Source organism: Triticum urartu, chromosome 3A, assembly GCF_056163025.1.
Source record: "Triticum urartu cultivar PI428250 chromosome 3A, HENAU_Tu73, whole genome shotgun sequence".
Taxonomy (NCBI): Eukaryota; Viridiplantae; Streptophyta; class Magnoliopsida; order Poales; family Poaceae; genus Triticum; species Triticum urartu.
This window is the reverse complement of record NC_141875.1, coordinates 458,600,978-458,673,066: the sequence shown is the minus strand read 5'-3', so window position 1 is coordinate 458,673,066 and position 72,089 is coordinate 458,600,978. Positions and strand designations below refer to the sequence as shown.

Below are 72,089 nucleotides of genomic sequence, written 5' to 3'. Positions count from 1 at the left end.
ATATGCCCATCAAGTTGGCATCGCGCATACATAATTATCCACTTAAATACCTTGATCATCGGTGGAGGCACAATGCGGACAGACCTACAGCACGGTTCGTCCTCCTACAACTTTTCTCCCTTCTTTTTAAATTATTTCTTATCTTTTGTCACAGATGAATCAAAACCTGCTCGTCCTATGGACCTGCAAGGACTCTTTCGGAGCCCAGTTTCGTCCAGGCAACCAAAGATTGCTCCTTTTAAGGAATCATCTTCGCTAAGGCAAAGGCAGCGCAGACGAGCGACAGGAGGTCCAAAAGTTTTTTGTAGACCAAACACTCTATTTAAAACCTGGATATAGCATTTTTCCTCAGCCTTCAACCCCTGGCATGTAAAATGACCCAAGCAGAGGTGTTATAATCTGTAAGATTGCGCTCGACGTATCAATCAGATTCTAGTGGACATAATCCGTCTTCAGTACTTATTTTTTCCTCATAGAACTGTATTTTAGCTTTTCAGTGGTTTCACATATACACCTCGGCACCAATCGCCAGGGGCTCGATACGGCAACATATTAAATTGCCAACAAGTCCGAACAGCTCTACAGCATGCTTCGGCGTCATGAGTTTTGGCATTATATGCATCAGCTTCGAATCATGTCTTTGGTCAATAGTTGGGTTGCCCGGCTCCTGTGCTTACTACCTTACATTCCGCTCTATCGGCTTGGGTAGTGTCGGATGTGGGGTTCCGGCAAACCCTTAAGGTTCAAACACTGGGGTGCGCACGAAGTCTTTCCTTCCCACCAATCAACGCCCTAGCTCACTAAGATCTCGCGGACGAACTCGACGAACTCGCAACACAGAAAGACACAAGATTTATACTGGTTCGGGCCACCGTTGTGGTGTAATACCCTACTCCTGTCCGGTGGTGGTGGATTGCCTCTAGGGCTGATGATGAACAGTACAAGGGAAGAACAGCCTCCTGAGGTTGAGGTGTTCTTGAGCTCGGTGAGCTTGTGTGTGTGTGGGTGGTCTGAATGATCCGTCCCCTCTCTAAGGTGGTGGCTAGTCCTATTTATACTGGCCCCGGTCCTCTTCCCAAATATCAAGCGGGAAGGGAGCCAACAATGGCGGGTTAATTCGAAGGGGGGCAGCTAGTACAAGCTATCCTAACAAAAGTGGTCTTCGCCTGCGCAAAGCTCTGGTGATGACGTTGTATTGGGCTCCACGATGACCTCCATCTTGCCGTCCTCTTGGTCTTGGTCTCGTTGCACCAATATAGCAACCTTTGCCTGATGCCTCGGTACTCTTCGCCTGTGCTTGCCTCCTTAGCACCAAAGAGGAAACTAGGACGCTGCGCCATCTGGCGCCCGCCTGGTGTCGTGCGTCATGGCTCACGTCACGAGAGTCTCGTGAGGTTTGCCCTGCCTTGATATCTCTGCTCCTCGTGAGCCTGCTTAGCTAGGCTACTCCCGAGGAGGTCTTGCATCGTCTGCCTCGCGAGGGTCTTGGGTGCTTTGTTGGTGATGATGGGCCGTACGGCCTACTGGCTCAGCCACGCCGCAGGCTGCAGGCAGGCAAGTCTAGGGACCCCCGTTCCCAGAACACCGACAGGTAGTAAAGGGAGAACTACTGCGATTGTGTTTCTGGTTCACCTGTTTAAGCACCTCATTAGAGAAAGCCGAAAACTAATTGTCATGATGCGGCGAGAGCTGGTCAACCACTCGGTGACTTAATAAAATCTTTTGCGATTTTTTCCGTATAACACGAAGGACCGTTTCCCGGTCACCTATGTAGCGCAACCGTATTCGGATAACCGCGTACATACAAGGGGCTATATCATAGACCCACCACTCCTATGGCTAAGTGAAGGTGTTAAAGCCCTATAGTCCGATTGCCTAGTTCGCCGCACTGACACCTCCTTCACAGACCAAGACGTTGGGTCAACTGTAGTCAGTTGCTATTCCGAACACCCCCGCATTATATGCGAGGGGGCTGAAGCCGACGACTGGCAAACCTTCAGATTATAAAAAAAGGCCGCACAGGAGGAAATGCCTTTCTGGCAAAAGGCATAAATATAACACAGCCTTAATATATCATAATATTGTTATCACAATTCCGATACATTCACTCGAACATAATATTCTTCGAGCACTGACCCTCTATCAAGAGGGCACCCTCTAGGACATCTTCAACATAATGCTCCGGCGTGCGATGGTCCTTGCCCTCGGGTGGACTGTTTGCTGCAACATCGGCGGCCTTCATTTTCGCCCAATACGTCTTGACGCGGGCAAATTAAGGCCATTCATGCACCTTCAATGCATGCCGACCGTTTTACGGCGTCGATACGGGGCATCGCATCAACAAGTCGCTGCACCAAACCGAAATAACTGTTCGAAATTGGCTCAGTTGGCCACAGCCGAACCACGACTTCCTTCATGGCAGCTCTGGACACCTAGTGGAGCTCGGCCCACTGGGCCATTTGTTCGCTCAACAACAGACGCTTTGGCACGTTGAACTGTGACCAGAAAAGATTCTCCACTGCATGTCCGTCTTGCGCTTGATAAAACTATGCTGCATCGGCGACACTCTTCGGTAGGTCCAAGAATGAGTCTGGAGAACTCCACAATTGATCAAGCAGGGCATACTTCGGGTCACCGAATTTAGTCTGTAATAGAAAGGGCTTGCCAGCCGCTATCTCCCCAGCTTGCCGGATCTCCTCCCGAGCCGCTCTAGACTCGGACCTTGCCTCTCGCGCCTCTTGTAAATCCTGGTTGAGTTCGGCTGCCTTGGCTTTGTTATCCTTCTCGAGTGATTTGCATTGGCTTGCGGCACCCTTCAGCTCTTGTGCTATGGTAGATATTCTCTCCGCGCACTGGCGCCGAGCGGCTTGTTCGACCTTTAACTCAGCAGCTACCTTCTTGACAGTCGCATTGTTCACTTTGGCTTGCTCCTTGGCCCGGGCAAGTTCAGCCCGAAGGGTCTCAACCGCGGCACCACCATCTGCAATTATGCATGTACCAGTATATAATTTTCAGCTTCGTGCTAATATTAGTATACATGCATAAGACAACGGCCCGAAAACATACCTTGTGCCTCGTCGAGCCGCCTGTTGATAAGAGTAATGTCCTCATCCGCTGACTCAAGTTTCTGCTTTAAATATGCAACTTCCATAGCATGGGTGGTCGTCATTGACATACCAGCCTGTTTTCAAACTAATCATGTCATTTCCTGAGCATACCTTTTTGATCCTCTGATCGCCTCCTTGTGGAGGCCAACCAGAGTCTCAGGGGCTACTATCTATACACATGCACATTCTGCATATAAAGAGCGGTTAAGATATTACATTACATACCTCAAAGCCTCTTAGCAGGCTCGTGAAGGCTTCATTTGTCGGATTTCGGGTTCCGGCAAAACCCTTGAGGTTCGAACACTGGGGTGCGCACAAAGATCTCTCCCCCCTCTAGCACGCACACATCATGACCTCACGGCCTAGCTCGACGGACCCAAAGAACAAGAGGACACAAGATTTATACTGGTTCAGGTCACCGATGTGGTGTAATACCCTACTCCAGTGTGGTGTGGTGGATTGCCTCTTGGGCTGAGGATGAACAGTTACAAGGGAAGAACAGCCTCCTGAGGAGAGGTGTTCTTGTGCTTGGTGAACTTGTGTGAGGCTATGGATGGAATGGCTCCGATCCAATCTCAGCTAGCTCTGATCCAATCTGAGCTGGCTCCGATCCAATCTATGCTAATCCGTTCTCCTTTGCTACGGTGGTGGCTATTCCTATTTATAGAGGCCCTGGTCCTCTTCCCAAATATTGAGCGGGAAGGGATCCCACAACGGCCAAATTCGAAGGGAGACAACTAGTACAAGTTATCCTGACTAAAGGTGGTCTTCGCCTGCGAAAGGCTTTGGTGGTGATGTTGTCTTGGGCTCCACGGTGACCTCCATCCTGCCGTCCTGCCGGTCTTGGTCTTGTTGCACCAATATGGAAACCTTTGCCTGATGCCTCGGGACTCCTCGCCTGTGCTTGCCTCTTTAGCACCAAAGAGGAAACGAGGACACTACGTGCGTTGGCGCCCGCCTGGCTCAAGTCGTCATGGCTTGCGTCATAGAAACCTCGCGAGGTGTCCCTTGCCTTGATCTCTCCGCCCCTCGCGAGCCTGCCCGGTGAAGCTGCCCCCGAGGAGGTCTTGTGTCATCCGCCTCGCGAGGCTTGGCCCCTCGCGAGGTTCTTGAGTGTTTGTTGGTGAAGATGGGTCGTATAGGGACATTGGTGGAGCCACGCCGTGAGCTGCATGCAGGCAAGTCTGGGGACCCCCGTTCCCAGAATGCCGACAGTAGGCCCCGGGCCCAAGGCGCGCTCGGACTTGGCTTCGATGTGAAGCCAAAGGGCAAGTGTGAAGCGCCATGGGCCCCAATAGCCTATGGCCCCGCTTGACACGTGGCAATTGATTGGACGTGGGCGTCTCCGCTTCCCCATGCTGCCTTGGCAACTACCCGTCTGACAAAAAGGCCGGCGCGAGCAATGCTTGCCTTCATTGCTTTCCTTCGTCTCGCTCCAGATCCCCTCTCTCACTCCTTGCTTCCAAAATCTCCAGATCTGGTTCAATCCCCCTCGGAGCTTCCGACCAATGGCGCCCCGAAAGGCCAAGGCCGTTTCACCGCTTGCCTGGTACGAGCCGGCTCTGGATGCACCCAATGTCTCAGAGAAGAACCTCGCCGCTACGCGCCTGCTGACGGCGGGGGAGAGCAACGAGAAGGGGGAGACCGAGCTCTGGGATGGCTCCGCCAAGCCGGAGGCTTCGAAGAGCTCCATCTACCCCTTCTTTATGAGCAGCATCGTCGCGGGCCTGGTTCCTCCCTTCTTCGACTTCTTCTATGCCGTCCTCCGTCCTTACAGGTTGTAGGCCCCCCATCTCCATCCCAACTCCGTTCTTCTCTTGTCATTCTTTGCCTTCTACTGTGAGGCGTATGTCGGGGTGATGCCGTCCATGGCACTGCTGCACCACTTCTTCTTAATCCAAATCAACGACGGCCACACCTCTGGGTGCGCCAACTTTGTCGCAGCTGGCTAGGCCAACGCGATCTCAAAGGCTGGAAAGAAGGCTGATGGCTTCAGGAGCAAGTGGGTCATGATGGATGCCAAGTGTGTCCACACACGGTTGAAGCTGTCGATGGAGATGCCCCAGCCTGACGAGGGGTGGTCCCGTGCGAAGCTTACTGACGACTGGGTGAAGTTGGTGCTAGAGAAGATGACCACTGACCTGAGGCCGGGCAACGCAAAGGTGGCGAAGGTCACGGGGGCCATGCTCCCGAGAGAATTCCTGATGCTGCATGTGGCTCCTCTCCAGGCGCGCTCGAGCCCCTTGTGGACGCTTGGGGCGGAGAAGATGAGCTTTGCTTGATTCCGGAGGCCTTGTCTGAAGAGGAGCTGGCTATGGCTCTCCGCCTCTTGGCCGGGGACGATCAAGAGTATCCACCGAGTGCCCACGTTCCCTTGTTCCTTCGTAGGGACGAGGCGCGGGTCGTGACTGCCATGCCCAGCTTTGACAGGCGCGGCCTGGTGCCGCCGATGCCCCCTGGGGTCCCGGTGGCGACGGCGACAGTGGACTTGTCTTCTGGCGATTCCCGCGGGGAGGGGGAAGAGGAGGAGGGCGAGGAGAATGACTCGGAGGCGACCTCCGAGGGGATGGGGGAGACCTCCCCCATGCGCAAGGCCGAAATCCTGCGCACCCTGTCTGATGATGATGACGAGGCCGGCGTCCTCCTGGAGAGAGAGGATCCGCCCGTGGTTCCGACGAGGGGCAAGTCGGCGCTGATCTCCCAGGACGACGCTCCTGCCCTGACACCGCCTGGAGCTGCTTCCGGTCCATCTGTTGCCCTTGCTTCTACTCCTAGAGCCACGCACCTGTGCCTCAAGCTGTGAGGCTCTCAGGCTTCAAGCTTAAGAAGCGGAGGGACTACGCCGCGGTGGACCAGTGAGTGTTCTTGTCCTGCCTTGTTCTTGCTTCTGCTGCTTGTCCTTGACGCTTCTCCGTTGTGCAATTAGGCCGACACCCACGGCAAAGAAGAGAAAGGAGGACGAGGTGGTACTGCTCGAGCCCAGATCGCCTCCTGCGGCCGCACCCCTCTCCATGGATTAGGGCAGCGACGGCGCTCTCGCTTCTCCAGCCCGATCATCCTCGCGAGGCTTGGTGGAGCATCCTCAGGAGGAGTCAGCCCCCGTGGCCCCGCTAGCTCCGGTGGTGCCAACATTTGGCTTGGGCGCTGGGGTCCCCGAAGCTCAGGAGCTTCTGGCCTCCCAGGCCATGGTGACGACTTCGCCTCCTCCTTCTTCTGCCGCATTGCTGTCTCCGGGTTCTTCCACCTCTCCTGACATCCTAGAGCGCGCTCTTTCTGCGATGACCCTGCTGCGAGAAGATCTTCAAGGCACCGACCGTCGCCTGGTGGCCGGGCGCCTGGAGCTGGTCTCTGGCTGGCTTCACTCTGATGTGTCTGTCCAGGCGACCCTGAGCCAGGCTGCTGTGGACTCTGAGAAGGACAGGGAGGCTGTCGCCCAAGCTGTGGCCGCCCACGAGGTGGCGCTGAAAGATGCTGGGCCGCCTAGGACCGCTGCCGGTCGCTGGAGGTCAGGCTGGAGACCGTGCGAAGGGAGCGCGCGAAAGAAGCCCGAGGCCGCAAGGCGGAGGAGAAGAAGATGAAGGCCCGACAGAACGCCGTTAGGGATCGCGGCGCCGAGCTGGAGCAGTTGGCGAAGGCGCAGGCCACAAAGTGTAGCCGGCTAGAGGAGCTGGAGCAAAAGCTGAAGGCGGAGAAGGCCGAGCTTGAAGCCAAGGCAAAGGTCCTGGCTGAGGACCGCGCAGCCTTCAAGCTCCTCGAGGAGAGGTCTCAGACGGCGCTGCGGTCACTCTACGAGAAGGTCTTGGAGGAGCCGCTGGCCGCCGGCGACGAGGGCCCCGCCCAGCTGCTTCCTTATCTGGTCAATGCGCTTGAGGACATCATGAGCGGTATCGGCCCCATGCCAGAGGAAGAAGCCCGCGTTCTTTCCTCGGCCGCGTTGACGCGCGTCTTCAGGCACCTCCATCTTCGCGATCCCGCCACCCACCTTGACGAGCTGCTGGAGCCTGTGGACAACGACCATTGCACGGCCGCTGCTGCAGCCATGAAGGATCAAGTGGAGGCCCTGCTAAAGAAGTTCCGCATCTTCGCTCCCGCGCCCCCGACCAGCGGTGCTACTGATCCTGCAACTCCAGCTGGTGGTACAGGTGAAGGCGACGCTGTTGAAGAAGAAGCATCCCTTGCAGGCGACGGCGGTGTCTAGGGATGACGAGATGACTTGTTGGCGGCTCCTTTCCTGTTTAGTTTCTGCAATATGCACCATGCCTCGTGGAGGCGTTAAACTCGTGTTTGGTTTCAGGAGAACAATATGTCTTGTAATATTTGCTTTGAAATTCTGCGATTTCCTTTCCATTTGCTTTACATTCTACGCCGGCAGGGCCCGACCCCGCGCATACCTCAGCCGCCATTGGGCCGTCCGGATCACCAGGACGGACCAAGTAGTGAGGGGCTACGTGATCAGTTAGGATCTTGAGTCGCGATGCTCAGGAGTCCCCCTTGATGCACAAATAGCCTATAAAAAGGAGATCTGGGAGTAGGCCTAGTGTTCTGCGTCGGCAGGGCCCGACCCCGCGCATACCTCAGCCGCCATTGGGCCGTCCGGATTACCAGGACGTACCAAGGAGTGAGGGGCTACGTGGTCAGTTAGGCTCCTAAGTCGCGATGCTCAGGAGTCCCCCTTGACATTCAAACGACCTTCGTACCTTGGCACCGCTTGGGAGGGCGCGCGACGACCAGGTCCAAGGGACCTGGCAGGGTGGCGTATGCTTGGTCATGGCCCGAGCGCAGCCCCCGAGCCCAGCCCCCTCACGCGACTCTCCCGAGGGGAGGTGTTGCGATGAGGCCAGACACTGGGCTCAGAGGCTCCCTGAGGTTGATGCGTCCGTGAGGCCGCCCTCGGTTGTTTATCACCAGCGCGGAGCATAGCGTTTCCGCACTTGCACGGGCATAGCCGCTCCTCGGCAGTGTCAACTGCCAGCGCGGAGCATGGTGCTTCCACTGGCACGTGGGAGGGGACTCCCTACTGCGGAGAGCCCCTGGAGCGTGTATAGCCCCGCCCTGACATGTGGCTTGCACGGCAGGGCTAGACGAGGTGTGTCTGGGCACTCGTGAGCCAGCGCGGGACTCATGAGGCCCTACCTCAAGGCGGGTTGCGCCTGGTCTTTGTCCTTGATGGCTCTGGTGTTCCTGTGAGATGGTTAGATAACCTACATCAAATGACTTTCCTGAGGTTATCGCACGAGAAGGCCAAGCACCAATGACCCCAGGAGGTGACGTGAACGGGGCCGGCCCGCCAGACAGAGCTCAGTCGTTGGATTTATCGAAGCTGCAGGGACGGGTGATGTCTACTACACAACCTTCTTCTTGTAGACGTTGTTGGGCCTCCAAGTGCAGAGGTTTGTAGGACAGTAGAAAATTTCCCTCAAGTGGATGACCTAAGGTTTATCACTCCGTAGGAGGCATAGGATGAAGATGGTCTCTCTCAAGCAACCCTGCAACCAAATAACAAAGAGTCTCTTGTGTCCCCAACACACCCAATACAATGGTAAATTGTATAGGTGCACTAGTTCGGCGAAGAGATGGTGAAACAAGTGGTATATGGATAGTAGATAAAGGTATTTGTAATCTGAAATAATAAAAACAGCAAGGTAGCAAGTGATAAAAGTGAGCGTAAATGGTATTGCAATGATAGGAAATAAGGCCTAGGGTTCATACTTTCACTAGTGTAAGTTCCCTCAACAATACTAACATAATTGGATCACATAACTATCCCTCAACATGCAACAAAGAGTCACTCCAAATTCACTAATAACGGAGAACAAATGAAGAGATTATGGTAGGGTACGAAACCACCTCAAAGTTATTCTTTCCAATCAATCCGTTGGGCTATTCCTATAAGTGTCACAAACAGCCCTAGAGTTCGTACTAGAATAACACCTTAAGACACAAATCAACCAAAACCCTAATGTCACCTAGATACTCCAATGTCACCTCAAGTATCCGTGGGTATGATTATACGATATGCGTCACACAATCTCAGATTCATCTATTCAACCAACACAAAGGACATCAAAGAGTGCCCCAAAGTTCTACCGGAGAATCACGACGAAAACGTGTGCCAACCCCTATGCATAGGTTCATGGGTGGAACCCGCAAGTTGATCACCAAAACATACATCAAGTGAATCAATAGAATACCCCATTGTCACCACGGGTATCCCACGCAAGACATACATCAAGTGTTCTCAAATCTTTAAAGACTCAATCCGATAAGATTACTTCAAAGGGGAAACTCAATTCATTACAAGAGAGAAGAGGGGGAGGAGAAACATAAGATCCAACTATAATAGCAAAGCTCGCAATACATCAAGATCGTATCATCTCAAGAACACGAGAGGGAGAGAGAGAGAGAGAGATCAAACACATAGCTACTGGTACATACCCTCAGCCCCGAGGGAGAACTACTCCCTCCTCGTCATGGAGAGCACCGGGATGATGAAGATGGCCACCGGAGAAGGATTGCCCCCTCCGGCAGGGTGCCAGAACGTGTGTATATTGGTTTTCGGTGGCTACGGAGGATTTTGGCGGCGGAACTCCCGATCTATCTTTCATTCTGGAAGTTTTAGGTCACGTAGGTATATATGGGTGCAGGGAGGACGTCGGAGGAGCCACGGGGGTCCCACGAGACAGGGGCGCGCCCTAGGGGGGGCGCCCCCCACCCTCGTGAGCACCTCGTTCCTTCCTTGACGTGGGGTCCAAGTCCATCAGGTGTGTTTCCTTCCAAAAATAACTTCTCCAGTTGATTTCGTTCCGTTTTGACTCCTTCTGATATTCCTTTTCTTCAAAACACTGAAATAGGCATAAAATAGCAAATCTGGGCTGGGCCTCTGGTTAATAGGTTAGTCCCAAAAGTAATATAAAAGTGGATAATAAAGCCCAATATTGCCCAAAATAGTAGATAATATAGCATGGAGCAATCAAAAATTATAGATACGTTGGAGGCGTATCAAGCATTCCCAAGCTTAATTCCTGCTCGTCCTCGAGTAGGTAAATGATAAAAAGGATAATTTTTGATGTGGAATGCTAGTTGGCATAATTTTAATGTAATTCTTCTTAATTGTGGCAAGAATATTCAGATCCATAAGATTCAAGACAAAAGTTTATATTGACATAGAAATAATAATACTTCAAGCATACTAAGAAAGCAATTATGTCTTCTCAAAATAACATGGCTAAAGAAAGCTATCCCTACAAAATCATATAGTCTGGCTATGCTCCATCTTCACCACACAAAGTATTTAAATCATGCACAACCCCGATGACAAGCCAAGCAATTGTTTCATACTTTTGATGTTCTGAAACTTTTTCAATCTTCACGCAATACATGAGCGTGAGCCATGGATATAGCACTATAGGTGGAATAGAGTGGTGGTTGTGGAGAATACAAAAGGGGAGAAGATAGTCTCACCTCAACTGGGCGTATCACTGGGCTATGGAGATGCCCATCAATAGATATCAATGTGAGTGAGTAGGGATTGCCATGCAACGGATGCACTAGAGCTATAAATGTATGAAAGCTCAACAAAAGAAACTAGTGGGTGTGCATCCAACTTGCTTGCTCACGAATACCTAGGGCATTTTGAGGAAGCCCGTCATTGGAATATACAAGCCAAGTTCTATAATGAAAGATTCCCACTAGTATATGAAAGTGACAACATATGAGACTCTCTATATGAAGAACATGGTGCTACTTTGAAGAACAATATATGAGACTCGCTATATCATGGTGCTACTTTGAAGCACAAGTGTGGAAAAAGGGATAGTAGCATTGCCCCTTTTTTGGGCCTTCCCTTTTTTTATTTGGCCTTTCTTTTTTCTTTTTTTGGGACAATGCTCTATTGAATGATGATCATCACACTTCTATTTACTTACAACTCAATGATTACAACTCGATACTAGAACAACGTATGACTTTATATGAATGCCTCCGGCGGTGTACCGAGATATGCAATGAATCAAGAGTGACAAGTATGAAAGAATTATGAACGGTGGCTTTGCCACAAATACAATGTCAACTACATGATCATGCTAAGCAATATGACAATGATGGAGTGTGTCATAATAAACGGAATGGTGGAAAGTTGCATGGCAATATATCTCAGAATGGCTATGGAAATGCCATAATAGGTAGGTATGGTGGCTGTTTTGAGGAAGGTGTATGGTGGGTTTATGGTACCGGCGAAAGTTGTGCGGTACTAGAGAGGCTAGCAATGGTGGAAGGGTGAGAGTGCGTATAATCCATGGACTCAACATTAGTCATAAAGAACTCACATACTTATTGCGAAAATCTATTAGTTATCGAAACAAAGTACTACGCGCATGCTCCTAGGGGGATAGATTGGTAGGAAAAGACCATCGCTCGTCCCCGACTGCCACTCATAAGGAAGGAAATCAATAAATAAATCATGCTCCGACTTCGTCACATAACGGTTCACCATACGTGCATGCTACGGGAATCACAAACTTCAACACAAGTATTTCTCAAATTCACAACTACTCAACTAGCATGACTCTAATATCACCATCTCCATATCTCAAAACAATTATCAAGTATCAAACTTCTCATAGTATTCAACACACTCATAAGAGAATTTTATTATTCTTGAATACCTAGCATATTAGGATTTTAAGCAAATTACCATGCTATTTAAGACTCTCAAAATAATGTAAGTGAAGCATGAGTGTTCATCTATTTCTTCAAAATAAAACTACCACCATGCTCTAAAAGATATAAGTGAAGCACTAGAGTAAATGACAAACTACTCTGAAAGATATAAGTGAAGATCAATGGGTAGTTGAATAATTATGCATACATGTGAAGACTCTCTAACATTTAATAATTTCAGATCTTGGTACTCTATTCAAACAGCAAGCAAATAAAAATAAAATGACATTCTAAGAATGGCAAACATCATGTGAAGAAGCAAAAACTTAGGATCAACCGATACTAACCAATAGTTGTTGAAGAAGAAAGGTGGGATGCCAACCGGGGCATCCCCAAGATTAGATGCTTGAGACTTCTTTAGATATTATCTCGGGGTGCCTTGGGCATCCCCAAGCTTGAGATTTTGTGTCTCCTTAATTCCTCTCATACCACAGTCTCCCTAAATCTCAAAAGCTTCATCCACACAAAACTCAACAAGGACTCGTGAGATAAGTTAGTATAAACCATTGCCAAAACCTTATCATACTCTACTGTAGCAAATCACTAAAATTATTATTCAACATTGCATACTAAATGCCTCTGAATATTTAATAGTCCTATCCTCAAATAGAATCATTAAAGAAGCAAACATATGCAAACAATGCAAACATAACAGGAATCTGCCTAAACAGGATAGTCTGTAAAGAATGCAGCAACATCAATACTTCCCTAGCTCCAAAAATTATGAAAGAAAATTACCACCATATTAAATTTATCAGATCTTAATATGCAAAAGGTTTCAACATTTTATCACATTGTTACTTTTCTAGGTAATTATTGCAACAGCGGTAAACTTTCTGTTTTCAAACAGCAACATGTATATTTGTAACATAGGCATAGTAAAGGCTATGAATGCCACTTTTATTGAAATAAAAGATGCAAAACATTTTTCTAAATAACAGCAAGCAAATCCTAACAAAATAAATTGACGCTCCAAGCAAAACACATATCATGTGGTGAATAAAAATATAGCTCCAAGTAAAGTTACCGATGAACGAAGACGAAAGAGGGGATGCCTTCCGGGGCATCCCCAAGCTTAGGCTCTTGGTTGTCCTTGAATATTAGCTTTGGGTGCCTTAGGCATCCCCAAGCTTAGGCTCTTGCCACTCCTTATTCCATAGTCCATCGAATCCTTACCCAAAACTTGAAAACTTCACAACACAAAACTTAACAGAAAACTCGTAAGCTCCGTTAGTATGAGAAAGTAAATCACCACTTTAAGGTACTGTAATGAACTCATTATTTATTTATATTGGTGTTAAAATCACTGTGTTCCAACTTATCTATGGTTTATAAACTATTTTACTAGCCATAGATTCATCAAAATAAGTAAACAACACATGAAAAACAGAATCTGTCAAAAACAGAACGGTCTGTAGTAATCTGGATCAAACGTATACTTATGGAACTCATAAAATTATCAAATAAATTGCATGACCTGAGGAATTTATCTATTAATCATCTTCAAAAAGAATAAACTAAATAGAACCCTCCAAATAAAAATGTCAGAAATTCTCGTGACTGCTAAAGTTTCTGTTTTTGACAGCATGATCAACAAGACTTCCCCCAAGTCTTCCCAAAGGTTCTACTTGGCACAAACACTAATTAAACACATAAAAACACATCTAAACAGAGGCTAGATGAATTATTTATTACTAAACAGGAGCAAAAAGCAAGGAACTAAAATAAAATTGGTTGCCTCCCAACAAGCGCTGTCGTTTAATGCCCCTAGCTAGGCATGATAATTTCAATGATGCTCACATGAAGGATAAGAATTGAAACATAAAGAGAGCATCATGAAGAATATGACTAGCACATTTAAGTCTAACATTCTTCCTATGCATAGGGATTTTGTGAGAAAACAATTTATGGGAACAACAATCAACTAGCATAGGAGAGCAAAACAAGCATAACTTCAAAATTTTAAGCACATAGAGAGGAAACTTAATATTATTGCAATTCCTACAAGCATATGTTCCTCCCTCATAATAATTTTCAGTAGCATCATGAATGAATTAAACAATATAACCAGCACCTAAAGCATTCTTTTCATTATCTACAAGCATAGAAATTTTATTACTCTCCATATAAGCAAAATTCTTCTTATTCGGAATAGTGGGGGCATCACAAGAGACTCGAATACTATAAATTGTTTCCACATTAAAAGAGTAATGTTTAGAGAAGGGGTAATCATAATCATGACATGTTTTATAAATATAATCACTACTTTTTATAGCATAAGTATCATCACAATAATCATCATAGGTAGGAGGCATGCTATTATCATTATAAATTTGCATATCAAAACTTGGGAGACTAAAAATATCATATTCATTAAATGTAGCATCCCCAAGCTTAGGACAAACATTAATTGCAGCAAATATATTCTCAAAAACATCATCTTCATCAAACATAGCATCCCCAAGCTTGGGCCTTTTCATATCATAAGCATAGTCACTCCCATCATTAATAGTATAGATAGCACCAATAGTATAGCAATTATCATATTCTTCCAAGCAAGTGCCAAAAAGATTTTCAAGATCATAAGAAGTATCATTATCCTCCACATTTATATTTTCATAAGGCACAATAGTAATAGGAGCAGCATTATTTGGGAGAGATATCTTTTTACCTCTCTTCCTTTTTCTTTTCTTCTTCTTCACCACATCATGTGTGGGTTCAATCCTCTTTTTGGAGCTCCTTATTAATGAGATTGGTTGAATAGGAGGCTCCCCCTCGTTGCCTGATTCATCATAAGAAATAATAGGAGGATATTGGGAAGTCTCTTCCCTTTCATTAGTATTCTCTTCATCTTCTAATTGTTTTCTTTTCTTTATGTAGTTGGAAATATAAGGATTTTCAATGAAATTCACCGCACAATACATATAAATATTTTCTAGATCAAAAACAAGAACTTTATCAAGGGCAAATTTTGGAATATCCTTAGTTATACGTTTCATTTCTTCATAACCCAAAAGAAGGCTAAGCTCTTTATGATGCTCAAGGGTAATCAAATTATCACAATATTTGGACACGACTTGATCATGAAACAAATAGCATTGGAGCTTTAAATGACCATGTTCATTGCAAAGTTCACAAGGAGCACGAAAAATATTGAATCTTTCATCACATTCATCTAGCTCTTCTTGCAACAATTTGGTTTCTAAGTACTTATGCCTCTTGCAATATCTATCTTCCCTATTTGGTGTGTACTTGCAAACCCAGTCTACTCCACAGAAATTGGCATGTTTATAGGAGGCATTTTCATCATAACTAGTGCAATCATCATTAGTATTATGGATATTCAAAGAATTCGTACTAACAACATTGCAATCATGCTCATCATTCAAATATTTAGTGCAAAACATTTTATATATTTCTTCTTCTAGCACTTGAGCACAATTTTCCTTTCCATCATACTCACGAAAGATATTAAAAAGGTGAAGCGTATGAGACAAACTCAATTCCATTTTTTTATAGTTTTCTTTTATAGACTAAACTAGTGATCAAACAAGAAACTAAAAGACTCGATTGCAAGATCTAAAGATATACCTTCAAGCACTCACCTCCCCGGAAACGGCGCCAGAAAAGAGCTTGATGTCTACTACACAACCTTCTTCTTGTAGACGTTGTTGGGCCTCCAAGTGCAGAGATTTGTAGGACAGTAGCAAATTTCCCTCAAGTGGATGACCTAAGGTTTATCAATCCGTAGGAGGCGTAGGATGAAGATGGTCTCTCTCAAGCAACCCTGCAACCAAATAACAAAGATTCTCTTGTGTCCCCAACACACCCAATACAATGGTAAATTGTATAGGTGCACTAGTTCGGCGAAGAGATGGTGAAACAAGTGGTATATGGATAGTAGATAAAGGTATTTTTAATCTGAAATAATAAAAACAGCAAGGTAGCAAGTGATAAAAGTGAGCGTAAACAGTATTGCAATGATAGGAAATAAGGCCTAGGGTTCATACTTTCACTAGTGTAAGTTCCCTCAACAATACTAACATAATTGGATCACATAACTATCCCTCAACATGCAACAAAGAGTCACTCCAAATTCACTAATAGCGGAGAACAAACGAAGAGATTATGGTAGGGTACGAAACCACCTCAAAGTTATTCTTTCCAATCAATCCGTTGGGCTATTCCTATAAGTGTCACAAACAGCCCTAGAGTTCGTACTAGAATAACACCTTAAGACACAAATCAACCAAAACCCTAATGTCACCTAGATACTCCAATGTCACCTCAAGTATCCGTGGGTATGATTATACGATATGCGTCACACAATCTCAGATTCATCTATTCAACCAACACAAAGGACCTCAAAGAGTGCCCCAAAGTTCTACCGGAGAATCACGACGAAAACGTGTGCCAACCCCTATGCATAGGTTCATGGGCGGAACCCGCAAGTTGATCACCAAAACATACATCAAGTGAATCAATAGAATACCCCATTGTCACCACGGGTATCCCACGCAAGACATACATCAAGTGTTCTCAAATCTTTAAAGACTCAATCCGATAAGATTACTTCAAAGGGGAAACTCAATTCATTACAAGAGAGAAGAGGGGGAGGAGAAACATAAGATCCAACTATAATAGCAAAGCTCGCAATACATCAAGATCGTATCATCTCAAGAACACGAGAGAGAGAGAGAGATCAAACACATAGCTACTGGTACATACCCTCAGCCCCGAGGGAGAACTACTCCCTCCTCGTCATGGAGAGCACTGGGATGATGAAGATGGCCATCGGAGAAGGATTGCCCCCTCCGGCAGGGTGCCGGAACGGGTGTAGATTGGTTTTCGGTGGCTACGGAGGCTTCTGGCGGCGGAACTCCCGATCTATCTTTCGTTCTGGAAGTTTTAGGTCACGTAGGTATATATGGGTGCAGGGAGGACATCGGAGGAGCCACGTGGGTCCCACGAGACAGGGGGCGCGCCCTAGGGGGGGGGCGCCCCCCACCCTCGTGAGCACCTCGTTCCTTCCTTGACGTGGGGTCCAAGTCCATCAGGTGTGTTTCCTTCCAAAAATAACTTTTCCAGTTGATTTCGTTCCGTTTCGACTCCGTCTGATATTCCTTTTCTTCAAAACACTAAAATAGGCATAAAACAGCAAATCTGGGTTGGGCCTCCGGTTAGTAGGTTAGTCCCAAAAGTAATATAAAAGTGGATAATAAAGCCCAATATTGCCCAAAACAGTAGATAATATAGCATGGAGCAATCAAAAATTATAGATACGTTGGAGACGTATCAACGGGCCCGAGCACAGACGTCGTGCCTAGCCTTCTTATGCGAAGGATCCTGAAGAAAGACGATCGGCGCGCGGCTCCCATGGTGGGTGACTATCAAGCAAGTGATAACCATAGATAGATTATGCAAGAAAAGCAAACTAGCTCAGGTAAATGTAAGAACAATACATGCCACTTGGTTGGACCCAAGCGGCTTGGGGATGATGCAGCCCGAGGGGCGCCCCTAGTAGAGTAAGCTAAAGACGTAAAGGGATACATGCCACATGGACAGACCCACGCGGCCTGGGAATGTTGCAGCCCAGGGGGTGATCCAGCTAAATAAACTTGGAAAATGTCTCCTGGTTTGGTTGTTGAAGGAGTGTTGGGGTAGCCGAAGATGCGTGGCGAAGAAGTCGCTCCTCACGAGCCATCGAGGCCCAGAGCCTCGGGAGGCTCTGGAGGCTCAGGTGGCCTCCCGAGGACCGTCTCCACCTCCGCCCGGACTGCGTGATGCCTGGCCTCCTGACCTACCAGGATGCTCCGCAGGTTGCGCTGGAAGGCGGCTGCCACACTCGGCAGGCCGAACGACATGCGAACGTAGCCATGAGGTGGACCCTCACACCGTCCAGCACGTGAAGGCCAGAAGCGCTCCTGAGATGCGGCCCTGTTGAGCTCTGGGATGTCGATGCAGATGCGCAGCTCACCACCCTCTCCTAGATGGGGAGCAGCGCCAGGTGGGCGGCGGTCGCCGCACATGGCTCTTGCATCCTACAGCTCCTGAGTGGCCTTGGTGATGAACTCCTGAGCGTCGGGCGCTCCTCGCCCGGTGTCCTCCTGAGGGAAGTGTGCCACGAAGCACGCCTCCACGTGGTGCCCGAGCGCCTCTCTCGTGATGCTGGCTAGGTCCGAGGCCCACTAGAAGAGAGCTCCCGAGCCCTGCCCGAGGAGGGCGCCGGGCGCGCCTCCCTATGTGAGGGAGGGAGGCACCCCAGGTGCGAGCACCGATCCTGAGGTGGCGCTGCTGGAGGCTCCGCTCCCTTGAGGCCCTGTGTGGGGTAGCTGCTTCTTCTTCTTGGGGTTGGCCTCAGGAGGGTACTGCACATACGCGCTTCCAGGGTCCCCGGCTGCTGCAGCTTGGAAAGCATGCTTGAGGGAGCACGCCGCGTCTCTTTCTTCGTAGGTGATTGTGATGATTCTGCCGCTTCCAGGCATCTTGAGGATGTTGTAGCCATGGTGGGTGACTTCCATGAATTTGGCTAGCGCTGGGTACCCGAAGATGGCATTGTACGGTAGGCGGATGTGGGCGACGTCAATGTCAACAAGCTCGGTGTGGTAGTTGTCGCGCTGGCCGAAGGTGACAAGGAGACGAACTTGCCCTATCGGGGTGGTGGAGCCGTCAGTCACTCCTGAGAAAGACTTGGTGGGCTGGAGCTGATTGTATGGCACTTGAAGGATGTCGAACGTCTCGATGGACATGACACTGAGCCCTACACAGCCGTCGATGAGGGTCTTGGTGACTTGGACATTGCTGATGACGGGTGAACAGAGCATCGGGAGAACGCTGGCAGTTGTCGCGCATTTGAGATGGTCCGCCGAGCTAAAGGTGATGGCATACTTGGAACATCTGATTGGGCGCGTGGCCTCGAGCTTGGGGAGGGCTGCATTCACCTTGCGAGAGAACAGCTTGAAGACGCGCTGAGAACCTGGGGCCTGAGCGCCACCCAAGATGCAGGCGATGGCGCGCGGCTCCTGGAAGCCCCCAGCCCCTTCGTCCTGTTGGTGGTCGGCGTTCCTCCTTGGTGGCGGCAGCAGCAGAGGGAGACCAGGGTTGCCCTGAGGACGATCCTCGCGAGGCTGGTCCCTCCAGGCGTCCTCACGAGGCTGGTCCTGCCAGCGGTCCTCGAGAGGCTGGTCGTGCCACTCCTGGCGGGGCCCATGGTCGTCCCAACGTCCTCCACCTCGTCCACCTCCTCGGCCGTAGCCCCGGTCATTGCGATCGGGGCATCGACCGAAGCGTCCATCTCGAATGGCCTTGAGCTCTTCACAGTCATTGGTGTTGTGGCTGCGCACATTGTGGAAGGCGCAGAACGTACGACTGCCCTTGGACGACTCGGGGAGGTCTCGGCCGTGCTTGGTGTCTAGCTCTATCGCGAGCATGGCCACCCCTTTGCGCTTCACGTCCTTGACCTTGGCTTTCTTCTCCTCTGGATCCGTAGTAGGGAGCTCGAGGAGGGAGAGACCCCCCTCCTCAGCTCATCAACACTTGGTTGCTGATACGTCCATTTTGCATCATGCTTTTATATTGATATTTATTGCATTATGGGATGTTATTACACATTATGTCACAATACTTATGCCTATTCTCTCTTATTTTACAAGGTTTACATAAGGAGGGAGAATGACGGCAGCTGGAATTCTGGGCTGGAAAAGGAGCAAATATTAGAGACCAATTCTGCACAACTCCAAGTCCTGAAACCGCACGGAAGTTATTTTTGGAAATAATAAAAAATACTGAGCGAAGAAAATACCAGAGGGGGGCCACACCCTGGCCATGAGGGTGGGGGCGCGCCCTACCCCCCTGGGCGCGCTCCCTGCCTCGTGGGCCCCCTGTTGGCCCTCCGGTGCCCATCTTCTGCTATATGAAGTCTTTCGTCCGGAAAAAAAATCATAAGCAAGCTTTCGGGACGATACGCCGCCGCCACAAGGCGGAACCTTGGCAGAACCAATCTAGGGCTTCGGCGGAGCTGTTCTGCCGGGGACACTTCCCTCCGGGAGGGGGAAATCATCGCCATTGTCATCACCAACGCTCCTCTCATCGGGAGGGGGCCAATCTCCATCAACATCTTCACCAACACCATCGCCTCTCAAACCCTAGTTCATCTCTTGTATCCAATTCTTGTCTCTAAGTCTGGGATTGGTACCTGTAGGTTGCTAATAGTGTTGATTACTCCTTGTAGTTGATGCTAGTTGGTTTATTTGGTGGAAGATCATATGTTCAGATCCTATATGTATATTAATACCCCTCTGATTATGAACATGAATATGCTTTGTGAGTAGTTACGTTTGTTCCTGAGGACTTGGGAGAAGTCTTGCTATTAGTAGTCATGTGAATTTGGTATTCGTTCGATATTTTGATGAGATGTATGTTGTCTCTCCTCTAATGGTGTTATGTGAACGTCGACTACATGACACTTCACCATTATTTGGGCCTAGAGGAAGGAATTGGTAAGTAATAAGTAGATGATGGGTTGCTAGAGTGACAGAAGCTTAAACCCTAGTTTATGCGTTGCTTCGTAAGGGGCGGATTTGGATCCATATGTTTCATGTTATGGTTAGGTTTACCTTAATACTTCTTTTGTAGTTGGGGATGCTTGCAATAGGAGTTAATCATAAGTGGGATGCTTGTCCAAGTAAGGACAACACCCAAGCACCGGTCCACCCACATATCAAATTATCAAAGTACCGAACGCGAATCATATGAACGTGATGAAAACTAGCTTGACGATAATTCCCATGTGTCCTCGAGAGCGCTTTCTTCTATATAAGAGTTTGTCCAGGCTTGTCCTTTGCTACAAAAAGGATTGGGCCACCTTGCTGCACTTTATTTACTTTTGTTACTTGTTGCTCGTTACAAATTATCTTATCACAAAACTATTTGTTACCTATAATTTCAGTGCTTGCAGAGAATACCTTGCTGAAAACCGCTTATCATTTCCTTCTGCTCCTCGTTGGGTTCGACACTCTTACTTATCGAAAGGACTAGATAGATCCCCTATACTTGTGGGTCATAAAGACTCTTTTCTGGTGCCGTTGCCGGGGAGTGAAGCGCCTTTGGTGGGTGGAATTTGGTAAGGAAAAATTTATATAGTGTGCTGAAATTTACTGTCACTTGTTACTATTGAAAGTAATCCTCTGAGGGGCTTGTTCGGGGTATCCTCACCCCGACCAGTAGAGCAAAGAGTCGCTCCTCAACCTACTAAACCTACTGAACCTACTGAAAATGAAAATGTCTAGTTTGAAATTCCTTGGGGTATGATAGAAAAACTGCTAGCTAATCCTTTTGCAGGAGATGGAACATTACATCCTGATGAGCACCTAATATATGTGGATGAAGTTTGTGGATTATTTAAACTTGCAGGTATGCCTGATGATGTAATCAAGAAGAAGGTCTTCCCTTTATCTTTGAAGGGAGATGCATTGACATGGTATAGGCTATGTGATGATATGGGATCATGGAACTACAAATGATTGAAATTGGAATTTCATCAAAAGTTTTATCATATGCATCTTGTTCATCGTGATCGTAATTATATATATAATTTTTGGCCTCGCGAAGGATAAAGCATCGCTCAAGCTTGGGGGAGGCTTAAATCAATGTTATATTCATGCCCCAATCATGAGCTCTCAAGAGAAATGATTATCCAAAAATTTTATGCTCGGCTTTCTGATAACAATCGCACCATGCTCGATACTTCTTGTGCTGGCTCTTTTATGATGAAGACTATTGAATTCAAATGGGGTTTATTGGAAAGAATTAAATGCAACTCTGAAGATTGGGATCTCGACGAAGGTAAGGAGTCAGGTATGACACCTAAGTTTGATTGTGTTAAATCTTTTATGGATACCGATTTTTTCCGTAAATTTAGCACTAAATATGGACTTGACTCTGAGATAGTAGCTTCTTTATGTGAATCTTTTGCTGCTCATGTTGATCTCCCTATGGAGAAGTGGTTTAAATATCATCCTGCCATTGAAGTAAAAGTAGCTGCACCTATTAAAGTTGAAGAAAAAACTATCACTTATAATGATCCTATTGTTCCTACTGCTTATGTTGAGAAACCACCTTTTCCTGTTAGGATAAAAGATCATGCTAAAGCTTCAAATGTGGTTCGTAAAAGCAATATTAGAACCTATACACCTCCTGAGCAAGTTAAAGTTGAACCTAATGTTGCTATTGTTAAGGATCTCTTGGCTGATAATATTGATGGGCATGTTATTTATTTCTGTGATGAAACTGCTAGAATTGCTAAACCTTGTGCTAAAGATAAACATAGACCTATGGTAGGCATGCCTGTTATTTCTGTTAAAATAGGAGATCATTGTTATCATGGCTTGTGTGATATGGGTGCTAGTGCTAGTGCAATACCTATTGACTTATACAAAGAAATTATGCATGATATTGCACCTGCTGAGTTAGAAGATATTGATGTCACAATTAAACTTGCCAATAGAGATACTATTTCACCAATTGGTATTGTTAGAGATGTTGAAGTCTTGTTTGGGAAAACTAAATATCCTGCTGATTTTCTTGTTCTTGGTTCCCCACAAGATAGCTTTTGTCCCATTATATTTGGTAGACCCTTCTTAAACACTGTTAATGCTAGGATAGACTGCGAAAAGGATGTTGTTACTATTGGTTTAGGTGATATGTCTCATAAGTTCAACTTCTCTAAATTTCGTAGACAACACCGTGAAGAGGAACTGCCTAGTAAAGATGAAATTATTGGTCTTGCTTCTATTGTCGTACCTCCTAGTGATCCTTTAGAACAATATTTGCTAGACCATGAAAATGATATGTTTATGAATGAAAGAAGGGAAATAGATGAAGTGTTCTTTAAACACGGACCTATTCTGAAACACAACTTGCCTGTTGAAATCTTAGGGGATCCTCCTCCACCCAAGGGTGATCCCGTGTTTGAGCTTAAACCACTGCCTGATACTCTTAAATATGCTTATCTTGATGAAAAGAAGATATATCATGTCATTATTAGTGCTAACCTTTCAGAGAAGGAGGAAGAAAAATTATTAAAAACTCTGAAGAAGTACCGTGCTGCTATTGGATATACTCTTGATGATCTTAAGGGCATTAGTCCCACTCTATGTCAACAAAAAATAAATTTGGAGAAAGATGCCAAACCAGTTATTGATCACCAATGACGGCTGAATCCTAAGATGAAAGAAGTGGTAAGAAAATAAATACTAAAGCTCCTTGAGGCAGGTATAATTTATCCCGTTGCTGATAGTCAGTGGGTAAGTCCTGTCCATTGTGTTCCTAAGAAGGGAGGTATTACTGTCGTTCCTAATGATAAAGATGAATTGATTCCGCAAAGAATTATTACAGGTTATAGGATGGTAATTGATTTACGCAAATTAAATAAGGCTACTAAAAAGATCATTACCCCTTACCTTTCATTGATCAAATGCTAGAAATATTATCCAAACATACACATTTTTGCTTTCTAGATGGTTATTCTGGTTTCTCTAAAATACCTGTGTCAGCTGATGATCAATCAAAGACCACTTTTACTTGCCCTTTCAGTACTTTTGCTTATAGAGGTATGCCTTTTGGTTTATGTAATGCACCTGCTACCTTTCAAAGATGCATGATGGCTATATTCTCTGAATTTTGTGAAAATATTTGTGAGGTTTTTATGGACGATTTCTCAGTTTATGGATCCTCTTTTGATGATTGCTTAAGCAACCTTGATCGAGTTTTGCAGAGATGCGAAGAAACTAACCTTGTCTTGAATTGGGAGAAGTGCCACTTTATGGTTAATGAAGGTATTGTCTTGGGGCATAAAATTTGTGAAAGGGGCATTCAAGTTGATAAAGCTAAAGTTGATGCTATTGAAAAGATGCCATGTCCCAAGGACATCAAAGGTATAAGAAGTCTCCTTGGTCATGCCGGCTTTTATAGGAGGTTCATTAAGGACTTCTAAAAAATTTCTCGGCCTCTGACTAATTTATTACAAAAAGATATACCGTTCGTCTTTGATGATGATTGTGTAGAAGCATTTGAAATACTTAAGAAAGCATTGATCTCTGCACCTATTGTTCAGCCACCTGATTGGAATTTACCTTTTGAAATTATGTGTGATGCTAGTGATTATGTTGTAGGTGTTGTTCTAGGGAAAAGAGTTGATAAGAAATTAAATGTTATTCAATATGCTAGTAAAACTCTAGACAATGCCCAGATAAATTATGCTACTACTGAAAAAGAATTCTTAGTAGTTGTATTTGCTTGTGATAAGTTCAGACCTTATATTGTTGATTCTAAAGTAACTATTCACACGGATCATGCTGCTATTAAATATCTTATGGAAAAGAAAGATGCTAAACCTAGACTTATTAGATGGGTTCTCTTGCTACAAGAATTTGATTTGCATATTATTGATAGTAAGGGAGTTGAGAACCCCGTTGTAGATAACTTGTCTAGGTTAGAAAATGTTCTTGATGACCCACTACCTATTGATGATAGCTTTCCTGATGAAAAATTAAATGTCATAAACGCTTCTCATACTGCTCCATGGTATGCTGATTATGCTAATTACATTGTTGCTAAATTTATACCACCTAGTTTCACATACCAGCAAAAGAAAAAGTTTTTCTATGATTTAAGGCATTACTTTTGGGATGACCCACATCTTTATAAAGAAGGAGTAGATGGTGTTATTAGACGTTGTGTACCTGAGCATGAATAGGAACAGATCCTACGCAAGTGTCACTCCGAAGCTTATGGAGGACACCACGCTGGAGATAGAACTGCACATAAGGTATTGCAATCCGGTTTTTATTGGCATACTCTCTTCAAGGATGCTCGTAAGTTTGTCTTATCTTGTGATGAATGTCAAAGAATTGGTAATATTAGTAGACGTCAAGAAATGCCTATGAATTATTCACTTTTTATTGAACCATTTGATGTTTGGGGCTTTGATTATATGGGACCGTTTCCTGCCTCTAATGGATATACACATATTTTAGTTGATGTTGATTACGTTACTAAGTGGGTAGAAGCTATCCAACTAGTAGTGCTGATCATAACACCTCTATTAAGATGCTTAAAGAAGTTATTTTTCCGATGTTTGGAGTCCCTAGATATTTAATGACTGATGGTGGTTCACATTTTATTCATGGTGCTTTCCGTAAAATGCTTGCTAAGTATGATGTTAATCATAGAATTGCATCTCCTTATCACCCACAGTCTAGTGGTCAAGTAGAATTGAGTAATAGAGAACTCAAATTAATTTTGCAAAAGACTGTTAATAGATCTAGAAATAATTGGTCTAAGAAACTTGATGATGCATTATGGGCCTATAGAACTGCATATAAAAATCCTATGGGTATGTCTCCGTATAAAATGGTTTATGGAAAAGCATGTCACTTACCTCTCGAACTAGAACATAAGGCTTATTGGGCTATTAAAGAGCTCAATTATGATTTCAAACTTGCCGGTGAGAAGAGGTTATTTGACATTAGCTCACTTGATGAATGGAGAACCCAAGCCTATGAGAATGCCAAATTGTTTAAAGAAAAAGTTAAAAGATGGCATGACAAAAGGATACAAAAGCGTGAGTTTAATGTAGGTGATTATTTATTGCTATACAACTCTCGTTTAAGATTTTTTGCAGGAAAACTTCTCTCTAAATGGGAAGGTCCTTACGTTATCGAGGAGGTCTATCATTCCGGTGCCATAAAAATCAACATCTTCGAAGGCACAAATCCAAAGGTGATGAACAGTCAAAGAATCAAACATTATATCTCAGGTAATCCTATAAATGTTGAAACCAATGTTATTGAAACCGTAACCCCGGAGGAATACATAAGGGACACTTTTCGGAACATTTTAGACTCCGAAAAGGAATAGGTATGTGGTACGGTAAGTAAACCGACTCCAAAACAGATCTAATGGCAATTTTTCTCTGTTTTGGAATATTTAGAAAAATAGAAAAATCAGAAGCAGTCCGGGAAGGACACGAGGGCTCCACGAGGGTGGAGGGCGCGCCCCCTACCTCGTGGGCACCTCATGCGCTCTCCGGACTCCGTTTTCTTGCACTTTACGTATTTTGGTCGGTGAAAATTCATTATATAATCTCCCAAAGGTTTTGACCACCGTATCACACAAAAATCTCCTGTTCTTGTTCCGAGCTGTTTTCTGCCAGGGTTGTCAAAGCCAAGCATCATGTCATCTCCCTCCTCCTCCAACAATGAGGGCAACGATGCTTGGCTAATGAAGATAGAGCTAAAGAGAGAAGAACCCATGGAGATCAACAAGGAGATAGATCTCCTTTTCTCACTCGTATCAATGCTTAAGTCTGTCCGAATCATGTTAGCAATTGCCGCATTTTATGAAATCTGGCAAATGGATAAACAAAACTGCATTCCTTAATGGATTTATTTAAGAAGAGTTGTATATGATGCAACCAGAAAGTTTTGTCAATCCTAAAGGTGCTAACAAAATATGCAAGCTCCAGCGATCCATCTATGGACTAGTGCAAGCATCTCGAAGTTGGAATATACGCTTTGATAAGTTGATCAAAGCATATAGTTTTATACAGACTTGCGGTGAAGCCTGTATTTGTTGGGGAACGTAGTAATTTCAAAAAATTTCCTACGCACACGCAAGATCATGGTGATTCATAGCAACGAGGGGAGAGTATGATCTACGTACCCTTGTAGATCGCAACGGAAGCATTGACACAACGTAGAGGAAGTAGTCGTACGTCTTCTTCCCGATCCGACCGATCCAAGTACCGTTACTCCGGCACCTCCGAGTTCTTAGCACACGTACAGCTCGATGACGATCCCCGGGCTCCGATCCAGCAAAGTGTCAGGGAAGAGTTCCGTCAGCACGACGGCGTGGTGACGATCTTGATGTTCTACCGACGCAGGGCTTCGCCTAAGCACTACAATGATATGATCGAGGTGGAATATGGTGGCAGGGGGCACCGCACACGGCTAAGGAACGATCTCAATGATCAACTTATGTGTCTAGAGGTGCCCCCTGCCTCCGTATATAAAGGAGCCAAGGGGGAGGGGTGCGGCCAGCCCTATGGAGGCGCAGGAGGAGTCCTACTCCTACCGGGAGTAGGACTCCCCCCCCCCCAATCCTATTCCAACTAGGACTCCCAAGGGGGAAAGAGGGAGAGGGGTGGCCGGCCACCTCTCCTAGTCCTAATAGGACTAGGGAGGGGGGAGGTGCGCAGCCCTTATGGGCAGCCCTTTCACCTTTCCACTAAGGCCCACTAAGGCCCATATGACTCCCGGGGGGTTCCGGTAACCTCCCGGTAATCCGGTAAAATCCTGATTTCACCCGAAACACTTCCGATGTCCAAACATAGGCTTCCAATATATCAATCTTTATGTCTCGACCATTTCGAGACTCCTCGTCATGTCCGTGATCACATCCGGGACTCCGAACAACCTTCAGTACATCAAAATGCATAAACTCATAATAACTGTCATCGTAACGTTAAGCGTGCGGACCCTACGGTTCGAGAACAATGTAGACATGACCGAGACACGTCTCCGGTCAATAACCAATAGCGGGACCTGGATGCCCATATTGGCTCCTACATATTCTACGAAGATCTTTATCGGTCAGACCGCATAACAACATACGTTGTCCCCTTTGTCATCGGTATGTTGCTTGCCCGAGATTCGATCGTCGGTATCCAATACCTAGTTCAATCTCGTTACCGGCAAGTCTCTTTACTCGTTCTGTAATACATCATTTCACAACTAACATATTAGTTGTAATGCTTGCAAGGCTTATGTGATGTGTATTACCGAGAGGGCCCAGAGATACCTCTCCGACAATTGGAGTGACAAAACCTAATCTCGAAATACGCCAACCCAACATGTACCATTGGAGACACCTGTAGTACTCCTTTATAATCACCCAGTTACGTTGTGACGTTTGGTAGTACCCAAAGTGTTCCTCCGGTAAACGGGAGTTGCATAATCTCATAGTTATAGGAACATGTATAAGTCATGAAGAAAGCAATAGCAACATACTAAACGATCGGGTGCTAAGCTAATGGAATGGGTCATGTCAATCAGATCATTCAACTAATGATGTGACCTCGTTAATCAAATAACAACTCTTTGTTCATGGTTAGGAAACATAACCATCTTTGATTAACGAGCTAGTCAAGTAGAGGCATACTAGTGACACTTTGTTTGTCTATGTATTCACACATGTATTATGTTTCCGGTTAATACAATTCTAGCATGAATAATAAACATTTATCATGATATAAGGAAATAAATAATAACTTTATTATTACCTCTAGGGCATATTTCCTTCAGTCTCCCACTTGCACTAGAGTCAATAATCTAGATTACACAGTAATGATTCTAACACCCATGGAGCCTTGGTGCTGATCATGTTTTGCTCGTGGAAGAGGCTTAGTCAACGGGTCTGCAACATTCAGATCCGTATGTATCTTGCAAATCTCTATGTCTCCCACCTGGACTAGATCCCGGATGGAATTGAAGCGTCTCTTGATGTGTTTAGTCCTCTTGTGAAATCTGGATTCCTTTGCCAAGGCAATTGCACCAGTATTGTCACAAAAGATTTTCATTGGACCCGATGCACTAGGTATGACACCTAGATCAGATATGAACTCCTTCATCCAGACTCCTTCGTTTGCTGCTTCCGAAGCAGCTATGTACTCCGCTTCACATGTAGATCCTGCTACGACGCTTTGTTTAGAACTGCACCAACTGACAGCTCCACCGTTCAATGTAAACACGTATCCGGTTTGCGATTTAGAATCGTCCGGATCAGTGTCAAAGCTTGCATCAACGTAACCTTTTACGGTGAGCTCTTTGTCACCTCCATATACGAGAAACATATCCTTAGTCCTTTTCAGGTATTTCAGGATGTTCTTGACCGCTGTCCAGTGATCCACTCCTGGATTACTTTGGTACCTCCCTGCTAAACTTATAGCAAGGCACACATCAGGTCTGATACACAGCATTGCATACATGATAGAGCCTATGGCTGAAGCATAGGGAACATCTTTCATTTTCTCTCTATCTTCTACAGTGGTCGGGCATTGAGTCTTACTCAACTTCACACCTTGTAACACAGGCAAGAACCCTTTATTTGCTTGATCCATTTTGAACTTCTTCAAAATCTTGTCAAGGTATGTGCTTTGTGAAAGTCCAATTAAGCGTCTTGATCTATCTCTATAGATCTTTATGCCTAATATGTAAGCAGCTTCACCGAGGTCTTTCATTGAAAAACTTTTATTCAAGTATCCCTTTATGCTATCCAGAAATTCTATATCATTTCCAATCAGTAATATGTCATCCACATATAATATCAGAAATGCTACAGAGCTCCCACTCACTTTCTTGTAAATACAGGCTTCTCCAAAAGTCTGTATAAAACCAAATGCTTTGATCACACTATCAAAGCGTTTATTCCAACTCCGAGAAGCTTGCACCAGTCCATAAATGGATCGCTGGAGCTTGCACACTTTGTTAGCTCCCTTTGGATCGACAAAACCTTCCGGTTGCATCATATACAACTCTTCTTCCATAAATCCATTCAGGAATGCAGTTTTGACATCCATCTGCCAAATTTCATAATCATAAAATGCGGCAATTGCTAACATGATTCGGACAGACTTAAGCATCGCTACGGGTGAGAAGGTCTCATCGTAGTCAACCCCTTGAACTTGTCGAAAACCTTTCGCGACAAGTCGAGCTTTGTAGACAGTAACATTACCGTCAGCGTCAGTCTTCTTCTTAAAGATCCATTTATTCTCAATTGCTTGCCGATCATCGGGCAAGTCAACCAAAGTCCATACTTTGTTCTCATACATGGATCCCATCTCAGATTTCATGGCTTCAAGCCACTTTGCGGAATCTGGGCTCACCATCGCTTCTTCATAGTTCGTAGGTTCATCATGATCTAGTAGCATGACTTCCAGAACAGGATTACCGTACCACTCTGGTGCGGATCTTACTCTGGTTGATCTACGAGGTTCAGTAGTATCTTGATCTGAAATTTCATGATCATTATCATTAGCTTCCTCACTAACTGGTGTAGGTGTCACTGAAACAGTTTTCTGTGATGTACTACTTTCTAGTAAGGGAGTAGGTATAGTTACCTCGTCAAGTTCTACTTTCCTCCCACTCACTTCTTTCGAGAGAAACTCCTTCTCTAGAAAGGATCCATTCTTAGCAATGAATGTCTTGCCTTCGGATCTGTGATAGAAGGTGTACCCAACAGTCTCCTTTGGGTACCCTATGAAGACACATTTCTCCGATTTGGGTTCGAGCTTATCAGGTTGAAGCTTTTTCACATAAGCATCGCAGCCCCAAACTTTAAGAAACGACAACTTTGGTTTCTTGCCAAACCATAGTTCATACGGCGTCGTCTCGACGGATTTTGACGGTGCCCTATTTAACGTGAATGCGGCCATCTCTAAAGCATAACCCCAAAACGATAGCGGTAAATCTGTAAGAGACATCATAGATCGCACCATATCTAGTAAAGTACGATTACGATGTTCGGACACACCATTACGTTGTGGTATTCCGGGTGGCGTGAGTTGCGAAACTATTCCACAGTTTTTCAAATGTACACCAAACTCGTAACTCAAATATTCTCCTCCACGATCAGATCGTAGAAACTTTATTTTCTTGTTACGATGATTTTCAACTTCACTCTGAAATTCTTTGAACTTTTCAAATGTTTCAGACTTATGTTTCATTAAGTAGATATACCCATATCTGCTTAAATCATCTGTGAAGGTGAGAAAATAACGATATCCGCCACGAGCCTCAATATTCATCGGACCACATACATCGGTATGTATGATTTCCAACAAATCTGTTGCTCTCTCCATAGTACCGGAGAACGGTGTTTTAGTCATCTTGCCCATGAGGCACGGTTCACAAGTACCAAGTGATTCATAATCAAGTGGTTCCAAAAGTCCATCAGTATGGAGTTTCTTCATGCACTTTACACCGATATGACCTAAACGGCAGTGCCACAAATAAGTTGCACTTTCATTATCAACTCTGCATCTTTTGGCTTCAACATTATGAATATGTGTATTACTACTATCGAGATTCAATAAGAATAGACCACTCTTCAAGGGTGCATGACCATAAAAGATATTACTCATATAAATAGAACAACCATTATTCTCTGATTTAAATGAATAACCGTCTCGCATTAAACAAGATCCAGATATAATGTTCATGCTCAACGCTGGCACCAAATAACAATTATTTAGGTCTAATATTAATCCCGAAGGTAGATGTAGAGGTAGCGTGCCGACCGCGATCACATCGACTTTGGAACCGTTTCCCACGCGCATCGTCACCTCGTCCTTTGCCAGTGCCCGCTTATTCCGTAGTCCCTGTTTTGAGTTGCAAATATTAGCAACAGAACCAGTATCAAATACCTAGGTGCTACTGCGAGCTCTAGTAAGGTACACATCAATAACATGTATATCACATATACCTTTGTTCACCTTGCCATCTTTCTTATCCGCCAAATACTTGGGGCAGTTCCGCTTCCAGTGACCAGTCTGCTTGCAGTAGAAGCACTCAGTTTCAGGCTTAGGTCCAGACTTGGGTTTCTTCTCCTGAGCAGCAACTTGCTTGCTGTTCTTCTTGAAGTTCCCCTTTTTCTTCCCTTTGCCCTTTTTCTTGAAACTAGTGGTCTTGTTAACCATCAACACTTGATGCTCCTTCTTGATTTCTACCTCCGCAGCTTTCAGCATTGTGAAGAGCTCGGGAATAGTCTTGTTCATCCCTTGCATATTATAGTTCATCACGAAGCTCTTGTAGCTTGGTGGCAGTGATTGGAGAATTCTGTCAATGACGCAATCATCTGGAAGATTAACTCCCAATTGAATCAAGTGATTATTATACCCAGACATTTTGAGTATATGCTCACTGACAGAACTATTCTCCTCCATCTTGCAGCTATAGAACTTATTGGAGACTTCATATCTCTCAATCCGGGCATTTGCTTGAAATATTAACTTCAACTCCTGGAACATCTCATATGCTCCATGACGTTCAAAACGTCGTTGAAGTCCCGATTCTAAGCCGTAAAGCATGGCACACTGAACTATCGAGTAGTCATCAGCTTTGCTTTGCCAGACGTTCATAACATCTGGAGTTGCTCCAGCAGCAGGCCTGGCACCCAGCGGTGCTTCCAGGACGTAATTCTTCTGAGCAGCAATGAGGATAATCCTCAAGTTACGGACCCAGTCCGTATAATTGCTACCATCATCCTTCAACTTTGCTTTCTCAAGGAACGCATTAAAATTCAACGGAACAACAGCACGAGCCATCTATCTACAATCAACATAAACAAGCAAGATACTATCAGGTACTAAGTTCATGATAAGTTTAAGTTCAATTAATCATATTACTTAAGAACTCCCACTTAGATAGACATCCCTCTAATCCTCTAAGTGATCACGTGATCCAAATCAACTAAACCATAACCGATCATCACGTGAGATGGAATAGTTTTCAATGGTGAACATCGTTATGTTGATCATATCTACTATATGATTCACGCTCGACCTTTCGGTCTCCGTGTTCCGAGGCCATATCTGTATATGCTAGGCTCGTCAAGTTTAACCTGAGTATTCTGCGTGTGCAAAACTGGCTTGCACCCATTGTAGATGGACGTAGAGCTTATCACACCCGATCATCACGTGGTGTCTGGGCACGACGAACTTTGGCAACGGTGCATACTCAGGGAGAACACTTCTTGATAATTTAGTGAGAGATCATCTTATAATGCTACCGTTAATCAAAGCAAGATAAGATGCATAAAAAGATAAAAATCACATGCAATCAATATAAGTGATATGATATGGCCATCATCATCTTGTGCTTGTGATCTCCATCCTCGAAGCACCGTCGTGATCACCATCGTCACCGGCGCGACACCTTGATCTCCATCGTAGCATCGTTGTCGTCTCGCCAATCTTATGCTTCCACGACTATCACTACCGTTTAGTAATAAAGTAAAGCATTACATCGCGATTGCATTGCATACAATAAAGCGACAACCATATGGCTCCTGCCAGTTGCCGATAACTCGGTTACAAAACATGATCATCTCATACAATAAAATTCAGCATCATGCTTTGACCATATCACATCACAACATGCCCTGCAAAAACAAGTTAGACGTCCTCTACTTTGTTGTTGCATGTTTTACGTGGCCGCTACGGGCTTAAGCAAGAACCAATCTCACCTACGCATCAAAACCACAACGATAGTTTGTCAAATAGACTCCGTTTTAACCTTCGCAAGGACCGGTCGTAGCCACACTCGGTTCAACTAAAGTTGGAGAGACAGTCGCCCGCAAGCCATCTATGTGCAAAGCACGTCGAGGGAACCGGTCTCGCGTAAGCGTACGCGTAAGGTTGGTCCGGGTCGTCTCGTCCAACAATACCGCCGAACCAAAGTATGACATGCTGGTAGGCAGTATGACTTGTATCATCCACAACTCACTTGTGTTCTACTCGTGCAATTAACATCAAACCATAAAACCTAGGCTCGGATGCCACTGTTGGGGAACGTAGTAATTTCAAAAAATTTCCTACGCACACGCAAGATCATGGTGATGCATAGCAACGATGGGAGAGTATGATCTACGTACCCTTGTAGATCGCAACGGAAGCGTTGACACAACGTAGAGGAAGTAGTCGTACGTCTTCTTCCCGATCCGACCGATCCAAGTACCGTTACTCCGGCACCTCCGAGTTCTTAGCACACGTACAGCTCGATGACGATCCCCGGGCTCCGATCCAGCAAAGCGTCGGGGAAGAGTTCCTTCATCACGACGGCGTGGTGACGATATTGATGTTCTACCGACGCAGGGCTTCGCCTAAGCACTACAACGATATGATCGAGGTGGAATATGGTGGCAGGGGGCACCGCACACGGCTAAGGAACGATCTCAATGATCAACTTGTGTGTCTAGAGGTGCCCCCTGCCTCCGTATATAAAGGAGCCAAGGGGGAGGGGTGCGGCCAACCCTATGGAGGCGCAGGAGGAGTCCTACTCCTACCGGGAGTAGGACTCCCCCCCAATCCTATTCCAACTAGGACTCCCAAGGGGGAAGAGGGAGAGGGGTGGCCGGCCACCTCTCCTAGTCCTAATAGGACTAGGGAGGGGGGAGGCGCGCAGCCCTTATGGGCAGCCCTTTCACCTTTCCACTAAGGCCCACTAAGGCCCATATGACTCCCGGGGGGTTCCGGTAACCTCCCGGTAATCCGGTAAAATCCTGATTTCACCCGGAACACTTCCGATGTCCAAACATAGGCTTCCAATATATCAATCTTTATGTCTCGACCATTTCGAGACTCCTCGTCATGTCCGTGATCACATCCGGGACTCCGAACAACCTTCAGTACATCAAAATGCATAAACTCATAATAACTGTCATCGTAACGTTAAGCGTGCGGACCCTACGGTTCGAGAACAATGTAGACATGACCGAGACACGTCTCCGGTCAATAACCAATAGCGGGACCTGGATGCCCATATTGGCTCCTACATATTCTACGAAGATCTTTATCGGTCAGACCGCATAACAACATACGTTGTTCCCTTTGTCATCGGTATGTTGCTTGCCCGAGATTCGATCGTCGGTATCCAATACCTAGTTCAATCTCGTTACTGGCAAGTCTCTTTACTCGTTTTGTAATACATCATTTCACAACTAACATATTAGTTGTAATGCTTGCAAGGCTTATGTGATGTGTATTACCGAGAGGGCCCAGAGATACCTCTCCGACAATTGGAGTGACAAAACCTAATCTCGAAATACGCCAACCCAACATGTACCATTGGAGACACCTGTAGTACTCCTTTATAATCACCCAGTTACGTTGTGACGTTTGGTAGTACCCAAAGTGTTCCTCCGGTAAACGGGAGTTGCATAATCTCATAGTTATAGGAACATGTATAAGTCATGAAGAAAGCAATAGCAACATACTAAACGATCGGGTGCTAAGCTAATGGAATGGGTCATGTCAATCAGATCATTCAACTAATGATGTGACCTCGTTAATCAAATAACAACTCTTTGTTCATGGTTAGGAAACATAACCATCTTTGATTAACGAGCTAGTCATGTAGAGGCATACTAGTGACACTTTGTTTGTCTATGTATTCACACATGTATTATGTTTCCGGTTAATACAATTCTAGCATGAATAATAAACATTTATCATGATATAAGGAAATAAATAATAACTTTATTATTGCCTCTAGGGCATATTTCCTTCAGTATTTACAAGAAAGTGAGTGGGAGCACTACAACATTTCTGATAAGTATATGTGAATGACATATTGTTGATCGGAGATAATGTAGAATTATTCTGCAAAGCATAAAGGAATGTTTGAAAGGAGTTTTTTCAAAGAAATACCTCGGTGAAACTGCTTACATATTAAGCATCAAGATCTATAGATATAGATCAAGACGCTTGATAAGTTTCTCAATGAGTACATACCTTGACAAAATTTTGAAGTAGTTCAAAATGGAACAGTCAAAGAAAGAGTTCTTGCCTGTGTTACAAGGTGTGAAACTGAGTAAGACTCAAAGCTCGACCACCGCAGAAGATAGAAAGAGAATGAAAGTCATACCATATGCCTTGGCCATAGGTTCTATAAAATATGTCATGCTATGTACCAGATCTATTGTATACCCTACACTATTTTTGGCAAGGGAGTACAATAGTGATCTAGGAGTAGATCACTGGACAATGGTCAAAATTATCCTTAGTGAAATAAGGATATGTTTCTCGATTATGGAAGTGACAAAAAGGTTCGCCGTAAAAGGTTACGTCGATACAAAATTTGACACTGATCCAGATGACTCTAAGTCTCAATCTGGATACATATTGAAAGTGGGAGCAATTAGCTAGAGTAGCTCCGTGCAGAGCATTGTTGACATAGAAATTTGCAAAATACATACGGATCTGAATGTTGCAGACCTGTTGACTAAACTTCTCCCACAAGCAAAACATGATCACACCTTAGTACTCTTTGGGTGTTAATCACATAGCGATGTGAACTATATTATTGACTCTGGTATACCCTTTGGATGTTGGTCACATGACGATGTGAACTATGGGTGTCAATCACATGGTGATGTGAACTATTGATGTTAAATCGCATGGCGATGTGATCTAGATTATTGACTCTAGTGCAAGTGGGAGACTGAAGGAAATATGCCCTAGAGGCAATAATAAAGTTATTATTTATTTCCTTATTTCATGATAAATGTTTATTATTCATGCTAGAATTGTATTAACCAAAAACATAATACATGTGTGATTAAATAGACAAACAGTGTCACTAGTATGCCTCTACTTGACTAGCTCGTTGATCAAAGATGGTTAAGTTTCCTAACCATAGACATGAGTTGTCATTTGATTAATGAGATCACATCATTAGGAGAATGATGTGTTTGACTTGACCCATTCCGTTAGCTTAGCACTTGATCGTTTAGTTTGTTGCTATTTCTTTCTTCATGACTTATACATGTTCCTATGACTATGAGATTATGTAACTCCTGTTTACCGGAAGAACACTTTGTGTGCCACCAAACGTCACAACGTAACTGGGTGATTATAAAGGTGCTCTACAGGTGTCTCCGAAGGTACTTGTTGGGTTGGCGTATTTCGAGATTAGGATATGTCACTCCGATTGTCGGAGAGGTACCTCTGGGCCCACTCAGTAATGCACATCACTATAAGCCTTGCAAGCATTGCAACTAATGAGTTAGTTGCGGGATGATGTATTACGGAACGAGTAAAGAGACTTGCCGGTAACGAGATTGAACTAGGTATTGAGATACCGACGATCGAATCTCGGGCAAGTAACATACCGATGACAAAGGGAACAACATATGTTGTTATGCGGTTTGACCGATAAAGATCTTCGTAGAATATGTAGGAGCCAATATGGGCATCCAGGTCCCGCTATTGGTTATTGACCAGAGAGGTGCCTCGGTCATGTCTACATAGTTCTCGAACCCGTAGGGTCCGCATGCTTAACGTTCATTGACGATATAGTACTATGAGTTATGTATGTTGGTGAGGGAATGTTGTTCGGAGTTCCGGATAAGATCACGGACATGACGAGGAACTCCGGAATGGTCCGGAGATAAAGATTGATATATGGGATAATAGTGTTTGGACTCCAGAAGGGTTCCGGAATTCACCGGAAGGGGTTCCGGATGTTTCCCGGAATGTTTGGGTACGAGAACACTTTATTTGGGCCAAAGGGGAAAGCCCACAAGGTTTTTGGAAAGCGCAAAAGGAAGTTTTGCGGAGTCTAGGGGCCATACGCCAGGGTCCCTGGCGTCTGGGTCCAGACGCCAGGAACCCTGGCGTCTGGCCCTGGAGTCAGAGAAGGACTCTTGCCTTTCGGGTGAAACCGACTTTGTGGAGGCTTTTACTCCAAGTTTCGACCCCAAGGCTCAACATATAAATAGAGGGGTAGGGCTAGCACCCAAGACACATCAAGAAACACCAAGCCGTGTGCCGGCAACCCCGTCCCCTCTAGTTTATCCTCCGTCATAGTTTTCGTAGTGCTTAGGCGAAGCCCTGCGGAGATTGTTCTTCACCAACACCGTCACCACGCCGTCGTGTTGCCGAAACTCATCTACTACTTCGCCCCTCTTGCTGGATCGAGAAGGCGAGGACGTCACCGAGCCGAACGTGTGCAGAACTCGGAGGTGCCGTCCTTTCGGTACTTGGATCGGTCGGATTGTGAAGACGTATGACTACATCAACCGCGTTGATATAACGCTTCCGCGAACGGTCTACGAGGGTACATAGACAACACTCTCCCCTCTCGTTGGTATGCATCACCATGATCCTGCATGTGCGTAGGATTTTTTTTGAAATTACTACGTTCCCCAACAGATCTTGCGTGTGCATAGGAAATGTTTGAAATTACCGCGTTCCCCAACACATTCCGGTAAGCTTTTTACCGGCTTTCGTGGTTCCTTGTTGCCGGTGGGAGAGAAGCTACGGCCGTCGGTGTTGCCCATCGACCCCAACAACTTCCGGTAGGCTGCATTGCCGCAGGGCGCCGACGACCACCACCAACCCCAACCTTGCTTTTGCTGCCTACGAGGGAAGCTCAACGTGCTCGTTCCGGCCACGTCTCCACCATGACTGCAAGGTGTTCGACGCTTTGCTCACAAGGTACAATAGATAGCGGGGATGAGCATTTCTTTCACAACTTCGTTTGCTAATCAGATGATTCGTTCTAGGATGATGAAGAGCTTGTGGTGGCTGCATTGGTCGTCCATGACCACATTAGTAGGAAGCGGCCTCGGTTCAAGGGATCAATCCCCGGCCATGCTCCGACTTTGAACCGCAATAGGGAGAAAGGCCACACCCTTCTCTATGCCGATTACTTTGAGAATGCCACACTCTTCAAACCACATCAATTTCGTCGCCGATTCCGAATGAGGAGACATCTGTTCAATCGTATTCGGGAGGGAGTGGTAGCATATGGCCCATACTTTGAGTGCAAAGAGGATGCCCTTGACAAGCTTGGCTTTTCTTCTTACCGGAAATGCACCGCGACTATCCACATGCTTGCATATGGAATTCCCAATGATCTTGTGAATGAGTATGTTCGTATGAGTGAGTCCACATGTCTCCTCTCAATGTATAGTTTCTGCAAGTCCGTGATGGCAGTGTTCGGCCCTGAGTACCTGAGAGAGCCAACTGTCGCTGATACAGAGACGTTGTTGGCGATCAATGCCGATAGGGGATTTCCGGGCATATTTGGTAGTATAGGTTGTATGCACTGGACGTGGAAGAACTGTCCATTTGCTTGGCAGGGGCAGTACAAGGGGCATGTGAAGGATGCCATTGTCATACCTGAGGCGGTGGCTCCACAAGATCTATGGATATGACATTATTTCTTTGGCATGGCTGGTTCTCACAATGATATCAACGTGCTTCAGCCTTCTCCGGTGTTTGCAAGGCTTGCAGACGGCCACTCCCCAAAGGTCAACTTTGAAATCAATTGCCACCATTACAACAAGGGATATTACCTAGCTAATGGTATCTATCCTCAGTGGTCAACTCTTGTGAAGACCATACCCAATCCGCAAGGAGAGAGACAGAGGTTTGCCTAAATGCAGGAGAGTGCTAGGAAGGATGTGGAGCATTTTTTGGTGTGTTTCAATCTCGATGGGGTATCGTTCGAAACCCTACATTGACATGGAGCACTCAGAAGCTTTGGGAGGTGATGACTGCTTGTGTGATCATGCACAATATGATCCTAGAGGATGAGCGTGGTGACAACATCTACGACCAATGATTTGATTTCCAAGGTGAAAATATTGAGCCTGAGCATCCACCGCCTGCAACCTTCCAACAGTTTGTCCAATTCCATCGTTAAATGTGTGATTGACAAACTCATGTGCAGCTCCAGAATGATTTGGTTGAACACATGTGGACTCACATTGGCAACCCGTAGATCTATCATCTTAATCTCTTTTCAAACAAATTTCTATTGGGTTGTAAGACTACTTCGGATGTGAAATTATTTCCTTTGTTTGATTTGAACTATTTGCTATGTTATGCTCGATTTTAGTATAAATGGTCTCCGAACGGACGAGATGCGGCTGTGCGTTGGATGAATGACGGACGCATCCACAAGTCCGAGCGGACACAACCCATTGCCTCCCAAACGAACGAAAAGCAGATACAATGGATGTTCGTTTGGGATCGTGCGTTGAAGTTGGCCTAAACACTAAAACGTACTTGTGCCTCTTTTTGGTTGTGATCGTGCACTGATGTGATCCGGTGCGCTATGTCATCGGACGCATTTGAATTTCAAATTTGACGGACATTTAGGAGGTGTTTGTTTTCGATGAGTGGTAACGTAAACGTAAAGGGGAACTGATTACACACTGTAACAACACTGGAATGGACAAACCTCATTCTGTTTTGTTCTGCAGTGTAAAGGAAACAAATCAAGAACAGATCAGATCGAGATTTGCAGGAGGAGCTTGATGAAGGAGGAAGAGATTGATCCAGAGACGAGCCTTGTTGCTCCTCGTCGGCGGCTTCGGTGGTACATCCTCGTCGGCGGCTGTGGCGGCGGCTGGCTGGCGTGGTCGTTCCCGGCGACTGGATCAGGAGGAGAGGACCGAGGGGAGGCAGCGACGCTGGACTCGAAGCGGGTCGATCGAGGGGAGGTGGCGGCGCTGGACTTGAAGGGAGGTGGCGGTGCATGCGGATCGAGGGGAGGAAGGAGTTGCGGGGGAGGAGGGCTGAGGGGGAGGGGGGTGAGGAGCGCTCGAGGGTGGGAAGGAATCCTTTATCGATGGGGGGTGGGGGGTATCGACCGATCACTATCCCGATCTGATTACAGAGGGACCTGATTACACAAGGTCGTCACCAAACGCATGTAACGTTATCCGTTTAGAACGTAAACAGGTAATGGACGAAAATTGCTGAAACAAACACCTCCTTAGGGGTTTGCGGACGGACGCCGTAAGTTGGGCTTAGCTGTGAGATCGAATTTTGATCCCTCTGAGCGCGTTGAAAGGTTTGTAGGCGGAAATAGCTGAAGCAAAAACCGGCCCCGCCGCCTCCCTTTGTAGAGACCTCTGCCGCCGACGCCAAGCGGCTAGCCGGCAAACCTGCTTCTCATCCCTCCATCCCCCAATGCCGCCGGCGAACCTCACCCCGACCAAATGGCCCAAGAACCTCACCGCCGAACACCTCCACCGCCTTGTCCGCGCCGAGCGTGACCCCCGCCGCGCGCTCGCCCTCTTCGACGCGGCCACCGCCGCGCCCGTCTCCACTTCCGCGCCCACACAAATCCTCCCCTCCCCGGACACCGTCTCCCTCGTCACCTCCCGCCTCGCCTCCGCCGGCCTCCTCCCCCTCGCCACCTCCCTCCTCTCCCGCTCGCGCGCGCTCTTCCCCTCCAACGCCGACCTCGAGCCCCCCTTCCTCACCCTTCTCCGCGCCTTCTCCCGCACCCGCCGCCCCCTCGACGCCCTCCAACTCTTCCGCTCCGCCCCCTCCGCCCTCTCTCTCCCCCACTCCGCCCGCTCCTACACCGCCGTCCTTGCCGGCCTCGTCGCGCACTCCCATCTCCCCCTCGCCCACTCCCTCCTCGCCGACATGCGCGCCGCCGGCTTCGGCCCCACCATCGCCACCTACAACGTCCTCCTCAAGGCCCACTGCTCTGATGCCGACGCTCCTATCGACGACGCGGTCCGCCTTTTCCGCAACATCCCCAAACCTGACGCCTGCTCCTACAACACCCTCATCGACGGGCTCTGCCGCCGCAGCCGCAGGGCCGAGGCCCAGGAGCTGTTTTCCGAGATGGTAGAAAATGGCGTTGCGCCTACAGTGGTTACTTACACGACTATCATCAATTGGCTCGCACGGGAGGGCTGCTTGGATGATGCACTGGAGATGTTTGACGAAATGGGGAGGAGAGGTATTGCACCTAATGTTGTCACCTATTGTTCTCTGATTGATGGTTTGTCCAAGGGTGGGCGTGCAGCATCAGCACTGGACTTGCTGGAGAGGTTGGCCAAGGAGGTGAAGCCGCCAAATACAATCATATATAGTTCTGTCATTAATGGCCTCTGTAAGGAGGGCCTGCTGAGGGAGGCAATGGAGGTTTTGGACCGGATGCGTCTCCAGGGGAGGAAGCCTGATGCTGGATTGTTTGGGAAGCTCATTGTTGGGCTGTGTGATGCAGGAAGGGCTGTGGAGGCTGCAAATTACCTGGATGAGATGGTTCTTGCTGGCGTTCAACCGAACCGGGTGACTTGGAGCCTTCATGTCAGGATAAACGTTGCAGTGGTGACAGCATTATGTGTTAAGGGTGAAGTTGGGAGGGCTTTCCAGGTGTACCAGAGCATGAGGACTCGTGGCATTTCTACCGAGCCAAGCACCTTCCATCTCCTGGTTGAGTTCTTCTGCAAAAAGAACCATTTGGAGAAAGCAGCTCGTGTTGTGCTTGACATGTTGTCAGAGAGGTGCATCCCTGAGAGGGAAACATGGGATGTTATTGTCAGTGGGTATTGGAGTAAGAAGAAAGTCAGACAAGAAGCTGAGCAAATATGGGACCAATTAGCAGTTATCTGATTGAAAATAAAAACAAATGTGGTGCTACACTGTGCTGGTCGGACCCTTCCCCGGACTCTGCACAAGTGGGAGCTACATGCACCAGGCTGTCCCCCTGCTACACTGCTGGTACATGTTCTGCCTAAGACTTATCAAGCAAAAATTGTGAACCGACACACTCGTTCCATCATGCGGTTGCACAAGTGAGAGAGAGTTCTGCCACCAAAACCCTTAAACTCCAGTGCTTCCATGTCCAGGATATGCGAAGTACTAATATTTATTGTATGAATAATTTTTGAAGTGACAAGCATGCGGGCAGTGTTCAGGTACGATGTGGGGTTGTCTTCCATATCTCTTGTTTTTGTATGTATAAAGATACATACACGCGCTCTGCTGAAGTTCATTTCTATTCTTGTCATGTGTCTTCTGTTTCCTTATTTCGTTGACCAAAATGTTTGTTCAGGTTATTGCACGACGACTTAAAAGCTGTGTGGTATGACTTCAAGAATGCAGTCTGATATGATTTTTAAAGTCTTCTTTTCTAGACATGTTAATTTTGGAAAAACTAGCAAATTACAATACAAAACTTAACTACATATATGTATGAAGATTCAAGGCAAAAACAAGCTATCAACTCCTGGTATATTGCTTCTTTCACAATTAATGAAGACTTTTTTCCGTGCCTGCCTAGTGTTTGATTCCATCCATGTATCGACTTTCCCTCCTATGCTCTGAGTTCGAGTATCAATAAGAATTCGAGTTCATATTGTTCCTATGTTATGGTATGAATATACATGATGGATGAGATTCCGTGGATAGAGAGCCAATTCCAGTAGACTTATGGAACGTTCCTGTTCACGTGCATCCAGTAGGAATTGAACCCTCAAATTTACCAATTATGAGTTCGGCGCTTTAACCATTCAACCAAAAGTCTTAGTTGTATCATATGAAAGATTTAAAAAATTGTGGTATGTGCCAAAGACGTATCCAATATATTGTCCTCCCAGGTGCCAGCACTGTTCATTTATGAATACACAAAACATGTTCATGTCGAAGGCCACCATAGGTACTCTTATAAATATTATTTTAGAGAAATAGTGCTGTATATTTCTCTCTATCCCGCTTAAGGGGTTTTCGACTCTGTGTTTGATCAACAGGAATTAGAGCAAACAAATCTTTTGAAGACCCAGGTACTGTGGAGAGACTGGGAAGCCAAAGCCATGGCGGGTGGTTGGGAAGCTAACAAACAGCATGCTTCCAATAACTCCAATAGCAACTGGCAATGTTGTGAGAACTTGCTTTGTGTCCTCTGATGGTATTGGATAAAAGCAAGATGCCACATTCTGGTCAAATAGGGCGATTGCAACAAAAATCACTGCTGAGACAGCTGCATGGAAAAAGTCTAGAAATGTCATCTTATATTCAACCGCAGCGTGTGGATCAAGAGTAACTCCACCATCAGTGACCCACAATCCCTTGAACGTGGCAAACCCGTATTGTACCTTTCCGTTCTCATCCCTGAAGCTATCTGTGAAGGTAACAACAAAGCACGAGAGTGCACAGAGCACCACAAGCCCTCCCATCATCATCCGATCCGAGTCACCACAGTGGCCTTGTTTAGCCATGGTTGGAGCCAGCAGCTGGAAGGCAAGCACGGTGCCTGATGGAAGGAGTTTGGCGAGGTGCCCGGTGCTCTGGTATGCCTGTCTGATTGCTTTCTGCACGGGGCTCATGTTGTCAGTGCCATCAGTTCTGTTGGACAAAAGAGGATGCCTCTGATCCTTCTGCAATTCCATGTCCGGCTGTGTAGCAGTCATTGCTGCTGGTGCCTTCTGTGCGAACTAGCGGAACGTCTTGCCTTCTCAGGCCGACGGCTTCGTGTTATATAGATGGGGCGCACCTCCCATAACAGCGCATACATGGGGTTGAGATTACATTCTTGGAGAGGAAGAAAGGAGGTAGAGATAAGAGTTACAAGAGATAAACATTATACTCTAACTACCTAACCAGATGCGCGTCATGAAGATATCCGCCAGCCATGTAGATATTGATGTGTTTAACACCCTCCCTTAATCACAACTCCATTAAGTTGAGATTATACTTGAAGTTTTCAAAGCTCTTGAACGGCAATGCTTTTGTGAATCCACCTGCAATTTGATCACTGGAATGCACAAAACGAATGTCAAGTTGTTTGTGAGCCACCCTCTCTCTAACAAAATGAAAGTCTATCTCAATGTGTTTGGTCCTGGCATGAAACACTGGATTAGCTGAGAGATAGGTAGCACCAAGGTTATCACACCACAAACATGGAGCTTGTTTACTTTTTATACCAAGTTCCTTGAGCATGGATTGAACCCATATGATTTCAGTCGTGGCATTTGCCAATGCTTTATATTCTGCCTCTGTACTAGATCTGAAGACTGTAGCTTGCTTGCGAGCACACCATGAAATTAAGTTGGGTCCAAAGAAATAGCAAAACCACCAGTAGAGCGTCTATCATCAAGACAGCCTGGCCAATCAGTATCAGAGAATGCACTGACAAGTGTAGAGGATGACTTGCTAAAATTGAGACCCATGCTTAATGTGTTTTTGATATATCTAACTATCAGTTTGGCAACAGTCAAATGAACAGTTGTAGGTGCATGAAGGAACAGACATACTTTGTTGACAGCAAAAGAAATATCAGGCCTAGTAAGAGTAAGATATTGAAGAGCTCCTACCAAGCTTCTGTATTTTGTGCTATCCTCTTGAGTCAAGAGAGTTCCTTGTGTGAGAGATAACTTTTCTGAACTGGACAGTGGAGTAGGTGTAGGTTTACAACCTTGTAGACCATCTTTTCTTACCAAGTCAACTGCATACTTTTCTTGGGAGAGATGAAGTCCATCCTTGTGCCTATTTACTTCAATCCCAAGAAAATAATGCAAGTCTCCAAGATCCTTCAAGGCAAAGTCTGCACTCAAATCTTTTAACAACCCTGTGATAGCTTCATCAGATGAGCTTGTCACAATAATATCATCAACATATATCAAGACAAACATGCATGTATTGAACTTGTTGTAGATGAACAGAGAGGTGTCAGACTTTGAAGGGACAAAACCAAGTGTTTGCATTCTGTGACAGAGACAAGAGCACTATGCTCTTGGTGCCTGTTTCAAACCATAAAGTGCTTTGTCCAACTTGCAGACATGAGAGGGTGCACTTTTACTTATAAACCCAGGAGGTTGTTTCATATATACCTCCTCTTCCAGAACACCGTGAAGAAACGCGTTCTGAACATCAAGTTGCCTGAGATTCCATCCCCTAGAAACGGCAATAGACAAAACAAGACGGATAGTGGCAGCTTTAACAACCGGACTAAATGTGTCCTCGTAATCTATGCCATACCGTTGTTTAAAACCCTTTGCAACGAGCCTAGCTTTGTAGCGATCAATAGTTCCATCAGATTTCCTCTTTATTCTAAATACCCACTTGCAATCAATTAAGTTTTTACCTTGCTGTGGGGGAACCAAATGCCAAGTTTTATTTTTCTGGAGTGCCATGTATTCTTCATTCATAGCATTTTTCCATCTTTCATCACCAAGCGCTTCCTGGAGCGTCTGGGGTTCACCTGTAGAACAAACCATACCGTATTTGGTTATGTCTTTATAATTAACAGGATGTATTACCCCATGCTGTAGTCGTGTACGTCGTGACGGTGCAGCATCAGGATCCTTGGCCACAGAAAATCCCGAAACAGAAGCTCCTGTAGCAGAATCTGCTCCCGCCGGATCTTCTGTGGCAGTGTGATCAGGTGCAGCATGTTCTATAGGCGCAGAAGATCCTGGGGCCTCATCATTGGAGGATGACGGCGGATCAGCCTTGAGGCGAACGCCGGTCTTCGGCGCGCGCGTGGGTGCACAGGAGTCTGCGCCCGATCCCGCAGCAGATCCGGGCCCCGTGTCAGGTCGGCGAACCTGGTCGCGCCGCTTGTACGTGACCGGCTGGTCACAGAAGCGCGCGCCGTCCTGGCGAACCGCGTGCTGCCTCGTGTCGGACGGGGATTGGTGCAGAGAGGCACTTGGGCCGCCACCAGTTGGAGTGTGATGCGCGGCGTGCGCTGGGCTGGAGACAGCCGCACGGTCGGCTGGCGCTGTCGCCTGCGCGTCTGGCGCGTCTGCCGGTGCCAATTCCGAGGGAGATCGACTGAGCTGCTGCTGCGGAGCCAATCCCGAGGATGATTTGCCTCCTGGATGCGGACACATGCGATATGGACCTGCCGGCGCGATTTTTTCACTGCTATCTCCTGGAACATCATCAGAAAACTCATGCACACCATTAGTAGCATGATTAGTCAGCATTTGATTATCAGAATTCGGACTCCCTTGATCAATTGTGGTAAGATGAGTAGGTAAGAGGAGAATTTCTTCTCGGAGGCGAGCACCGGCGTTTGGGTGTAGGGTGGCGAAAGGAAATTGTGTTTCGTCAAAAACGACATCACGGGATATATAGACACGGCCAGTAGAAATATCTAAACACTTGACACCTTTGTGTTGAGGACTATACCCTAGAAAAGCACATTGTTTTGAGCGAAGCATGAGTTTTCTTTTGTTGCATGGGCGAAGATTGGGCCAACAAGCACACCCAAACACGCGAAGAGATTTATAGTCTGGTTTGATGTGAAGAAGTCTTTCTACTGGAGTTTGATTATTGATGACTCGACTAGGAAGCATATTAATGATGTGAACAGCAGTAAGAAAGGCCTCATCCCAAAACTTGAGGGGCATGGAGGCTCCTGCCAGGAGAGCTAGCCCGACCTCAACTATGTGTCTGTGCTTCCGTTCAGCGGAGCCGTTCTGTTGATGGGCATGAGGACATGAGACGTGGTGTGATATGCCAAGTGTTTGGAAGAAGGAGTTGAGTTTTTCATACTCCCCCCCCCCAGTCCGATTGGACTGCAATAATTTTGCTATCAAATTTTCGTTCAACCAAGGCTTGAAAGTTTTGAAAAACTTGAAAGACATCAGATCTCTTTTTGAGAAGATAAATCCACACAAACTTGCTATAGTCATCTATAAAGCTTACATAATACTCATGTCTACCAACAGAGGTGGGAGCAGGACCCCACACATCAGAAAAGATCAATTGAAGTGGTTTGGTAGAGACACTAGTAGATATTGGATACGGCAATTGATGACTTTTAGCACACTGACAAGAATCACAAATAGTTTCGACATTTCGCTCACCAACAAATGGGAGTTTATTTTTCCTAAGCAATCTTTCAACTAAAGAAAAAGTAGCATGCCCTAATCGATCGTGCCACTGTGTTGACGAAACTTTGACAACACCATTGGCTTGTTTATTGAGTCTCCTAAGCTTCGGAATCAACGGGTAAAGCTCTCGAACACATCTACCTCGATAGAGAACCTTCTTCGTGGCCTGGTCCTTGATCAGAAAGAAATAAGGATGAAATTTGAGAAAAACATGATTATCAAGGGCAATTCTATGAACAGAGAGGAGACTTTTAGCAACACTAGGGACATGCAAAATTTTCTTGAGATGAATTGGACGGTGAGGGGTACGAAACATAGAATGACCAATGTGACAAATCTGCATACCTTCTCCACTTGCCGTGTGGATGTGATCTTTGCCACGATACTTGTCTTTCATCGTGACCTTCTCAAGCTCGTTGGTGATGTGATTGGTGGCGCCGCTATCGACGTACCAATTTGTGTCGATGCCGTAGGATTCATCAGCGGCAGCAGCCATTTTTTCTTCATCTTGGGAGTCCTCGTCGTCTTCATCATAACGATACCAGCAATCCTTCGCGGTGTGCCCTGGCTTACCACAAATTTGGCAGCGAGGCGTCTCCGGTCGGGCCCGAGGTGGACCGCCGCCACGACGACCGCGAGATGCACCAGAGCGCCGCCGCCTCCGTGTCCGCCAGATCGCCCCTTGGCGCGAGAAGAGCTGCGGCCACGTGATCCACCACCACGGCCACGCACCGCGGCGTTGGCAGAGGAGCGGAAGCCGCCGCTTCCCGAGTGATTAAACTGGGCCATGCGCTGGTCGAAGTTGCTGAGCATGGCGTAGAGCTCGTCGAGGGAGACTGGCGTGACGCGTGCGTCGAGGGCGGAGACGAGGGGCTGGTAGTCGACGTCGAGGCCGTGGATGATGTAGGAGATGAGTTCGTCATCTTGGATGGCCTTCCCCGCAGCGGCAAGCTCGTCGGCGAGGCCACGGAGAGAGGCGAAATAGGCGGCAACCATCTGGTTGCCCTTCTGCGCATTGATGAGCGCCGTCCTGATGTTATTCACGCGGCTCATGGACTGCGAGGAAAACATACCTGCCACCGCTGTCCAGAGCGCGTGCGCCGTGGTGACCGTGGTCACCGCGATCAGTACCTCCTTGGAGAGGATGCTGAGCAGGTAGCCCAACACCTGTTGATCCTCCCGGACCCAGATTGGGCGGAGAGGGTTGGGCTCAACGCTTTCTTTGCCATCCTTGTCCTTGGTGACATGAAGCCTGGCCGGCTCCGGTGTGGTGCCGTCGACGTAGCCGAAGACACCGGCGCCGCGCAGATGAGGAGTGACCTGCATGCGTCAGAGCACGTAGTTCGTGCGTGTTAGCTTCTCGGTGACCTGCCTATTGAGGGTGGTCTGGGAAGCGCCGGAGGAGGAGGAAGACATGGCTAGGCTCGGTAGATGGGATCTAGATGGGAAGAGATGGGGCTCTGATTACCATGTGCGAACTAGCGGAACGTCTTGCCTTCTCAGGCCTCCGGCTTCATGTTATATAGATGGGGCGCACCTCCCATAACAGCGCATACATGCGGTTGAGATTACATTCTTGGAGAGGAAGAAAGGAGGTAGAGATAAGAGTTAGAAGAGATAAACATTATACTCTAACTACCTAACCAGATGCGCCTCATGAAGATATCCGCCAGTCATGTAGATATTGATGTGTTTAACACCCTCTTTGTTTGCTTCCTTTTAACACGTCTTTGAGGATGTAGTATCAGGAAAGAGAAGATGGGGCCTGTAGTAGGGATTTGAAGGGAATGAAGTCGGTGACCGGCTTCTATTTGCCGCCTGTTTTGGATTGCCTTGCAAGAAAAAGAAGCAAAAACTGAAGGCAAGCTGGGATTCTGGGTTGCAGTTTCTGGCGAGAAAAACATGGGGGTTGGCGTTCTAGCTGTTGTAAAAGCACGTTTAGGTAACAAGAAGGAACCATAGTTATTCTGGGTCTAATTTTTTGTCCGTTATGCCTTGTGGTTATTACGCAAGTGCATGCTGTTAGTAACAGCCTGTTACTAACCAGAGGTGTGCCTAAGAGCAAGCAACTCTAGCAGATTCTAGAAAAAAGGCAGCCTCTAAAACGGGTTGGAGTGCACACCGAAATCATTTGGAGGCTCAAAAGCAGTCGTGCAAATTTAGATACTGTAAGATACTTCTTTACTGAGGGGGTAGCTTCTAAAATTCTGCCATATCATGGGACCCACTCGTCGTTGGGACTCTCTTTTCCTTTTTCTCTGCAAGAAAAAACCCATGCCCGGACTCGAGCACCCTGTATAGAGAGAATCTGCTAGAATGTTCTTTTTTTACCCCGTAGAATCTATATGGAGTTCATGTGTTTTTGGGACCTGCTAGAGTTGCTGAGTGGGCAATAGTTTTTATACTTACATTTCCTCTGATGGCAGGCAAGAGGCTCTTCCCAAGCATTAATCCTAAATATATGCTTCCCCTTGCATAGCTTCGGTCTTACACGGCTTTGCTCTTTACCAACATGATCTTTTTGTGTGTTGGTGTCAGCTATGTGCATTTTAATTATGCAGATAATGTGTGTATTCACTGTGTTTGTATCTTCTTAATACTTTATTATGAGTTAATAAAGTATGCCCTTTACTAAAAAAATGTGGCGATGTAACTACATCAATCACCGGCGATCTATCAAATCAAAACACTCTCGTCCAGCTTATTTATGCATGTGTGTTGGCAAACAATAGCAGAATTATGATTTTTACATTTTTAGAGTATTATGATATTTGTGTATGTCTTCTCTTACTTGTAGGTTTTCTAATTTATTCTAATAATCACCTAATTTTTTAGCAGCATGCAAAATTAGTTGCTAAAAGTGACATGAAAAGATAATGCATTGTATAACACACTTTACATGTGTATTGTCCTAATTTTGATGCGTCCTACCTCCTGTCCCCTGTCGCCGCTGCGGATCTGCCTAGTCTCCTGTAACCTTAGACCCATGGAGGCGCGGTGGCCCTTGTAAGCGGGAGGACTTCGTTTCTATGTGTTTTTATAATTTGGTTAGGGTTTGTGTCCTACTCAAAAAGACGAGGCGGTGGTGGCTCTCTGAAGGTGGAATAAAGTTCTGCCCACCTAGTTTCTGCCTCGACGGTACATCTAGCATAATTGGAGGGCATGTGAAGGTGTGCCTCCAGTGGATCTCGTGAAATTCGGTCATGTTTGTCTTTAATGGTTCCGTTTGGATCAGGTCTTTGTTCGTCTGCCTGTAGGTTGGATCTTTTCGATGTATGCTTTACATCGGCGATGGTTGCTCTTCTATTGCGGTAGTCCTGTGGGGCTTTAGCACGCCGATTTCTCAACTATCGAGTATAACAAGGTTTGCCCGGCTTCAGTGAAAGAAGTGATGATGACAATGTGTATTTGGTTCGTTTCGGTGCTTGGTCTACGGATATGAATGTAATTTCCATTACTTTTTATGTACTGTCTTGACAATTATTGAATAAATAGAAAGTTTTCTTGAGAAAAAAAAGAGAGAGAAGCGAGTAAGGTGTTCGTGCAAGCCCAAATGGGGGCTAGCCTAGAAACCGGCCTCGCCGATCTTCCTTTTTTTCTTTTTTGATGAAAACACCTGGACAATCTTCGGAGCCACAATTCAGACAAAACATCCATTGTCTTATGCATGCGATCAAGCATAAAGATCACATAGGAACAATCCGCTTTAGGCTCTGACAAGCAATTAAATTTGCTTTTCTCAGGACAAACCTGTTCCTCCCTGCAGCACGCAGCTGCTTTGCTGACGACAAGAGCAAGCATGCACGCTTTGCATAGCATATGGTGCTAGTGCTACTGCCTACCGCTACTCACCTCACCTGGAGTCCTGGAGTCTTGGGGGGAGCACTGCAAAGTTGATGATATATCAAACACGACTCATGTGATTTCTTCTTTTTCCATCCTTCTTGCATCATGGCAATAGAATGATATCATGCACGATACTTTTGCTTGGCCAATCATCTGGAGCATATATTGGCATGCAAAACGTCTGTGCACGATAACTAAATAAGAGCAATTCCAATCGCGGATCATCGAATAAATGACCGGCATCAACTGTTTACAGACACATCCAAATATGTCCTTGGACGGAGGGCTTGGCGCCAGCCATCCAACCGTACGCGGGCCATTTGAAATGGATAGAATACAAATACTGATGAAACTCATGCTAACAAAATTTATTAAATTTCAATATATTTACAATCAAACGAATGAAATTTAAACAAGTTCAAACTATTTTTTAACCTAACCTAAACTAAACAAGGTGAGGTACCAGACGACGACTATGCAAGGTCTCCTTGGCCGCAGGGACCTCCGTCGTCGTCAGCACAGTCGCCTGAGCTACCGTCCATGTTGCCATTTGAGATGTCGTGTGACGTTGTCCTCTCGGACTAGGGGTCTTTCACCACATCGTCTCCCGGCCTGATGGACCGGCCAAGGATCCCATGTTGGTTCACCAGTGGGCCACATCGAAGTTGCCCATGGTACAGAAGGAAGGCTCCCGAAGACTTGTCGTGCACTCCAAGATGTTGGGAATCGTATACAACTCGTTTTTCGTTTATGTAGCCGACTAGGATGTAATCCTAGACCCCCCATTGTACCTATATAAACCAAGGAGCAGGGCACGTAGAGGACACACAACAATCTCAAGGTAGATCATATGTACTCTATACTCCATCTGAAAGCAATTTACACAAGCAGGATGTAGGGTTTTATCTCTCTAGAGAGCCCAAACCTGGGTAAAAACTCATGTCCTTGTTACTATCATCTCTAGACCCTTAGTTCGGAATCCCCTATCCGAGATTTGACAGATTAGCTCCATCATTGGTGGCCCATAAAGGTCCCACTAAGAAGTCGCAATGATTTGATGGTGAAAGTGCAACTAATCCACGGGGTGGTTTCGTAATTAATAACAACATATATGTCATTGATCTAATGAATATTGATGATAGATTTCAGAGAAGATCAATGATTGACATGGCATGGACTAATGGATATGGACCCCTCAAAATGTGAAGAACAAATTTGGTTACCCCAAGACTCTACATTTTTGGTTTAGTGATCCAAGATCACGTTGAGTCCCTTAGGAAAGCCAATACTATTAAAAGGGCGTTACGTATTGTTGATGAGGTTGTTGCTCAAAGTGCTTAGTGATATTGCTCCAAAAACCCTTAATCACTTTCCCAAAATACATTTGTCCAAAACCCTAATTTATCATTTCGTCCCCACAGATACAATCCTAGCCGGACTCACCGAGATGGCCCTTCTACTTCCACAGCCAAAACTCTGACATTTGGTCTGACCGAAATGGCTCTCGGTCCCACCGAGATGGTCATGCCAAGTTTCTGTGATGAAGTCACTTCATTTCAGAATCATCGAGTGAAACTGATCGGAATTACCAAAACGATGCTCTGCATTTGCCATTGCACTTCAATCTCACCGAGATGGTATAATCGGTCCCATCGAAAACGCTAACGGTCAAGTCTGTTGCACTAGTCGGTCTCACCAAGTTTATCACTTCGGTCCAACTGAGTTAGGTTAAAAGCTTGTAACGGTTGGATTTTTGGTGCTACCTATTTATACCCCTCCACCACCACCTTCTCTCAAGAGAGACCCATTAGAATGAAGCACAACTTGCACCATTCATTTTCTGAGAGAGAACCACCTGCTCATGTGTTGAGATCAAGAGATTCCAATCCTACCATTTGAACCTTTATTTCTAGCCTCTTCAAGTTGCTTTCCACTCCAATCCTTCTCCTACCAAAGCCAAATCTATGAGAGAGAGATTGAGTGTTGAGGAGACTATCATTCAAAGCACAAGAGCAAGGAGTTCATCATCAACACAACATCTATTACCTTTTGGAGAGTAGTGTCTCCTATATTAGTTAGGTGTCGCTTGGGAGCCTCCAACATCATATGGAGTTGAACCAAGAAGTTTGTAAGGGCAAGAAGATCGCCTACTTCATGAAGATCAACCCGAGTGAAGCTAGTCCTTCGCTAACGTAAGCCATGGTGGAATAGACAAGGTTGCTTCTTCGTGGACCCTTTGTGGGTGGATCCCACCGTGGACTCGCACAACCATTACCTTCTATGGGTTGAAGTCTCCATCAATGTGGACGTACGATAGCACCACCTATCAGAACCATGTCAAAAATCATCGTGTCTTCATTGTGTTTGAATTCTCCAAACCCCTCCTTTACTTACATGAGCAATGTTTTACTTTCTGCTGCTATACTCTTAGAATTGCATGTGTAGGGTGATACTTGACTTGCTAGAATTACTAAAATCTGCCTACAACTAAAATTAGGAGAAGGTTAGGTTTTATTTGGTCAAGTAGTCTAATCATCCCCTCTAAACATACTTTCGATCCTACAGATGGGGATCACAATCGGCGAGCAGATCAACATGGGCATGACCTTCATGCTGGGACATATCTTCGTTCTCGGTAGCATCACCCTCTACCCCGACTCGACCGGCTACCTTGGCCAGGTGAAAACTTTCGCTATAGGCCGGATCTTAAGATTCGGAAACCTGGAGTATATCACAAACTCATGCGGAGAGTTGGTCTTCATGAGCTCAGTATCAAACCAGATCAAAGAGCAGTCCGAGATGCTCTCCTTGATCCTGATGTCGAATCCGACTCAGGACGAGTGCGAGAACCTCTCATCGGGACTGACCTCAGGTCAAGGCCTTATGATGCCGCCCGAGAACTTGGCAATAGACCAAGCCACAAAATGAGAACCAAGACCCAGGTTGGGCCCGATCTTAAAAATTCTCCCTGTGGTCACACATCAAATCGGGCCAAGAAAGATCGTGAAAAATCCTTGAGATCTTAGATCAGATTCAGGAGCTAGCAATATCGGACGACCAGACCTTGGCGTATGATCAGATCTAGGAGTCATCAGGAAAAGTAGGATTTTTGGACCCACCCACCACCCATCCAGTTGCCAATGTTGAGGACCTAACTGACATCCTCACAAGTGCCTCTGAGGAGGTCTATGACATGAACGAGGAGGTCGGTGATTCCTCGGACATCCCGATAATAGCCGCTGCACCCATAGGTAAGTGGACCACAACCTCCACCTACGTCATCTGCATGGTAGACACCCCCAATGGCAACAACAATGGAGGCGGCAAGGGCAACAACGGTGGGGGAAACAATGGCCCTAACGGGAATAATAACAACAATGGCAACAATGCCAATCCCGATGAAACGCGGACGAGCCCCATAGCACTCTCGGTTTGGAAGGCCAAGAAATCCTGAATGAATCACTCAGTAGCCCCAACCATGGCGTGTTGAGGCCGAGTCTTCTTAGCATAACTAACAAGATAACTGAGGAAACCATTGACTTCGCGAGGAGCGAGACAATGTGGGAGATTGGTGGAACGAGCTCTTCTCGGCCGAAGAAGTGCTCAAGGCCAAGATGAGGCATGTGATGAACAATAGAGCGCCACAAAGCTATTACAAAAGCCTACTCAAGGACCTGGATGCCGACCACAACGATGACACGATATCTAAGCATTAGTAGACCAAGGTACTCCGTAAGTATGTTGAGGGCAAGACTCCTCGCTAAGACCCTCGTCGGAAAGGAACTGGCCCTCGCAGAGCTAGGCACACCTTGAGTTGCTAGGTTTATGACATGACCCGTTGCTAGCCATCTTTCCTAGCAGCAAGATATTGGGGGTTCTGAGGAGGAAGTGCACGAGCAGAGATCTATTTGAGGGCCTAAAGCGGGGAGGCGGAACGAGAGGACTAAGAAAGTATGATACTGCGATTTGACTGGCCTAGACCGTAAAACTCACACCTAGCACATCGACATCTACGGTACATCAATTCCCTCATCACTGATTATAGTCATAGTGGGTAACCATCCATGCTCCTCATGCGGAGTCCGATGGGTGATGATGGTGCTTCTGTACCTCATGACCGACACGTGTTGTCTACTAACGTTTAAAGTAGCAAGAGATGGGACAAGATTGACGGCGTATTTGCGACACGTGAGTGAAAGCACATTTGCCCCCTTGGTGGTTCTGGTAGTTCATGTCAACCTACATGTTGTTGGACTAACGTTTTCCTCAAGTATACTTTAGGAAAGGTTCTACATAGGCAAGTGCATGGACCGAGATGTGGATCCCTGAGGCTACAAAGAAATGGTTTGGCAAAGCTTCAAGACTCTAAATTTTTGGTAAAGTGATCAAAGATCACATTGAGTCCATAGGAAAGTCAATACTATTAAAAGGGGACGAGTTTTGATCATGAGTCATTTGCTCAAAGTTCTTAGAGATATTGCTCCAAAAACCCTCAACCACACCCTCATAATCCTATCTGTCCAAAACCCTAAAGCCTATCTCGGTCCCATCGAACCATTCCAATCCGGACCCACCGAGATACACTCTTGATAGAGCCACTCCCTAAAGCCTAGAAACTCGGTATCACCTAGATGGCATTCAGTCCCACCGAAGTGCACTAGCAACCTTTCTGTAACCTATGGCTTTCATTTCGGAATTTCTGAGTGAAATCGATCGGTGTCACCAAAGCGTGGACAGTGCTTACACCATCGTCAATCGTTCCCACCGAGTGGATTCATCGGGTCTCACCGAAACGTGTGTAGTTCAAATCTTTTGCACTGGTCGGTCTCATCGAATGGTTTCACCCGGGCCCATAGAATTGTGAATAAATGTTTGTAATGGCTAGATTTTTGGCGATGGCTATATATATATACCCCACCCACACCACATACTCTCAGAGAGCAACTAAGACGAAACTACCACTTCCCATATCCATTTTTTGAGAGAGAACCACCTACCCTTGTGTTGAGATCAAGAGGTTCCACTCTAACTATTTGATCCTTGATTTCTATCCCCCTCAAGTTGCTTTCTACTTCAATCCTACTTCCACACCATCCAAATCTGTGAGAGACTGATTGAGTGTTGAGGAGACTATATTTTGAAGGACAAGATCAAGGAGTTCATTATCAACAACAACGTCTATTACCTTTTGGAGAGTGGTGTCTCCTAGATTGGTTAGGTGTCACTTGGGAGCCTCCAAATCATGTGGATTTGAACCAAGAAGTTTGTAAGGGCAAGGAGATCGCCTATTTCGTGAAGATCTACCCCGAGTGAGGCTAGTCCTTCATGGGAGGAAGCCATGATGGCATAGACAAGGTTGCTTCTTCGTGGACTCTTCACGGATGGAACCCTCCATGGACTCACGCTACCTTGACCCTTTGTGGTTTGAAGTCTCCATCAACGTGGATGTACGATAACATCATACCCCCTCCATCCCGAAAAACATGTCGCGGGCGTAGTTCACTGGTAATTTTGCAAAAAACCCTTGTGGTTTCAAAAGAGTTTCAAACAAGTCCCTCCGCCCCGTCTTCTTCCTCCGCCCGTCGCCTGCGCGTCGCCAGGGGCCGGCGCCGCCTAGCTGCGTGATTCGCCAGGGGTCGGCGAGCCCAGATGAGCTCCTCCGCCGTCGCCAAGTACATGCTCTCGCCGCCATTGACAGTTACCTCCTCCACCGCCGCAGCTCAGACCTGCGCCGCCGCGGTCCCCTCCCGCTGCGATTACCTGCGGGTGTCACCGGAATCTCCCACTATGTCTTCCTCGAGGCCGTGTGCATCCCTCCTCGAGCTTCCCCGCATCCTCCTCAAGCCCGCGCACGTCCTCCTCGTGCTCCCGTGCATCCTCCTCGAGCTCCGGCGTGTGCGCCGCCGTGATCCCCTACCGGCGTCGCCGGAGCCTACCTCCACGATCCGGTGGACTAGGAGCTCGCGCACGTGATCCTCGATCTCCAGCGTGACCTCGTTGATCTCCCACGCTCGCGTACCCGTGCTGCTCCTTCTCCCCTACCCACGCACCTATGCGACTGCTTCTCCCCTGTCGCCGGTGGTCTCTGCCCGTGCTGCTGCTACTCCACTGACCCTGCCCGTACTGCTGCTAATCCACTGACCCCGCCCGTGCTGCTGCTGCTCCACTCACCCTGCCCATGCTGCTGCTCCACTGAGCTGCCCGTGCTGCTGCTTCTTGACCCTGCCCGTGCTACTGTTGCTGCTACTCTGCACCCTGAAGAAGGTACAGTAAAACTGTGTGATGGTGATGTAAAACTTCAATTGGAGAAAAATACTTCTGCTTATGATGGTGATGTAAAACTGTGTGTGACAAATTGAGCAGAAAAATACTCCTGCTTATGGTGAAGTAGAGTAGCATCTTGATCCAATTGACAAATGGAGCAGAAAAATACTCCTATCCAAATGCAATGCCAGACAATAAATATCTGTAGAACATTTGAATTAATTTAAGCAAGTGTTGAGATGTCTACAATTTGTATAAACATTTGAATTAATCTGAATTTAAAGTGCCCAGTGGATACCAATCTGACTGAAAACAAAAGGACATAATCATCAATTTTGACGAGAACCAAAAGTAAATGTGATAAAGCTTTTGTACAGCTTGTAGCTGTACTTTACAATTTAGGACAACATGGATCAGATCAACAATAGAGAAAATGAACATGTACTTTGCAAAATTCTTGGTCTAGATGAAGATCTAGAATACTCTCTACTCCTTAGTTGAATAATCACATGGTCCAATAATCATACGACCTCTTTTCATAGGAAGTCAACAATTTCAGCCCCATCCCTCCCCAACAATGAGCACAACAATTTCAGCCCCATCCCTCCCAAACAATCATACCACAAGAAGTGCATTAAGAAGAAGAAAAAGCAATTCGGATTTAGTTAACTAAATTTACCAAGTGTTAAACATGTTAACTGAATTTAACAATTGGGACTTTGGGACTTGGCGCAAAAACGCTTAGTCAAATATTGCTTCAGTGTACAAGACACAAGCAATCAACATATGTTCATAATTACTCCATAGTTATTCTAACTGATCTACTCCATAATTAAATGTGTCAAAAATTCAGTGCACAAGACCTTTCAAATTAAGTTAACTGAAATATCTTATAATGTGAATAATTGCAGAAGGAAAAGGAGCATCTATCTTGTTACAATGTGAGCATCTATCTTGTGACAATGTGAGTTAATCCACAATTTGTTACTCCCACTAGTAGGATTTCCCACTAGTTGTGTCAACATTCAGTTAGGCAAAAAAGAATAGGTAGTCAATTGATTTGCTTAATACAACAAGCCCTGAATTTAGGTAGTACTCTTAGAGCAATTTTACTGTCATGTTTACTGAATCTAAATCACAGGAGAACTATCATTTCTAAATTTGTTTCAGTTAACTTATGTCAAAATTTGTTTCAAACAGTTTTCTGTCAACTTGTGAGCAAGAAAATGGCTTTAGAAAATTCAGTTAACTGAGACTATAGTGAATAATGTTTCAGATTATTATGAGTAGAAGTGGTTAGAGCAAAGTGTTTGATAGCAGGACTAAAATGCATTCGTTTCTTTTTACCACCATAAACAGTAACTCAAAAAAATTATGTCTCTCAAAAAACAAAGACGATCATGGCATAGATAAATATAAGGACGGAGCAGCAGCTGGTTGGACACCTGAAATTTACTGTCATACTTGATGGACAACTGATATTGACACAAAGCAAGATTCTCATACTCCACCCATCCATACTTGATGGACACCTGAAATTGACAAAGGGATTTATCACAACCTGACCCTGCTTAACCGTTCAATGCAGGAACAATGAACTTTTATTTTTGAAAAGAGGAACAATAAACTTAAGGGTTCTTCCATCCATCTCAGCACTATTTTAGCCAATCCTGAAACAGAAAATGCTAAAATATCGATCAGTTTTAGTTCAGGTTCAATGCAAGAGGACATCTTTTAACTGAAATTCTTTGGTGTAATTTCAGTTAACTGAAAACAACAATTCTGCAAGTGGAGGTTTAACATGGTGCAGGCTCTCCTAGAGAATAGAGATACTCTCAACTTGATGGCTTGTCCCTCACCACACACCACCATGCAACTCTAGCTTGCTCTGTTTAGCTCTGTTCCATTTCCGGTAGACCAATCGAAGAAGATGAAAAATAAATTGCAAGAGACCGAAGGGAGGAGAAGGGGGAAAAAGGAGACCTTTGACTCCGGCGGGCTCCTTGGTGCAGCCGTGTAATGCTCCAGCGAGATGTAATCAATGTCGATGAAGCCGCGTAGTGCTCCATCTTGGAAGTGGAAAAGCGGCACATGTGCTTCCCACTGCTCAGGTCGAAAACCTCCATGGAGGGTGCTAGCTTCGTGGTCGACGGCGAGGAGGTGGTCGACGATGGGCACATGCGGAAGGAGAGCGGGCGTTGGGCATTGGGCGGTCTTCTCCAAAAAATTGAATCTTCGTGTTCCTCTACGGGCAGCGGACGGAGGGAAACGAGGCAGCGGCGTGGGGCGGCGGGGGTGTGGAGGAGCAAGGATGCGGGGGCAAGGGGGAGGGGGAGCAACGCGGCAGGGGCATGGGGAGGGAGGGGGCGAGCAAATCTGCCGGCGTCAGACGAGTGAGGACTGAGGAGAATGACGAGGACCGTGGGTTTGGTCGGGAAAACGATGACGACTAAATTGCAAAAACGCCAGCGCGACATGTTTTTTGGGACGGAGGGAGTATATTGGAACTATGCCAAAAATCACCGTGTCTTCATTGTATTTGATCTTCCTATCTCTACCTCCCTTTACTTTCTTGCACTTGCATGTTGTTCCTTATATGTTACCTATACTCTAGATATGCATGTGTAGATTGTATTGGTTGCCACTTAACTTGTGCCAAAATCTGCCAAAATTCCAAGAGAATTAAAAACTGCACCTTTTGCCCTATTAGTGTCTATTCACCCCCTCTAGATTTATCTTCTTGATCCCTCGATTGGTATCCGGGATTTGGTCTCCCTTGCTTTGGTTTAATCACCTTTGGAGGAAGATGGATGTGTCTACTTTAGGGGGTCTTAGATGTAGAGTGCCTATTCTCAATGGAGAGTATTACAACTTTTAAAGAGATGAAATGCTTGATATCTTTGATGAATTTGAGCAAATATATTCATTGCCCCTATGTGCCCGCCATTGATCCCTTGCACCCCACTCCAAGGAAGAACTTGATATGCTTCATAATCTTAGAACCTTTAATCTTATTGTTAGAGGATTACCTAAACTTCTGCTTAGATGTATGCAAAACTTTGGATGTGCCTATACCTTGTGGAAAGGTTTGGAAAAGCGATATCCAAATTACTCTCTAAAAAATCTCGACGAGATTTGTCACAAGACTATTGCTCTTCATAAGATGAAGCCTAGTGATCACAAATTTGATGGTTGCTTATTTGAGCTTCAAGGTATCATGCATGCCAAAGGCGATGTTAGAAGTATTAGCAATACCATTTTAGAAGCCATTCGAATTCCTTCACTTGAGCAGTGTGATGATCTTGAAACTAATGAATTAATTGCCCTAGGTGGTGATGGACACACCTTAAGTGATGATGACAATGTTGAACATGGCCATTATGATGAGGATAAAGAGTTTGACATCGAATATGAGAAGACTAGGAGGAATCTTAGCCTCATGGCAAACCTTAGAGACTACTTGTCTGGAGGAAAAGAGTGGATTATGGATAGTGGATGCACTGATCACATGACCGCAGACAAAGACATGTTTCGTGAGCTTGAAAAAAATGATGGTCCATGCAAATATCTGACTTTTGGGGTAAGGTACTTGGCCTTGATAAGGTGGCCATATCCCATGATAGACCCACTAAAAATGTCATGCTTGTTGAATCCCTTGGTTAAAATCTTCTTTCCGTATCTAGACTTGCCGACTTCGGTTTCAACATTCTATTTACCAAAGTAGATTGCCAAGTGTTTTGTTGAGATAATCATAATATGGTCTTTACCAGTATTCGTAGAGGTGATTTATATATTGTTGATTTCACTAAAAAAGCCTAACCTCGTACGTGTCACATTGCAAAATCTTGTAAAGGTTGGTTATGGCATAGAAGACTAGGACATGATGGAATGCAAAATCTTGATAATCTTATCAAAAGAGATCATATTCTTAGTGTTAAAGAAGTTATCTTTGACAAAGATAGACTTTGCGGTGCTTGTCAGGCGGCAAAACTAGTTGGAGCAAACCATCCCGTAAAGAACATCATGACCATGAGGAGACCACTCGAGCTACTTCATATGCATCTTTTTGGTCCTAACGCCTACAAGAGCCTTGGTGGTAACTCCTTCGGTTTAGTCATAGTTGATGATTTTTCTAGATTTACGTGGGTGTTCTTTCTTGATGGCAAATGTCAGGTCCAAAAGATCTTCAAGGTCTTTGCTAGAAAGGCTCAAAATCAGTTTGAGGTGAAGATCAAGAAGGTTCGGAGTGACAATATAACAAATGTGGTCAGCTTTGTTGATGAAGAGGGTATCTCACATGAGTTCTCAGCTATGTACACACCTCAACAAAATGGAGTTGTTGAGACAAAGAACCAGACTCTCATTGAGATGGAGAGAATGATGCTAGATGAATACAAGACACTAGAACACTTTTGGGCAGAATTTGTGGAAACAACTTGCCATGCCACCGATCGACTTTATCTGCACAAGCTTCTTGGTAAAGCGGCATACGAGCTACTCACCAGTAACAAAGCCCAAGTTGGATACTTTCAATTATTTGGCTCAAAGTTTTACATTCTAGATAAGCATCGTCATTCAAAATTTGCTCCCAAATCACATGAAGGTTTCCAACTAATACGTCCATTTTGCATCATGCTTTTATATTGATATTTATTGCATCATGGGCTATTATTACACATTATGGTACAATACTTATGCCTTTTCTATCTTATTTTACAAGGTTTACATGAAGAGGGAGAATGCCGACAGCTGGAATTCTGGACAGGAAAGGAGCAAATCAGAGAGACCTATTCTACACATCTCCAAAAGTCCTGGAAATTTATGGAGAATTATTTTGGAATATATAAAAATATTGGGCGAAGAAATACCAGAGGGGGACCCACCAGGTGGCCACAAGCCTGGGGGGCGCGCCCTACCCCCCTGGGCACGCCCTAGGGCTTGTGGGCCCCTGGCAGGTCCCCAGTGTCCATGTTCTGCTATATGAAGGGGTTTTACCTGGAAAAAATCATAAGGAAGCTTTCGGGACGAAGCGCCACCGTCTCGAGGAGGAACCTGGGTAGAAGCAATCTAGGGCTCCGGCGGAGATGTTCTGCCGGGGAAACTTCCCTCCGGAAGGGGGAAATCGAAGCCGTTTTCATCGCCAACGATCCTCTCATCGAGAGGGGGTCGATCTCCATCAACATCTTCACCAGCAACATCTCCTCTCAAACCCTAGTTCATCTCTTGTACTCGATCTTTGTCTCAAAACCTTAGATTGGTACATGTGGGTTACTAGTAGTGTTGATTACTCCTTGTAGTTGATGCTAGTTGGTTTATTTGGTTGAAGATCATATGTTCAGATCCTTTATGATATTGAATACCCCTCTAATTTTGAACATGAATATGCTTTGTGAGTAGTTACGTTTGTTCTGGAGGACATGGGAGAAGTCTTGTTATAAGTAATCATGTGAATTTGGTATTTGTTTGATATTTTGATGAGATGTATGTTGTCTTTCCTCTAGTGGTGTTATGTGAACGTCGACTACATGACACTTCACCATGATTTGGGCCTAGGGGAAGGCATTTGGTAGTAATAAGTAGATGATGGGTGATGTCTACTACACAACCTTCTTCTTGTAGACGTTGTTGGGCCTCCAAGTGCAGAGGTTTGTAGGACAGTAGCAAATTTCCCTCAAGTGGATGACCTAAGGTTTATCAATCCGTAGGAGGCGTAGGATGAAGATGGTCTCTCTCAAGCAACCCTGCAACCAAATAACAAAGAGTCTCTTGTGTCCCCAACACACCCAATACAATGGTAAATTGTATAGGTGCACTAGTTCGGCGAAGAGATGGTGATACAAGTGGTATATGGATGGTAGATAAAGGTTTTTGTAATCTGAAAATATAAAAACAGCAAGGTAACTAATGATAAAAGTGAGCACAAACGGTATTGCAATGCTAGGAAACAAGGCCTAGGGTTCATACTTTCACTAGTGCAAGTCCTCTCAACAATAATAACATAATTGGATCACATAACTATCCCTGAACATGCAACAAATAGTCACTCCAAAGTCACTAATAACGGAGAACAAACGAAGAGCTTATGGTAGGGTACGAAACCACCTCAAAGTTATTCTTACCAATCAATCCGTTGGGCTATTCCTATAAGTGTCACAAACAACCCTAGAGTTCGTACTAGAATAACACCTTAAGACACAAATCAACCAAAACCCTAATGTCACCTAGATACTCCAATGTCACCTCAAGTATCCGTGGGTATGATTATACGATATGCATCACACAATCTCAGATTCATCTATTCAATCTACACATAGAACCTCAAAGAGTGCCCCAAAGTTCCTACCGAAGAATCACGACGAAAATGTGTGCCAACCCATATGCATAGGTTCATGGGCGGAACCCGCAAGTTGATCACCAAAACATACATCAAGTGAATCACGTGGTATCCCATTGTCACCACAGATACGCACGGCAAGACATACATCAAGTGTTCTCAAATCTTTAAAGACTCAATCCGATAAGATAACTTCAAAGGGGAAACTCAATCCATTACAAGAGAGTAGAGGGGGAAGAAAACATCATAAGATCCAACTATAATAGCAAAGCCCGCGATACATCAAGATCGTATCAACTCAAGAACACAAGAGAGAGAGAGAGAGATCAAACACATAGCTACTGGTACATACCCTTAGCCCCGAGGGAAATCTATTCCCTCCTCGTCATGGAGAGCACCGGGATGATGAAGATGGCCACCGGAGAGGGATTCCCCCTCCGGCAGGGTGCCGGAACAGGTCTAGATTGGCTTTCGGTGCCTACGGAGGTTTCTGGCGGCGGTACGCCCGATCTATTGTGCTCCCCTATCTTTTTAGGGTATATGGGTATATATTGGAGGAAGAGGTACGCCAGGGGAGCCACGAGGGGCCCATGAGGGTGGAGGGCGCGCCCAGGGGGGTGGGCGCGCCCCCTGCCTCGTGGCTTCCTCATTGCTTCCCTTACGTGGACTCCAAGTCTCCCGGGCTGCTTTCCTCCAAAAATAAGTTCCGTGAAGTTTCAGGTCAATTGGACTCCGTTTGATTTTCCTTTTCCGCGATACTCTAAAACAAGGAAAAAACAGAAATTGGCACTGGGCTCTGGGTTAATAGGTTAGTCCCAAAAATGATATAAAAGTGTATAATAAAGCCCATAAACATCCAAAATAGTAGATAATATAGCATGGAGCAATCAAAAATTACAGATACGTTGGAGACGTATCAAGCATCCCCAAGCTTAATTCCTGCTCGTCCTCGAGTAGGTAAATGATAAAAAACAGAATTTTTGTTGCGGAGTGCTACTTGGCATAATTTTAATGTAATTCTTCTTAATTGTGGTATGAATATTCAGATCCGAAAGATTCAAGATAAAAGTTCATATTGACATAAAAAATAATAATACTTCAAGCATACTAACTAAGCAATCATGTCCTCTCAAAATAACATGGCCAAAGAAAGTTCATCCCTACAAAATCATATAGTTTAGTCATGCTCCATTTTCATCACACAAGAATGCTCTCATCATGCACAACCCCGATGACAAGCCAAGCAATTGTTTCATACTTTAGTAATCTCAAACTTTATAAACCTTCACGCAATACATGAGCGCGAGCCATGGATATAGCACTATGGGTGGAATAGAATATGATGATGGGGGTTATGTGGAGAAGACAAAAAGGAGAAAGTCTCACATCAACGAGGCTAATCAATGAGCTATGGAGATGCCCATCGATTGATGTTAATGCAAGGAGTATGGATTGCCATGCAACGGATGCACTAGAGCTATAAATGTATGAAAGCTCAACAAAAGAAACTAAGTGGGTGTGCATCCAACTTGCTTGTTCACGAAGACCTAGGGCACTTGAGGAGGCCCATTGTTGGAATATACAAGCCAAGTTCTATAATGAAAAATTCCCACTAGTATATGAAAGTGACAAAACAAGAGACTCTCTATCATGAAGATCATGATGCTACTTTGAAGCACAAGTGTGGTAAAAGGATAGTAGCATTGCCCCTTTTTATTTTCTCCCCTTTTTTTATTTGGCCTTTCTTTTTTTGGCCTTTCTTCTTTTTTGGGACAATGCTCTATTAATGATGATCATCACACTTCTATTTATTTACAACTCAAAGATTACAACTCGATACTAGAACAAAGTATGACTCTATGTGAATGCCTCCGGTGGTGTACCGGGATATGCAATGAACCAAGAGTGACATGTATGAAAGAATTATGAATAGTGGCTTTGCCACAAATACTATGTCAACTACATGATCATGCTAAGCAATATGACAATGATGAATGTGTCAAGATAAAAGGAATGGTGGAAAGTTGCATGGCAATATATCTCGGAATGGCTATGGAAATGCCATAATAGGTAGGTATGGTGGCTGTTTTGAGGAAGATATAAGGAGGTTTATGTGTGACAGAGCGTATCGTATCACGGGGTTTGGATGCACCGGCGAAGTTTTCACCAACTCTCAATGTGAGAAAGGACAATGCACGGTACCGAAGAGGCTAGCAATGATGGAAGGGTGAGAGTGCGTATAATCCATGGACTCAACATTAGTCATAAAGAACTCACATACTTATTGCAAAAATCTACAAGTCATCAAAAACCAAGCACTACGCGCATGCTCCTAGGGGGATAGATTGGTAGGAAAAGACCATCGCTCGTCCCCGACCGCCACTCATAAGGAGGACAATCAAATAACACCTCATGTTTCAAATTTGTTACATAACATTTACCATACGTGCATGCTACGGGACTTGCAAACTTCAACACAAGCATTTCTCAAATTCACAACTACTCAACTAGCACGACTCTGATATTATTACCTCCATATCTCAAAACAATCATCAAGCATCAAACTTCTCTTAGTATTCAAAACACTCATAAGATTTTTTTTACTAATCTTGAATACCTAGCATATTAGGATTACTTAAGCAAATTACCATGCTATTTAAGACTCTCAAAATAATATAAGTGAAGCATGAGAGTTCATCTATTTCTATAAAATAAAACCACCACCGTGCTCTAAAAGGATATCAGTGAAGCACTAGAGCAAATGACAAACTACTCTGAAAGATATAAGTGAAGATCAACGAGTAGTCGAATAATTATGCAACTATGTGAAGACTCTCTAAAATTTAATAATTTCAGATCTTGGTATTTTATTCAAACAGCAAGGAAAACATAAGTAAGTAAAATGACGCTCCAAGCAAAACACATATCATGTGGCGAATAAAAATATAGCTCCAAGTAAAGTTACTGATGAACGAAGACGAAAGAGGGGATGCTTTCCGGGGCATCCCCAAGCTCAGGCTCTTGGTTGTACTTGAATATTACCTTGGGGTGACTTGGGGATCCCCAAGCTTAGTCTCTTGCCACTCCTTATTCCATAGTCCATCGAATCTTTACCCAAAACTTGAAAACTTCACAACACAAAACTTAACAGAAAACTCGTAAGCTCCGTTAGTATAAGAAAACAAAACACCACTTAAAAGTACTGTAATGAACTCATTCTTTATTTATATTGGTGTTAAACCTACTGTATTCCAACTTCTCTATGGTTTATAAACTCTTTTACTAGCCATAGATTCATTAAAATAAGCAAACAACACACGAAAAACAGAATCTGTCAAAAACAGAACAGTGTGTAGTAATCTGTAACTAACGCAAACTTATGGAACCCCAAAAATTCTAAAATAAATTTCTGGAACTGAGGATTTATCTATTAATCATCTGCAAAAATAATTAACTAAATAGCACTCTCCAATAAAAAATGGCAGCAATTCTCGTGAGTGCTAAAGTTTCTGTTTTTTACAACATGATCGCAAAGACTTTCCCCAAGTTTTCCCAAAGGTTCTACTTGGAACAAACACTAATTAAACACATAAAACCACATCTAAACAGAGGCTAGATGAATTATTTATTACTAAACAGGAGCAAAAATCAAGGAACAAAAATAAAATTGGGTTGCCTCCCAACAAGCGCTATCGTTTAACGCCCCTAGCTAGGCATGATGATTTCAATGATGCTCACATAAAAGATAAGAATTGTAACATAAAGAGAGCATCATGAAGAATATGACTAGCACATTTAATCCTAAAACACTTCCTATGCATAGGGATTTTGTGATCAAACAACTTGTGGGAACAAGAATCAACTTGCATAGGAAGGTAAAACAAGCATAACTTCAAAACTTTAAGCACATAGAGAGGAAACTTGATATTATTGCAATTCCTACAAGCATAAGTTCCTCCCTCATAATAATTTTCAGTAGCATCATGAATGAATTCAACAATATAACCAGAACCTAAAGCATTCTTTTCATGATCTACAAGCATAGAAATTTTATTACTCTCCACATAAGCAAATTTCTTCTCTTGAATAGTAGTGGGAGCAAACTCAACAAAATAACTATCATGTGAGGCATAATCCAATTGAAGGTTAAAATCATGTTGACAAGTTTCATGGATATCATTATTCTTTATAGAATACAAGTCATCACAATAATCATCATAGATAGCAACTTTGTTCTCATAATCAATTGAAACCTCTTCTGAAATAGTGAATTCATCACAAAATAAAGTCACGACCTCTCCAAATCCACTTTCATCAATATAATCATCATAAATAGGAGGCATGCTTTCATCATAATAAATTTTCTCATCAAAACTTGGGGGACAAAAAATATCATCTTCATCAAACATAGCTTCCCCAAGCTTGTGGCTTTGCATATCATTAGCATCATGGATATTCAAGGAATTCATACTAACAACATTGCAATCATGCTCATCATTCAAATATTTAGTGCCAAACATTTTAATGCATTCTTCTTCTAACACTTTGGCACAATTTTCCTTTCCATCATACTCACGAAAGATATTAAAAAGATGAAGCGTATGAGGCAAACTTAATTCCATTTTTTATAATTTTCTTTTATAAACTGAACTAGTGATAAAACAAGAAACAAAAAGATTCGATTGCAAGATCTAAAGATATACCTTCAAGCACTAACCTCCCCGACAACAGTGCCAGAAAAGAGCTTGATGTCTACTACACAACCTTCTTCTTGAAGACGTTGTTGGGCCTCCAAGTGCAGAGGTTTGTAGGACAGTAGCAAATTTCCCTCAAGTGTATGACCTAAGGTTTATCAATCCGTAGGAGCCGTAGGATGAAGATGGTCTCTCTCAAGCAACCCTGCAACCAAATAACAAAGAGTCTCTTGTGTCCCCAACAAACCCAATACAATGGTAAATTGTATAGGTGCACTAGTTCGGCGAAGAGATGGTGATACAAGTGATATATGGATGGTAGATAAAAGTTTTTGTAATCTGAAAATATAAAACAGCAAGGTAACTAATGATAAAAGTGAGCACAAACGGTATTGCAATGCTAGGAAACAAGGCCTTGGGTTCATACTTTCACTAGTGCAAGTCCTCTCAATAATAATAACATAATTGGATCACATAACTATCCCCCAACATGCAACAAAGAGTCACTCCAAAGTCACTAATAGCGGAGAATAAATGAAGAGATTATGGTAGGGTACGAAACCACCTCAAAGTTATTCTTTCCAATCAATCCGTTGGGCTATTCCTATAAGTGTCACAAACAGCCCTAGAGTTCGTACTAGAATAACACCTTAAGACACAAATCAACCAAAACCCTAATGTCACCTAGACGCTCCAATGTCACCTCAAGTATCCATGGGTATGATTATACAATATGCATCACACAATCTCAGATTCATCTATTCAACCGACACATAGAACCTCAAAGAGTGCCCCAAAGTTCCTACCAGAGAATCACGACGAAAACGTGTGCCAACCCCTATGCATAGGTTCATGGGCGGAACCCGCAAGTTGATCACCAAAACATACATCAAGTGAATCACGTGGTATCCCATTGTCACCATAGACACGCACGGCAAGACATACATCAAGTGTTCTCAAATCTTTAAAGACTCAATCCGATAAGATAACTTCAAAGGGGAAACTCAATCCATTACAAGTGAGTAGAGGGGGAAGAAAACATCATAAGATCCAACTATAAGAGCAAAGCTCGCGATACATCAAGATCGTATCATCTCAAGAACACGAGAGAGGGAGAGAGAGATCAAACACATAGCTACTGGTACATACCCTTAGCCCCGAGGGAGAACTACTCCCTCCTTGTCATGGAGAGCACCGGGATGATGAAGATGGCCACTGGAGAGGGATTCCCCCTCCGGCAGGCACTACAAAAAGACACATCCATGACATTTTGGGCTGAACAAATTTTTTCTGTCATACATATGACACTTCTCGACGATAATTGTGACAAAACCCGGTATCATCATAGATGTGGTGGGCTCCTACTTCTATGAAAAAAATCATGACAGAAAATGGGTTTTCGTCCTGGGCGGGCCGGAGACGCAGCTGCATGACATTCTTTGGGCCGTCCATGATGGAAAAAACCGTGGTAGAAGCGAGGGCGAGGAAAATTTCGGGGAGTTCCCGGTTACGGTGGGAGGTCGGGGTCCAAGCGATGCACGTTTCTCTCGTACACATACGCGCGTGTGTGCGAGGAGTTGGCTCTAACCGAACGCGAGCGAGGCGCTGGGCTCTAACTGAACCCGAGTGATTGCACTCCAGGCTACGCGTTACCGAACCCGAGCGATCGATCGATGGCTGTTAACTGAGCCCGATCGAGCGATTCCTTCGCTACTGCTGCTAACTGAAGCCGATCGATGCTGCCTCTGGATGAACAGTGAGCGTTGCAGGGGGGGGTGGGGGGGTTGGATGAATAGTTCCCAGTGAGGGTGGATGAACAGGACCCCGTGGTGTTGCCTCTGGATGAACAGGACCCCGATCGATCGAGCCGGTTGGGGCTGGATGAACAGGACCCCGTGGAGGGCTGGATGAACAGGACCACCCCGTGGAGGGCAGGATGAACAGTAGACGGTGGAGGGCAGGATGAACAGTAGCCCGTGGAGGGGTGGTTGAATAGGAGCCCATGGAGAGGGCTGGTTGAACAGTAGCCGGTGGAGTAGCGCGCGGTGGAGGCTGGATGAACAGGAGCCCGTGGATGAACAGTCGCAGGTGGAGGCTGGAGGAGGTCGACGGTGGATGAACAGTAGCTCGTGGATGCTAGAGGGGGTCGACGGTGGAGATGAATAGTATCCCGTGGAGTCCCGTTTTGCGGTACGCCACACCCCTCCCGATGAACAGGACCCCCGTTTCGACCGTAGCGCTCGAAAACAAGTCCATTTCGTCCGTTTTGCGGTACGCCACACCCCTCCCGATCAACAGGACCCCCGTTTCGACCGTAGGAGGTCCGTTTCCTCCGTTTTGCGGTACGCCAGACCCCTCCTAATGAACAGGATCCCGTTTCGGACGTGGCCGGTTGAACACAAGGCCGTTTCCTTCGTTTTGCGATACGCCAGGCCTCGTTTCCATCGCCTGAACCATCCAAAACCTCCCGATGAACACGACCATGCATTCCGTTCCGACCCAGCCGGTTGGCTCCCACGCGTTCCGTTGCCTCCCCATGAACACTACGCATTCCGTTGCCTCCCCATGAACACGACGCATTCCGTTGCCTCCCCATGAACACGACGACGACGCTGTTTCTCCGTTCCGACCTAGCCATGTCAACGAGCCCTCGCCATACGTATGCGCAAGTAGGCGTTCGAGACCCTGCCCGTATGTACACATACGTGGCCGTATTTTATTTCTTGCACCCTGGCCGCCTCTACTACGACACGTGCGCGCCTCTACATCCACCAGTATATATGTACGCACACGTTCGTGACCAGAATGACAACGCTATGTATGCTTCGACCAGGTGGGTCCTGACTGTCAGGCACTTCCTTGCGTGCGAAGATGTAGCTGGTGGGTCCCTGCAGTCAGGGGGTGAAATACGGTGGCCCGTCTGGTGGGTCCCCGCTGTCAGGTGGAGGAATAATTATTTTGCATGTAATAAGGAGGCACTTCCTTGCTGCGGCCATGGACCCAACTGCCAGCCTCTCCACGTACAGTCCACGAACGATGGAAGCCGTTCCTTGACCATGTTGACCACGCCGCGCCGAGAGCACCAGGGCGGTGGACGACGGCGAGGCCTAGGAAGGGGACGAAGCGGATCCGGGGAAGACGCGGCAGTGGATGCCCACGAGTAGAGGAGTATGAGGGCACTGGTTCGTTGCGGTGTGAGGCTGCCGTCGCCGCAGAGTAACAAAGGGTGTGGGTGAGTAGAGGGATGGCCTGGCCAGTGGTGGGAGTAGCAGGGGGAGGTGAGGCCTCCACCGCATCGCAGCCGGCCACGGGAGGCAGGAGCACGAGGCACGATCGGTGCTGGTTTGGGCGGCTGGAGCACGAAGACCAGAGGTTGAAGAAGCACTACGGCCGTTGGATGGACATCGTACGGTCACTGGAGCTAGAATCGTGCATATTGACTAAGTTGACAAAGCCCTCCGTCCCCGTCAACTTAGTAGGCCCACAAGTTAGCTTGCCACTATACTGGGTCCCAGCTAACAGGGGGAGTATTCATTTTTTTGTGTGTAATAAGGAGGCACTTCCTTGCGTGCGAAGATATAGCTGGTGGGGCTGAGCTGTCAGCGGCGGTAACGTTTTTTTCGCGAAATACAGAGGCCCTTTCGGTGGGTCCCTGATGTCAGGTGGAGGAATCATTATTTTGCGCGTGATAAGGAG

The 72,089-nt window shown here is 45.5% G+C and overlaps 1 protein-coding gene and 2 pseudogenes across 3 annotated transcripts; 1 reads left to right on the top strand and 2 right to left on the bottom strand.

Moving 5' to 3' along the window:
• The first annotated feature begins 40,416 nt into the window (after positions 1–40,416).
• Positions 40,417–44,303, top strand: LOC125544346 (Pentatricopeptide repeat (PPR) superfamily protein). Of its 3 annotated transcripts, none has more exons than XR_007299432.2 (2): positions 40,417–42,332; positions 43,164–44,303. XR_007299432.2 is itself a non-coding variant. In XM_048707997.2 (1 exon), exon 1 carries the CDS (start codon positions 40,585–40,587, stop codon positions 42,025–42,027), a length of 1,443 nt encoding a protein of 480 aa, XP_048563954.2. In that variant the 5' UTR covers positions 40,417–40,584; the 3' UTR covers positions 42,028–42,424. The 3 variants fall into 3 exon arrangements, 1 of the variants encoding a protein (XP_048563954.2); XR_007299433.2 differs by lacking the exon at positions 43,164–44,303 and adding an exon at positions 42,470–43,149; XM_048707997.2 differs by lacking the exon at positions 43,164–44,303 and having other exon boundaries at positions 40,417–42,424.
• LOC125544347 (protein DMP6 pseudogene) lies at positions 43,167–43,823 on the bottom strand (annotated as a pseudogene).
• Positions 44,304–56,644: 12,341 nt separating the features above from the next.
• On the bottom strand, positions 56,645–57,281 carry LOC147980071 (uncharacterized; annotated as a pseudogene).
• Between the last annotated feature and the right edge of the window lie 14,808 nt (positions 57,282–72,089).

Bases quoted from the DNA above. Each gene is read 5' to 3' on its own strand.
- LOC125544346 (XM_048707997.2), top strand. From the start codon at position 40,585: ATGCCGCCGGCGAACCTCACCCCGACCAAATGGCCCAAGAACCTCACC.